Source organism: Pyrgilauda ruficollis, unplaced genomic scaffold (genome assembly GCF_017590135.1).
Source record: "Pyrgilauda ruficollis isolate IOZ18807 unplaced genomic scaffold, ASM1759013v1 scaffold33, whole genome shotgun sequence".
Lineage (NCBI taxonomy): Eukaryota > Metazoa > Chordata > Aves > Passeriformes > Passeridae > Pyrgilauda > Pyrgilauda ruficollis.
The window spans coordinates 6,289,313-6,361,401 of NW_024524711.1; the positions used below are offsets into that span (position 1 = coordinate 6,289,313).

At 38.3% G+C, this 72,089-nt stretch overlaps 1 protein-coding gene across 4 annotated transcripts; it reads left to right on the forward strand.

Moving 5' to 3' along the window:
* The first annotated feature begins 8,666 nt into the window (after positions 1–8,666).
* Positions 8,667–41,690, forward strand: LOC121357368 (guanine nucleotide-binding protein G(i) subunit alpha-1). Of its 4 annotated transcripts, none has more exons than XM_041474580.1 (9): positions 8,667–9,113; positions 27,878–27,920; positions 27,999–28,140; positions 32,416–32,573; positions 34,074–34,202; positions 37,235–37,364; positions 38,549–38,702; positions 39,579–39,793; positions 39,895–41,690. In XM_041474580.1, exons 1-8 carry the CDS (start codon positions 8,996–8,998, stop codon positions 39,767–39,769), a joined length of 1,065 nt encoding a protein of 354 aa, XP_041330514.1. In that variant the 5' UTR covers positions 8,667–8,995; the 3' UTR covers positions 39,770–39,793; positions 39,895–41,690. The 4 variants fall into 4 exon arrangements, with proteins under 4 accessions (XP_041330514.1, XP_041330515.1, XP_041330513.1 ...); XM_041474581.1 differs by having other exon boundaries at positions 39,579–39,782; XM_041474579.1 differs by having other exon boundaries at positions 39,579–41,690.
* Positions 41,691–72,089: the final 30,399 nt, after the last annotated feature.

The following is a 72,089-nucleotide window of genomic DNA, read 5'->3' on the forward strand; positions in this document are numbered from 1 at the left end:
AAAACAATGCTTTTGCAACACAGTCAGCATAATTTTTTTTAACTACAAAATAATTTTGAGAGATGCTGAGGAGTCTGGCTGTAGATCAGGAATGCACTTAAACACATGTGTAACTTGAAGCACTTGAGCAGCTCCAAAAGAGAAAATCTGGCTGTATTTACATACAGTAATCTACATAAAGTAATAGTAATAGTCACATTTCCATTGACTCCAGTGTACCCAGAACCACAAACTTCATTACTTCTAATAAAGTGCCTAAAACTAAGGCTTGTTGGTTTATTTAGATTAACTGGTGTAGCTAAGGAAAAAAGAAAAGATTTGGGACACACAAGCCTTTCTTCAAAAGCTGCAGAATTCAGAGCTAATTACAAGCTAAGAGTAAAAGAATATATAGGTGTAAGTATAACTCTGGATTGAATCTGGGACCTGGTATGACTGAGAATGAAGAGGAACATTTTGAAGATTCAGCAAACATGCAAACACAAAACCACAGCAAAGGCCTTCCTTCAGACCTGCTTTATGCCTCTGCTTCACAACAATCACAGAAGAAGGCAGGCAGTTTTAGCACTTTGTTTCTTCTTCATCTTTTGTAATCAGGAGAATCTTTTAGAGTTGTAAAACAAAAATCCCGAGGTCTAGTGTTAGGGTCTCTGTCATTGTGCCTAGGGAGAAGGACAAACCCACTTTGATAAATATTTCAAAGTTACTTTACTTGGTATTTATAGATCAGCACTCACCGTTGTTCAGCATTCTAAAATGGAAAGACTTCTGCCATAGCCCACACATAAAGAGTTGCAAAAATAAAAAGGACTATGTATTAAAAAAGTACTTCTCATTTCCACATAAATATTGTTCAACTTTCATATGAAACAAAACAAATAATATTTATTGGATAACATGGTCAAAATCTATTCCTTTCAATCAATTCACTTTACCTACAAATTATTTAAAAATTGCTATTATTGAAAAACTCTTTGAATTTCTGTTAGTAATCAATCCTGTTCTTTGGTTTATTGATATGCTTTGACAGTAAAATCATTGCTGGATTTATACTATATTTATAACTTGACTTAAATGCTTGTATTAATACATTATAGAATTAATTTATCATAATAAGTAATATTTTCATATGCAGTAAAAGTTAACCAACTATTCAAGGTATCTACTGATATGAGCTACCTTTCAGAGCATGTGTGAAGAGACTTAGATAGTCTGACAGTCAAAAAGTTGCTGTATTGTCTTATGTTGTGCTTATATGAGATAAAAATTGACCATTCCTGCAGCAATTTTCCTGAATATCTTATTTAGTGTAACATGTTATGCAGTTGTTTCATTTACTGTACTTTTATGAATTTGAATAAATATACATTATTGTAAAGTCATTTAAAAAGACACCAATTTGTGAAGACCTAGCATTGTAACAGGAAATATTATACTGGTTGATAGCTTTGGTTACATATGCTGATGTTTACTTCCTACAATTCAAAATTGATACAGGCACTATAAAAAAGATTTTACAGGAATTAAATTATTTCCACTTTATAATTTTAATTTTTGCTGGTGTGACAATTGCACATGAATGTACCTATTTATATATCTAATTTTTATTGACATGCAATAAAATTTACAAATACAACATTTGGTGTTTCAGTGCTGTTTCACAATAACTGGGAAATAATTTCAATTTACTAACAATACAAAGGAACAAAACATAACATAACCACCTGGATCACATCCCAAAATGCCATGAATTTCATAATATTACAGGTTTATCTGATTTTCTGTGGTTTAACTTATATATAATCCATTTCTGCTATGGATATACTAAAGACATTATATCTTGAAATTCTAATTCTGGATGTTGTGCTGGCCTCTTAGCACTATGGAAACAAATGTCTATCAGTGTGTGTGTGTGTCTCTTTCTCTCATAGATTCATACAATCTTTGTTAATAAAGTGCTCAATTTTTCAATGAGTTTTTTCTTTGTTTATTTATACTGTGAAGTCTGTACCATGATTAGTTCATTTGTAGGTCAGAGGTAGAACAGACAGTAGGTTATGTAGTTTCTTCTGCTATAACTATTCAGAATTAAATCTAACATGGTAATGTTTCAAAACCATGCCGACTGCACAAAAAAAAATCTCCTTTGCTGAACATTTACTCCTGGTTCTATCATATTTTAGGAGAGGACCTATCTGCAGTGTTTTGAACATTGAAATCATCAACTTAAGATACTTGCACAACTTGGAAACCTGTTCTCTTGGTAAGATTAACATAAAATGAATGAAATGTCAAATTCCCCTCTTTTCCTTCTCTTCGCAAAATACACACAGTCCACCTCCAAGGACCTCTGGATTAAACAGTGTGCATACACAAAGCTGATTTTCTTCCCACATCACTGTAATTACATTGCCTTCATTAAAATTAACAGAATTCTCACTGTTTATTTCACTAGGATGTGCACATCACTCACTGGCATCCACAGCACATGTCTCCTCTCCCTGCCAACAGCACCTCCCGCACACCTTGGAATCTCCCAAGGTGCTGACAATAATTATTTGCATCCATATTAACAAGCACTATAGGTGTTAGCATGCTACCAAGCTACAGCTTAATCAATTCAGTATTGCTCATCTACAGCATTGGGAAATTTTAAAGCCAAACTTGTTTTGTGGTTCCAAGAAAAATGTCATTTTGAATTAAGCTTATAAAATCTCTTAGTCAGAAAGGCCCTTCACAGAGGTGTTGCATGAGCTCTGCCCTGTCATTAGTGACATTGCTGAACAGGGACATTATCCTAGCTAATTAATATCTAAAGTATCCACTATCCATTAATTAATCACAGTAACGTGAGAGAAGAATCAGCATTGTGTATGCATACAGTGTAAGCCAGAGGTTCTTGAAGGTGGACTGCAAGCATTTTGCCAGAACACTTAGCAATGGGGCAGAGGGGCTTTTGACATCTAATTCACATGGAGGGTTTGTATTTGCTCTGTTTCATTATTTTTTCATCTGTTTAAGTTTCAAATGATGTAATAGAGCTGCTGTTTCAGATTCAGAAAGCCAGCCATGTCCTGGCAGCATCTGGAGCACCGTGGGCAGCAGGTCAGGAGGGGATTCTGTCCCACTGTGAGCACTGCATCCAGGTCTGGAGTCCCCAGCACAGGAAGACCAATGGACCTGTTGGATCAATTTCAGAGGAGAGATACCAAGTTGATTGGATAAATGGAACACTGCTCCTACAAGGAAAGGTTGAGAACTGGGTTTGTTCAGCCTGGAAAAGAGAAGGGGCACTGCATCCAGGTCTGGGGTCCCCAGCACAGGAAGACCAATGGACCTGTTGGATCAATTTCAGAGGAGAGATACCAAGTTGATTGGATAAATGGAACACTGCTCCTACAAGGAAAGGTTGAGAACTGGGTTTGTTCAGCCTGGAAAAGAGAAGGCTTTGGGGTGAGCTCATTGTGGTCTTTCAGTACCTGAAGGAAGCCTACAAGGGGCAAGAGCATCCAGTGAGAGGACAAGGGTGAATGGATTCCAACTGACAGAGAGCAAATTTAGATTAGATATTAGGAAGAAATTCTTTACTGTGAGGGTGGTGAAGCACTGGAACAACATGCCCAGGGAAGCTGTGGATGTCTCATCCCTGGAAGTGTTCAAGGTCAGGCTGGATGGGACTTTGAGCAGCCTGGTCTAGTGGAAGGTGTCCCTGCCCATGGCAGAAGGGTTGGAATGAGCAGTATGGAAGAAGACACCTTGCATCATACTTTGGGAACATTTTCTTTTCTTAGCACAAAAGGAAGTTAAATAACTTGAGTAAAAAATATTGTAGTTCAGGTATTGAGATATAATTATGCATATAGTTACATGCTTTATTCAGGAAGTATTTTACCTTGCTCTATTTACTTTTTTAAAGGCAGAAATTCAAATTCTTGCCCAATTTATTTCTTTTGTAATAACTGTATTCAATTTCTCATATATGTTTTTTTGTTCTGTGTCTGATTAAAGACAAGAGCAAGTACAATGACTAAATCAGATAATTTAAATTAAAATCTGAAAAGCAGCAAAATAGAAGGCTGAAGGCTGATTATTATCCCCATAAAACACTGAGCATTCCATACCAAACACAAGAAATTTATCTATTAAGCCCATGCAGCAAGCAGCTAAACATAATCTTACAGAAAAATGAACCCAAGAGCTGGTGATGCAGACTCAAAAGGAGGTCATATCAAACAACAGCTATTTGTTGTTAAACCAAGCAAAACAACAAAATCTCTGAAATAATCGCCTCTCAGGAATGAGGCCATGAAACACACAGCTCCTGAGCAATCTCCCAACTTGTCAAATGAAGGCAAAAGCTGCACAGTTCTAACTGCAGGGATGAAATACATTGTCTCACAAAACCATACTGCTGTGAGGCAATGCTTATCAATGCGTTAGAGCTTATACATTCCCTATGTTTTGGAATAAAACATAGGGATCATTGGTGTACTGTCCAAATACAGACTACATTTATCTACTTAACTATAGTTTCTTTCACTAGTAGATTATTTTATCTTAGAAGAAAATACTTTCAGACATCAGGTACAGATCTGTGGTAGCTCCAGGTAGTGATTCAGGGCTACACTGTTCCACAGCACCACGTAAGACATTATTTGTTATAAAGCACTGCACTGATAAACTTTGTTCTGAATATTGAGAGTTTCCTGGCCACAACAGAGTTAGCACAATCACTCCTCAGCCCTCTTGGGCAGTGTAAAAAGTTTCTGCTATTCCATGATCCTGAGAGCTGCCACGTGTGTGAAGTAACTAGAATACAATAATTTATCCCCTGCCCCATTACTGCATAAGTAGAACTAAACAACTGACATTGCTGAACACTGTTGAAAAGATCTCTTATCATTTCAAAGAAGAATGCATAAGGAAATAATATTGGTAAACAGTGCCATGTAGTACTTCCACTTCTGAAAAATTAAAAATCAATACCAATTGGCTTCAAATTTTAAAGGAATTGACGCTAGAATGCTCAGGAGTTGCCCTGTTTTTTCATAATATTGTCCATTATAACAATGGACAATTGTTATCCACAATTTATCCACAGGGTTGTAATAGGAAAAGATACTAATTATAAAATAAAGTGGGCTTGGGTTAAATAGAACTAAGAAGTCAATCTTTATTTTTAAGACTAAGCTATATGTGCAAAAGAGGCGATACTATCCAGTTCTGTTTTCCAGATACAGGGTGATATAAAGAAAAGGAACTTGGGTCTTTTTCATGCTTTTTGCCTATGAATGTAGTGACATTGTTAAAGGGGAAAAAGGACAGAGAGAACACCTTAACAAATACTCCTGGTCAAAAGCATAGAAATGTGTGCTCTATGCACATGATTAAATGAAACAAAATCCATGCAAAGTTGAGGTGTCCTACTTGTAGTATCTCCATTTCTGTAACATCTACCACTCTTATGATCACATTATTTCCACCTACCATAATCTGTTTACTACTTTCTTATCCCTTAATCTGTACTTTCACTTACAAATACCCTAACCACGTGCTGTTTATCTCAGAAATCATTCTTTATCCTTTATTTCCAAATGAGGAAATTATCCCTAAGCTTATTAATTTTCATCTCCACTAACTCTGTTCTCTACTGAGCAGCACTTGATATTGCTCCCTCTACCACAGGAAAGGCCAGGAACCCTAAAACAAGACTAGACTTCCATTTGTAAGATGAACTACTTCGTAAAAGCTTTTATCCCACACAGTACCAGGGTGGAAGTCTGCCCAAGCAAACACAAAATGGAGTAAGCACCTCAACAACTCAGGAGGGCAGAGAAGCAATGAACACCTTTCAGGTGCCCTGGCATTCTCCATAGAAGTAGGACAATGAAGATGGCCAAATAAAATGTCTCAGAAGTCTTATAAAGTCTTGAAAACTGATGTACTTTGGGGTTTCTTTAAGAAAGAATTCTATACCATCCTTTGCTAGGACTGAGAGCATGCCTATCCATCAGAGGATGTGAAAAATATTTAAGTTGTAGTTTGAGTGTTATCTGCTTCATTTTTTACACCATTACTTATGGCTTATTCATTTTCAGCATCCAAAGACCCCTGCAAAGAAGAAAAAACAACACATCCAATAAAAATAGAACATTTTATACACTTTTCCAGAGTATTACAGGAAAAAAGCTTTTTAATTTGCTAAGTATAGTAATAACTGAGTCTGACTTAAAGTCTTTTCACTGTAATGCTAAAACACCTTCTGTTCTGTAAAATGCTGCTCTTTTTGAGCTCATTCTGGGGGTAGAAGTTATGAGATTCTATAGAAACAAAAAATCCTAAGGACTCACTGGAAAGATGAATCTTAATTTAACAGATTTGCCTTGTAGGCTTTTGTGCCTTATGTTTTGACTGAAGTTTTTCCTGAGATTCACGAAGTTTTATCGGTTGTGCACAGTTCTAGCTATGAATTTCAGTGAAACCACTGCTTCACCCTATCAGTGCTCACCACACGGGGTTGTGGGTCCCAGTCACACCGCAGCTCAGCTGGATTATCCCGAGGTCCCTTCAACCCCATTTGTTCTGTGATCCTATTATCAGGTAATGGGATCTTTTGCAATCCAAACAGCGCAACATGTGCGTGGTGGGGAAAGACTTGTAAATATTGCATCGTTTCCAATAAAGAGCAAAACAAGTCACAAAACAACTTCTGACAGGCCACAGATGTGCAGACAGACCCATGCCTGAGCTCTGAGATAGGGCAGAGAATCAGAGTGGGTCAGATTGGAGGGGACCACAGCAGGGGATCTGTTCCAACCTCCCAGCTCCAGCAGGGTCATCCCAGAGCACACGGCCCATGGGATTGCATCCAAACGGCTCTGGAGCATCTCCAGTGGGGAAGGCTCCACAGCCTCTCTGGGCAACCTGTTCCAGTGCTCGGTCACTGCTCAGTGAAGATCTCTCTCATGTTCAGGCAGAACTATTGGCCAAATAAAATGTCTCAGAAGTCTTATAAAGTCTTGAAAACTGATGTACTTTGGGGTTTCTTTAAGAAAGAATTCTATACCATCCTTTGCTAGGACTGAGAGCATGCCTATCCATCAGAGGATGTGAAAAATATTTAAGTTGTAGTTTGAGTGTTATCTGCTTCATTTTTTACACCATTACTTATGGCTTATTCATTTTCAGCATCCAAAGACCCCTGCAAAGAAGAAAAAACAACACATCCAATAAAAATAGAACATTTTATACACTTTTCCAGAGTATTACAGGAAAAAAGCTTTTTAATTTGCTAAGTATAGTAATAACTGAGTCTGACTTAAAGTCTTTGCACTGTAATGCTAAAACACCTTCTGTTCTGTAAAATGCTGCTCTTTTTGAGCTCATTCTGGGGGTAGAAGTTATGAGATTCTATAGAAACAAAAAATCCTAAGGACTCACTGGAAAGATGAATCTTAATTTAACAGATTTGCCTTGTAGGCTTTTGTGCCTTATGTTTTGACTGAAGTTTTTCCTGAGATTCACGAAGTTTTATCGGTTGTGCACAGTTCTAGCTATGAATTTCAGTGAAACCACTGCTTCACCCTATCAGTGCTCACCACACGGGGTTGTGGGTCCCAGTCACACCGCAGCTCAGCTGGATTATCCCGAGGTCCCTTCAACCCCATTTGTTCTGTGATCCTATTATCAGGTAATGGGATCTTTTGCAATCCAAACAGCGCAACATGTGCGTGGTGGGGAAAGACTTGTAAATATTGCATCGTTTCCAATAAAGAGCAAAACAAGTCACAAAACAACTTCTGACAGGCCACAGATGTGCAGACAGACCCATGCCTGAGCTCTGAGATAGGGCAGAGAATCAGAGTGGGTCAGATTGGAGGGGACCACAGCAGGGGATCTGTTCCAACCTCCCAGCTCCAGCAGGGTCATCCCAGAGCACACGGCCCATGGGATTGCATCCAAACGGCTCTGGAGCATCTCCAGTGGGGAAGGCTCCACAGCCTCTCTGGGCAACCTGTTCCAGTGCTCGGTCACTGCTCAGTGAAGATCTCTCTCATGTTCAGGCAGAACTATGTGTTTCTAATTTCCCCGTTACCTCTCGTCCAGCTGCTTGGTACCACGGGGAACAGCCCTGCTCCATCCTCCCCCATTCAAATACCTATATACATGGATGAAAGAAGGTCCATCAGAAAAGAGAGCGGGATGAGCAGCTTTGAGCCGTGAGGTGGGACGGTTCCTTTGGCTTTGGGTTCGTGAGGTAAAGTACTGCTGACCGATCAGCCCAGGCAAGAGCCAGCCCGGCGACTGCCCCTCCCGCGGGCCGACCGCCAGCACCCAGCGCCAAAGGGGCTGCACCCCGAGGTGATTCCCTGAATCCCGGCAGCGGGAACAGCGGGACAGGGCGGGAGGGGACGATGAGCTCGGCTCCCATGGCCCCCCAAGGTGTCCCATTGGCACAGCCCAGCCCGGCGCTCCCCCGCCCCGCCAAGCAATGGAACCTCCCGCGCGCGAGCGGTTTAAATTCGAGCCCCTCCCCGGCAAGTGCCCGGGGGCGTCACGGGCCTCGTCCCTTCCAGCCCCGTTCGCGTTCCGCTCCCGCTGTGCCTCCACCTCCAGCCCCGTTCGCGTTCCGCTCCAGCTGTGCCTCCACCTCCAGCCCCGTTCGGCGCGCGCAGCAGCCTCAGGGCCGGCGGCGGGAGCGGCGGCCCCGGTGCGAGGCCTCGGTCCGCCCGTCTGCAGCCCCGCTGTTCTCGCTCCGCGCTCCCCTGGCCGAGCCTCCACACGCCCCTCCTGCTCTCTGCCTCCCCTCTTGGCCGTGAGCCGAGCCCGGGGCGCGGTACCCGCGACGCCGCTGCGCCCCAGGTGAGGGAGCGGGGGAAGGAGAGAGCGAGCGGGCAGCACTCGCTCCCCCTCCCTCCTCAGCGTCTCCCCGCCGCCGAACCCCGCCGCTCCCTGCTTCAGTTCTCCCGGCGGAGCCAAACAGCCCCTTCCCAAGATGGGCTGCACGCTGAGCGCCGAGGACAAGGCGGCGGTGGAGAGGAGCAAGATGATCGACAGGAACCTGCGGGAGGACGGCGAGAAGGCGGCCAGGGAGGTCAAGCTGCTCCTTTTAGGTAAGGGATGCCATGAGGGGAGGCTCTGCTCCCTTTCCGCTCCTCCCATCCCGCCCCCCGCCCCAAAACGCCTGGCCGCCGCCGTGCGCACGCGCGGCCGCGCCCGCCGCCCTTCCAGGGAGGTCAAGCTGCTCCTTTTAGGTAAGGGATGCCATGAGGGGAGGCTCCTCTTGAAGCAGCCGCTCTCCGAAGCTCCCTCGCTTACCGAGGGGTATAGTTTTCTAGGAACCCTCCGGGCTGTGCGGGGGGCGGTGCTGCCCTCGGACCCCGGGGTACGTGCTCGGGGCCCCTCAGAAGTTGTGGGGTCGCGGGAGGCACTGCAGCCTCTTGGAGCAGGTGGGCGCCTCGGCTGCTTGGAGGATTAGAGGCAGCGCCCCGGGGAGGCGGCGCGGCGTGGGCTGTCCGGGCCCTGACTTCCAGAGGAAAGGGATAACGCCTGAAACTTTTGACCTGGATTCTCTGTTCTTCTGTTGAAAGGAAGGAAAGATTACATTGGGGGGATATTTGCTCTTCATGTTTCTTGTATATTCGAACAACTCCTAAACTGTTGCTACGAGAGTAAAGTATAGAAAAGTGTTAAAAGGCGAAGCACCATTTAACTTTTGGGCGGTTTTGTTTTTTTGTTGTTTTTCTTTAAATTTGTGGAACTTGCTTGTGTTTCTGGGATCTTACAACGGGAAATATCACCTTGATGGAGCTATACATGTGTAATATGATGACTTACAGCGTGTCTTTGTGTGTTTTTCAGTTTTGCTAAAAGTATTTGAAGCTTGCCTTTTTGCGTGTTTTAAGATATCCTTGTGTGTAAAGATAAGGTTATTTTAAAAATTACAAGAAGAAAGGAAGTGAGAATTTTAATTGGAGTACACTTGTTCAGGGCTAAAGCTGCTGTAGCTTGGGGACAGCTGAGGGCTGCAAGATTTGCATTGAATTATGTTGTAGGAAGTTTCGCTGTATATTCTGTATATCTAAGCCAGACTGGATCTAATAGCGAGTTAAAATAGCTGTTGAGTTGCATCTTCCCTCTCAGAGGTGACGTTTCAGGCAAACTTTTTAAATGACGCACAATATCTCACTCCCCTCGACGTTGATTTTGTTCTCCTGTAGGGCTCTATTCACTACAAACGTAGCAGACCACTTAATTAACTTTCCGTTGCTAAATTCTAAGATGGCTCCAGAAAGGGACAAAAGACTGAGCAAATTTTATTGTAGATGAAGAAATGAAACAAACCTAGAATGGGAAAAGCAAAGATCCTAAAATTATTTTCTAGATTTAAAATTTAATTTGTGAGATAAGCCAGAAACAAAAGCTGGAATTGTTCTCCAGGAAATGGAAGTGGTAGCTTATTGGTGGAAACCTAAATCTGTTAGGTTTTGGGCTGGTGCTGTGCCTAGTCCTGAACACCTTTGGAATCCTCATATTGTTGTTTGGAAAGGTTTTCCTGTATGTGATAATAGCAGTACTGCAGATGTTACTGCCTTTTTAAAAAGTGGCAAGGTAACACTTTGTGGCATTTGGCAAGGCATTTGAAATTAATTTTCAATTTTTTGCTGTTCTGTATGGAACTTGTAGTGCTTGTAGTTTGGTACTTGTTTTCCTATTTTTCATCGTAATTCTTGGATACAGATGACATCTGTTTAAAGACGCTTTAAACTTAAGAATGGATTTTGTCACTATTTTAATGCTCTTACGTACCAAGTCCTGTGTTATGAGCTTAAATTTTATAAATTCTGTTTCTAAGGCTGGGAAGCCTTTCTGCTGGGCACTGATGAGATCTAAGGACATGGAACAAATGGTCAAATACGCGTGGGTTCTCAGGGTGTTCTGAGCAGCAGCTCTCTTGGGTTAGCATTTCCCTCTCCCCTGCTAAAAAGAGGTGTGAAGGCTGGCAGCCTGGCTTCTCCTGGGACCAGTGCTGGGATGGTTGTTCAAACAATGATTGCCTAAATGTTTGGTGAACTCTGGATGAGGTTTTGTGCATACACCCATGGATGCATATATGTATTTCACGTGTTTTGGAATGAAAGCTTTATCCCTTCCTCTTCCTTGCAAGTCTGTCAGGTGTCTTGAATGTGATGTGAATGCTTTATCTGGCGGCAAAAGTATTTAAAGTTATTTCCACTAGAATCACTTTCTTCTCACCACTCACTTTCCCAATTGCTTGTGCAGCCCACGTCATAGTTTATCATCTACTCGGTTGTACTCCTCCATCTATTTAAGGGTTTGTTCTGCTAAAAAGATACTGAAATAAAAGGAAAAGTAAAAATTGTGGTCTGCTGCCAGGAAAATGCAATGGTGAGTGGCATCTGAAACACCTTGTTTATATAGAAAAAGGTCACGTAGGTGTGCACCTATTATTATTATTATTGTTATTGACCCATTAAATTTGATTTATTCCAGCATATATAAAAATTTTATTTTTGCATGGTGATTAGAGAATCCTACTGAAGCTTGAGGTAGAATGCTCAATTGAGAGAAGATGTGTTCATAAAATCATTTGATTTCTGGACTGGAAATTAATTTATTCCATCATATGCTTTTCTATTTTTTTTTCTAAAACAGGAAATTGCAGGGATTTAATTGAGAGAGATGTGACATTGCTGTACCTGAACCATCACTGGGAACAATATCACTGATCCATGTTAGATATATGTTTTGTTTTCCTGTCCAGAAATAAATAGACATATTTAATCTGCCCAAAATACTGTTGAACTGGATTGTCTAAGTTGTCATATCTGTAAATTGGTTCATCACTTCATAAAATTTTGAATGCAGGTATTAGGAACAAAAATACTGGATTCTAAGCATTATTCATGTATAGCTGTTTTAATCTTGTAGCTCTATGCACTTCGATGTGCTATCCCAACAGCAGGCAAGCCTTCCCTGGAAAATTTCTGAGAACCATCGTTCTTAGAAGTAAGCTGAATTTGATCTTGTAGTTGGTAAGCCAGATGGAAAATGCTTGTTTATACATGGGGTTTGATGATTTTATCTTCTAAAACCATTACATAAACAAGCTTATTTACTTTAATACTATTTCAATCAATGTGTAACAAATGTGTAACTTAAGTTTCATGAGTGCAGTATAGTATATTGGCCAACACTAAAAGTTCAACATAGAAAAGTATATACTTTTTTGTTAAGCAGTTTATTTGTGACAAATTGACAGTTACTAAACTTCTGTATCCTAATTGAAGTAATATAATCTTTTCTTGTATTTTCTATTTTTTTAACAGATATATACTTAGTGTAAGATTTTTGAAAAGCAGTTTTTATTTTGGCTGGCTTCCAGGCAGAGAAAGTAGTAGATCCAAGTTGTTTTTGTCTTCCATGGTTCCTCGTCTTAACTTTTAATATTCAACAGATAAAAATTCTAGTGAAGCTTGCAAAATGAATGTAATTCTGCTTATGTTGGGAGGTGGTGATTCTGAGTGACCAGTCTGTGGGCTGCATTAATAGACATGTGATCCTGGTCAGGTGTGCATCCTCAAGCACATTTCTGTTGAATTAGCTAGAGCACATAAGACTGAATTTATGCCAACTGCAGGAGAGCAGGCAGTACCTCATTTAGTAGAATGCCTTCTGGTATGAGGTTAAACTCATCAGGTTTTATGAATACATTCAAATTGGCACCATGACTTTATAGGATTAGCACTTTGTCTTTTGAATTATCGCATCCTTCACCTAGCATAGCAAATTTGGTGTTAATGTTCTTCGTATCTTGGATGAAAAGGCAATAGATATGTCCTAAACATTCTTTAGGAGCGGCTCCTGGGATCCAGGAAGTCACAGGCCGTGCGTTTGACAGCTGTCATTGTGTGTCTCCTTTTTGGATAATCACAGTTGTGGATGTAAGTTCAGTGGATACCTTCGTCCTCATGACTAACAGAGCCACTTTTCTGTTCCTGAATAGATCCCTGTGATTCATACTGGAATGTGTGCATGTCATGTTCTTAAAGATAAGTGACATTTAGCAGGCAGTGCTGCATTTGATCTTTTCCATTGCAGCTTCCTGTTCCTTAAGATGGTAACTAGAACAATTCTATTTAATTGTTTTTCTAGGTCTTCACATCTCAGGCATCTTTTTCTGTCTGCTTTTCTTTTGTTCCAGACCTGCATCTTTCTGTCTGCTCAGCCAAACTGATTCCTGCTGCATACTCATCTTTTCAGCAGCATCATCCTTACAGTGCTTGGCAGTACCTGGCTTCTTCCAGACCGCGTTGCACATTGGACTGAAAAAAATACGTTTATGCTGCTTACCATTACTTCTCTTGCCTTTCCTCCAGAATATTCTGTTTCTCCACACTTGCAGATAAGAAATACTTTAGAAGCCTGGACTTAAGAGAGGTCTCAAAAAAGCCTTTTTCTCACAAACAAGTGTGGCACATTTCAGAGTTGTTGACCTTATCTTCATAAATTATGCCAGCCTAGTCTGAAACATTTCTACCAAACTATTTCCTGTCATGCCTTCAGAGACAACTATCTACAGATGCTTACGAAGTTCACCTCTTATTTAAAAGCTGATTTCTGATACCTAAAAAAGTGTTTAATATTAGAGTTTGGTTTTTTGCTTGTTGGTCTTGTCTGTGTTAGTGTGAATGCCCCCCATTCCTGCCTGTCTCCTTAGACTTAGCAGGAGTTCTGAACTAGGAGCTCTCTTGCATTTTAATATGGTACAGTTGGACTCTGCCAATGAGAATGTTACTTATGTGGAGTGACTAGATTCTCATAGTGTAATAATCCTCTTGCTTGTGTGAGAGGAGACTCAGGGATGTGCAGAAAGCATACCCATTTAGTTATGGTTGTGTTTGTACTACTGCAGTGAGAGTTCTTTTATGGTTGCCTCCACCTATTTGAATGTTGGTGTAAAAGTTCACAACATCATAATATCGGTCTTTAATGTGTGTGTAGGCTTCAATACAAATTGTCTTTTGTGATTTCAGGTCTTCTACTGCATTATAATAATTCTTCTTTCTGGAAGTTAATTTATAAAATCACTATATATGATCATATAATGATTTTAGTTCTTTAGCATTCTTAAGACAAAATTTACTTCAGTACCAATTGTTTTAGAAAGGGTTAAAGAGAAACTATGCATTGTGTGCTATCTTGTGATACCAGTAGCAGTGACTTTAATAAAATCACTTGCTTTTATAAAATCTTGATTAAAAAGTCTAGTTATGTATATATAAAAATTAGTTGCATTATACCAGGTATTAAGGATTTTTTTTTTTTTTTATATTTTAACAGTTAGAAAACATTTTAAGCTTGAGAAATGTTTTTTTTTTCAACTTTCCCTTCAAAAACAGTGTAAAGCTGCTGCTGTGTTCTTTCTGAATTGGAGGCCCTAGTAAGGTACTTTCTGATAAGCTGTCCACTCCCAGCAGCAGTGGTACCCCAACACCACTCATACATTTTGTAATAAGCTATGATGTAATTAGTGTTTTACTTTCTTCTACAGCACAGTTTATTGTATCATCATTGTTATATATGACAGTTTATTTTCTTCTTTGTGTTATATTACCAAAGTTGTTGTGGATTTCAGCTAGCCCCCTTTTGTGAAGTTGTTTTTAACTCACATCTGAACTAGACTTTACAGTGCAGCTCCCTGCATGGTTGTGTTGGCACAACTTGAACTTGGGGCTTTGTGTTGTAGTTAGTCTGTAGTGATTTATATACTCATATTGCCAAAGTGGGTTGTTCTTTTGCTGCCACATTTTACCCTTTAGTTGTTTTGGTCCTCTGAGAAGGCATAATTGAGTAGCCAGCATATCCTAAAGTCTGGCTAAATAATTTGGAACCAAGCCATGAGTCTGGCTCAGAGGGCATAAGACTCTGAATTCAGTTTTGCTGTCTAGCTGATGGATGTCTGCAGTGTTTCCTGTAACATGCTATCTGGCAAATGTTGTGGTACAGCAAAACTGGATGTAGAAAATAGTTACTTAAGATGTTCTCTTAAGTGTGAGGGTGGGGGTTTTTTTTGCCGTCGAAACACTGAAATAAAGATCTTAACTGACTTGATAAGTAGCTATTAAAAATTCACGTGTTTTTTTCCCAAGATGTGTATAGGAGAACCTGTATTAATATAAACTCCTGATTCTGAATCTTAGTCATTGTCCAGCTTTTACCTAGGTTTGCTGTTCTATTTCTTCCTCTGGTTTGCTCAATGCCCTACTATTACCTCAGGCATTCCATTCCATTCTGTAAATGGAACTCGGTTGGCTTTACCTGAGAGATTATGTATCCACAAAGTATTGAAGTTGCTAAGGTATATAAAATAGTTGGAAAAACCAGAACTTTGGATTTTTCTCACTCAAAACTTTTCACTCTTAGAAGTACAATTTTTTTTAAGTGGCTTAACTTAGTGACATTTCTGAGTGGAAGGATAACTGAGATTTTGAAATTAGACTATTAGGACAAAAATAAACTGGTTTTGCTGGGACACTTGTATACCAGGACTGTATGCTTCTGCAATAAGAGATCTGAACTCTTCTTAATGCTAAATATTTTGTTCTCCTTGAGCATTAAGTAGGAGCAGACAAGACCAAATAAGATTTCTTGGCAAGGATGGAAAGTAAAGGAGTGATTTTGTAGCCTAATTGCCCATATTTGTGACTGCTTATAGTCCTTTTACAGTGCAGGTGTAAGAAGTATTAGAGTTGGGGATTTGGAAGATGCTTCCCATCGTCGCAGCTTTGCCCTTAGAGCTGTGGAGCCAGTTTCAAGGTCTCTGGAGTTATCTATAGCTTAAAGTATCACCTCGAGTCACAGATACCCATCTGCACCAGTCCTTGATTTGAAAGTGACCTGTAGAGGTTAGATTTTTGACTTGATTTCATTTTGGTTCAATTGCTGACTGCCCCTTCCTTTGAAATACATTTCTGTATTATTTTTTAAAATTACTTTTATTATAATTCTTAATGATCCTAATCATAGGATCTCAGCTATGGGGCTAATTGACATGAAGCAGTTAAGAACCAATTATTTAATAACAGACTTGTTAAATATGTGATAAGCAAGTAAATTGATTTTCTGGCTTTGGTAATTGAAGGGTCATTGATACTTTCAATAAGACCACCTCTGGTATGTTTTGGTAACAACCTGATAATCAAGTTGCTGTGTTGACTTACAGGTGTATGCTTACATGGGTACTCAGTGTTTATATTTACCAATACATGTAAATTTCAATAGTGTATGTCCCTGTAAAATTGATACTGAAATTAGAAAATTGTTTTTGTGAAGCATCTTATTTAAAGGAGTCAACACCATTCATATATACTGTGCTTCAACTTCTGAAATGGACCGGACCTCGTTACTTTTTCAAATATTCTAATTAGAAATGTAGTGTTGCCTTTGTAGTGAGTAATATACTCAGCAAAGGTACCTGATAAAATCGTTAGTGAAATATAATATCTGGGCAACCAGAATGGACAGGAAGTCTTTACAATCATTGCTCTAAGCAGATTGTTTTTATAGAAGTAATCGATGTACTGTAATGAAAATTCCTGTTGAAACTGTGAAGTGGGTTTATAATTAATAGTCTAGAATTTAATATGACCTGTTTCTTGAATTGAAAGTACTGGTGCAATCACATGGCTACCTGTAATCCCATCTTCCTTTTGCAAAGTTAATAAAATAATTTTTTGCATGTGACTTTGGGTTTTTTACATGGACAAAGCTGTTGTAGTTGTTTGAATCATGTTACAAGTTTTTTATTGGTCACTGTTGTAAGGACATTCTGAATCTCCGGGGTTTTTATAGTTTCCGATAAAACTAAAGAGGTTCTTGCCTACTTTCTAAATCTGTACTGGAATGCTGGAAATAAGCAGTGGATGTTGTCTTACAAGCAGTAGAGCTGCTAGAGAAGCTTTGTCTTGCTTAAGATGAGAGTGCTCTTGCAGCATCTGGCTGAATAGCTTTGCCCTCTCCCTGTCACTTTTAAATGTTTAATTCAGTTTGGTTTTGTTTTGTTTTGTTTTTTGCTAGTTGAGTAGTCAAACTGGCTGTCCTGATTAGACTTAGTTTGCTGCTAGAATGGTCAATTCAACTGGTAGTTCATAATGGTCTGATGAGGACCTGACTAAAAGCATAATGAGGAGCAGAGGTATGTGCTGGGTCTAGGCAGAGGCTGGAAATGCAGAGTAGCAGTGGAGGGGAAAATGGATGCAGAATAGGATGCTTTCAATTTCTGTGTCACAGTTCACTGTAGAATTGGATTAGGAATAATGTGAAATTTGCAGGACCTGCAAGGTCCACTTGGTAGACATGTTAAACTCTATTCAAAACCCACTTTTTTAAGACTTCTTTGCTACAATAGGAGATAGAGACAGCCCATGTTAAGGAATGTGCTGATTGCCAGTTAGAGGTAGGAGTTTCTTTTCGTTCCAAATCCGGGGAGCATCAGATCTGTGTTTCTTTATGCTCTTCTGTTTTGTAGGTTGTAGGCTTGACTAGGAAGAATCCTCTTCCACCTAGCACTTCTTGGTGAAGAATGCGAGATGGTAGTGGGCAAGAAGTACAGCTGCCAGCCCAGTGTCCAAACAGCAGAGAAGGGAATGGAGGCAACAGTAAAGTTGTATTAATATTAAAATAGAATACAGAGAATACAGTGTGACTGCAGTATTGGAATTTGCAGTTTTGAAACTTGCTCTTACTGGAGATAAGGGTCTTGCAATAAACAAATTGGGAGTAAACCAGACAATTGTTTTGAGTATTTATAGATTTTATTTAAAGAAGTGTTATTTTGAATCTTGTTGATTTCATGTTTTATACGTTGCTGGACTGAAAATAAGTTGTGAAGTCTCATTGAACTGCTGACTGTATTCTTGATGCATTAAATATCTCTTGAAGCATTTTGAAAGTGGATTTCTCAGCTGTATGCAGATCCTTAAATCTGGTAAACTCTTGGCCAAACCATTATATTCTTTCTAAAGCATATAAATGCTTAAGCATAAAGCTCTTAAATCATTGACATGGATCCCTTCTAATATGCTTTAGGGCTGCAGTGTTAGCTAGCAAAAGCTGTCATCCAATTCCTAGATGAGGGTCTATTTATATTATTTTCTGTATCTGCTGTTCTGGTACATAGCAGCATTTGGGTTTAGGTTAGATCAGCCTTTGATTACATACCTGTTTGAAGCCTAACACCTATTTCTGGAGGTGTCTGTCTTACTCCTTGCTTCTGGGATTATTGGGTGTCTTGGAGGGGGTTGAAATTTTTATGTACTTCAAAGCTGTCTCAGTTTAATATGGGACCAGTTAAATACAAATTCTGTTTAAGCAACAACAAAACTCAAAAAAAGCTGTGTTTTTTTAAGTACTGTTTACCCTACTTCAGGGCAGTTTTGTCTGCAAAATGCATGTGACAAAAAATAAGGTGGACTGTGGTCATGAATTTTCATTCTTGCTTCAGATACAAATAGGAATTATGAAAATGCTTGTATTTAAAAGAAATTGTTCACTGATATCTAGGATCTTTTTACATTTTAATCTGTCACTTAAAGTCCATCCAAGTTGTGGTGGATGGAGTTGATGACATTGAAGTGAATTTAGGTCAACTTATCAATATGCTTATTCTCCTTAGTTTTGTAGATCTTAGTCCTTGAGCTCTAGAGGATGAAAAACTCTTAAGTTAGGTGTGGATGAATATTGAAAATTTACATGAACTGAAGTTTATTGCTTTGTTTCTACAATAATAGGACAGCTTTTAGTGTAATTGAATTTTCCCTGGTATGAACTTTGACGGTACCCATTTATCACATTTGCAGCAAATGCTTTGGTGTTGTGTAACAAGTAGAGCTTTGAATAAAATCAGTTGATATTTATGTGAGAGATCTTTTTCTTGGTTTGCTAGAAATGCACACACAATTTTCTGACTGCCCCAACTCTGCACAGTTACATAGTTATATGGGGTAGCTGGGACAGTAGGTTCTGTCAAAATTGTAGATAAAACAACCGTAGTGTTGTTCTGAATTGGAAGTGGGGCCTGCAATGAAAATACGTTGTTTTTCCAAGTTGTTTTGTTGTATCTCTCTGCCAGAACAGCCTCCATAAAGTATGCCTTTGTTGCAGAGGAGAATTTTTTATAAAAAATTTTTGGTTATGATTAATGTAAGTTTGCTTTGGTATCTCTGAACCTGCCATCTTTGCACACTGTATTTATAGCATGGTGCACTGTAAAAAGCCGTGAAGGCTAACCACACTATGAAGAGCAATGTCAAGGCACTGTGGGTTTTTGGAAGGTTTATTAGATATATATTTGAAAGTCTGGGTGAGGCATGCTCTACTCTGTTGACAGAAATTGATGGTAACTCTCTTGATAGACATTGTAAGAGTCAAGTTCTTTCTGTTGGAGCAGTCAGCATTTATCTCCTAGATTGAGCTCACATACCACAACCACTGAAACTCATGTTCAAGAAGGTCTTTAATCATGTTCTTTCATACCATGATTTTAAAAATTATGTAGTAATTGTTTCTGAGCATACTGCTTTGTATGGAAGAAGAAAGCCACTTGATTTTTTTAAGTAGCAAATTTAATTCTTCAGTTTTGTAGAGCAGATAGTTATTTGCTATATTGAAGTCCCATTCAAAATACTGACAAGTTTTGAAGAGGTTTCCAAGTATTTTAGATGAGAGTAGTGTGGATGCTGGCCTTTGGTACATTTAAGTAGCCAACTGCAAATCTTACCAAGCTGGTGTCAGTATTGACATTTTAGATAAACCTGAAGCCACAAATGTTTATCTGTTGGTGATGTTCCACGTACCTGTCGGTCAGCAAGCATCATTACCAAGTGGTTTTCATCTCCAAAGGTGCATTAGCACCTGTGTTTAATTTCTGGTATAAGTGAGAGGTTTATTTCCAAGCCCTTGATTCTCAGCTTGTCGTGGTCCTGCTGGGTTTGGTACTTCACACAAAGGAAGCTATGCCTCTGTCTTAATTGAAGGAAAAACTACAATGGTACTGTCCCTGTCTGAGGCAATGATACTGGTGTTTAAGAGATCTCCTGTACATTCTGAACAGATACATGTTTTTAAAGTAGTTTCAATTCCAAGGTGCCACATTTCCTTATGAATGTTTTACAAAATTTCTGAAATATGACACTTGGCATTGTACTGGTGCTCTCCTTTAGATTGAGATGACTCCCCAGTACACTTATGATGTTAAATGATGCACATAATGATAAAAGAGTTCCTACTAGGTAGCAGTATCAGGAGCTAGTAATTTAAAACAGCTGAGGAATATAGAAATGTGTTTGAAGAGCTAGGTAGAATTTGTATGCAAAAGCTGCATGCATTTAATTTTGTATGGTACATAAAATTGCACATAATTTCTGCTAGATGTCTCCTTATCACATGATGGAATTCTAAGCAAAAAGAACACTTCATAACACTTTGTCATAAAAAGATATGAAGCACTAATTGAAGATTACAAGTAGCTCAAAACTCAATTCATACTTCTAAAGATGTGAATAGAAATTACCTTAAGGTTTGCAAAATGGAGTCTGTGCCCTTCTTGTTTCACCATAAGATTTATTTTTAGAATTCATTGGGTTCCAGAGGTTATGTTGAACGTAAACCCATATTTTCTCCTTGTTGTTTCAATACTAAACTAATTAACACTGTCTTTATCACTTGCTGTGTTTGCTCTAGTAACGGTCTAAATACCATTTAAGAAACTCAGAGCAGTCTATTAGATATCTAGACCTGAATAAACATACAGGATGCTACCATGAGTTTATACTTGATTGCTTCTTAAGTTGAACTTTATCTTAGCAGTTTTCTTAAATTATGTTTTATGTATAATAGATTGACTATTTTATGGTACACGGTTGATTTCAAACATATAATAAGAGCAATACGAAGACCTAGGAAAGAAATAATTAGTTGTAATTAATTTTTGATTTCTTAGGAAATTAATGAAAGTGACAGTGGTGTATGGGTATAAATGGTATTGCTTCTTTAGGACTAAGCATGCAGCTACTGAAACCTTGAGAATTATCTCAGTTCTTTTATTTGAGTTGATGCCATAATTTTGGAATCTGTCACTTCTCTGGTTTAAATCAGTGACGTAATCTGGAATTCACACTATTACTGCATGGCAAATTTACTGAAATATTTTCTGCCAGATACTAATCATACAGATTCTTAATTCACTGAAAGATTCAAATTCCAGTAGCTGTGGAAATTCCAAGACTAATGCCACCTTAGAAGTAATATCTACCTTTGGTTGACTGTATGAAAACAGTTGGGTAGGGGAAGAGGGACATAAACTGCAAGGGCTGGTAGCTGCCCCAGAATAAATGGTGGTAGAGAATTGTTACTGTTGGGTGACTTCAAAATGGGGGAGGGGACAAAATAAGAAAACCCATTCTGCTCTGCCTGAGTTTCAGAGAATGTTTCATTTGGTTTTCAACCTGTCCAGTGTGTTGTAGCAAAGTTTCCACCGTGGGTTTCTTGTACTAGCATTGATGTATTTTGAGTATAGTAATGCTGATTAGCAGCTTGCATTCTAATTTTAATCTCATGTCTGATGATGTGTCATGGAGTGATAAGTTTTAAGAGATTATACTTCCAAGCTACAAAGCCATGTGATTTTGTAAGAGATTACTGACCCCATAGCAGAAAGAGTAGAAATCACAGGGTATTTAGCTTGTGCTGTGACCAGTGGCAGCTGAGAAACAGGCACAATTCAGCTTGTGCTTTCTGCTGTGAGGTTCAAGTGTCTGACAGAATTGGACAGGAAAGTTGTGGAGTGAGAACTTTACAGTACCTGAATCCAAAAATTTACAAGTCGGTGTATTTTAGTTTAAATTTCATATGTGTCTTTATGCTTAGGTCAGTCTGGTCTAAGTGTCTATTCTACAGGCTGAAAAGCTGGCAAATATCTGTTGAAAGTTTTAAAATAATTGCTCTTGTCCATACTTGAACTCTCTTCTGGTAACATACAAGGCTGTTCTACTTTTTTGTGGGTTCTGTTCTTAGTCTGACTTATTTGGTGTTATTTCAAAGCCAGCCAAATTTTTCTCTTTAGTTTTTTTGTCTAATGCTTAAGTTATTTCAATTTAGTCTGCATTTTTTTCTATGTTAGTATCACGAGATGACCTCTAAGAAGTTTCTTCCAACTTAAGTATTTCATTTCTGTAGAACAGAGCATTTCTATACTTAAATACTATAAAGTGATCCTTTTAGGATATTCCTCTTATTAAACCAAATACTTCAGGACAGGCTCAGCCCAATTTAAGACTGGCTGTCAATGGTTGGTCCATCTTCTCCCCAGCACTACTACTGATGTGGTTACACCTTTCTTCCTCCAACACCACAGAACGAGTGCTGGCACTGACAGGACACAGTGAGCTCAGAGGAACAGAGCTAAGGAATAGAGCAGGCCTGTCAGCATCAATCTAGATTGCTTAATGCCATTTTTAGTGCATGTCAAAGCAAAAGACTTAGTTTTTTATAAACTTGCAAGTTTCTTTATAGAGTAGCAATAGTTCTAAGAATCTGAGTGGCCATGGAAGTACATTAATATAAACAGAAATCAGACACCAGTACGAAAGTCAGTTGTTATTTAGACACCTGAAGCATTTATAAACCAAATAATCTCAAAATAGCTAATTATGCACTTAAACACAAATAGGTGACAAAAGTTTTAAGATTAGCTTTATTAATGAAATTACTACAATATGCTTTGGATTAATATTTTTATTCAAATAATTTGAAGATGTTATAATCCCTGTATTCAACAGCAATTTTGGAGATATTAAGAAATATACTACAGCATTTAATTTACATAACCTCATAAAATGTTCTATTAAAAATTTATCACATTTGACTAACCAAGAATGTCAGTGTCAGGGCTAGTTTCAGTTTAAAAATTTAATTATTTTTGTCATATACTCTGTACTCCATTTTTTGAGTCAGATATGCATGTTTCTCTATGATGCTAGAATTCACACGTGCCAGATACCTACAATTATCATAAAAACATTCTCAGAAACAACCACAAACACCCGTAATACACATAAAGAATAATTAAGTCATTTATTACAGAGTACCTAACATGAGCACTGAGCTCCTGGAAGGTGCATTCCCCTATGTTATTTAATGGAAAACAGAAATGGTTGTGTTTGGTTTGGGTTTTTCCTTTAACTGCACACTGAAATGACTGCAGCATTCCTAATAATCTTTGCAAAGCAGACAGGAAAATTTCACCTTACTCATTGAACCATACTGAAAGGAAATTCATTATTTTTGCACACCTGAATGCAGAACTCTGCCAGCCTTTCTGACAGATATACTTAGTAAAATTACCTCCTTTATCTCAGCATAAATAAGTTGTCCATGCAGCAAAATGAGAACTAACTCTGGTTTAGAAAGTTTTAGACAGAAGCAAGCAGTATTAAATATTACATGTGACAGCTGTGTATAAAATGTCAGAGCTAGCTATACTGTCACAACCAAACACTAGCTAAGTTTAGACAGACTTGATTGAATAATCCTCAAACATCTAGTAAATGATGCTATTTATTGCTTGCTATTTAAGTGTGATACTTGATTTTAAATCACTACTGTCAATAATTTGAACAGTCTTACTGGCTCTGTTACTATTTATTTATAACAAAAATATTATTTAAAATACATGACAGTTCTGCTTAGACTAGAAGAACAGCAGCATGTTATTACTGAATTTAAGAGAGTAATGGGCATATTTTGTGTGTTTACTTTCGAATGGAAATTTAAGTTAATGTTAGGTCATTACATTAATGGAAGTTTTAACAACTGATTAGTCCTTTCTTCCTCTTGCACACTTTGTGTCTTTCATGGGCTCCTCAAAAAGAGGGCAACACAATCTACAAAAATCTAATTTAAAGAATTTTAAAACTTTTGTTCACATAGTTGACTCATGTCACATGTAAGACTCAACTATGAGTTGAGTTATTCAAGTAATAACTTGAATTAAATCTAATACTCTTCTTGCACCTGCTTGCCAGAAAGCAGGTAGATCCTTATGCTTCATTATGCAGACTGCCAAAGTATGGCAGCAAAGCACATCCAACCTAAATTTCACATTATCCCCATAGATTCTACTATAATCTGAAGGATCTTCTACATCAAAGTTTAATACTCAGGCTCTACTTTCCCATGTAATTGTTTCCCAGCTAATATTGTGCTATCAAGAGCAGTATTGACCTGGATCCAGCATGAATTCCCACAGCACTCCATGAATTCAGAGCCAGCACATAAACCCAGGCCTGTGACCAACCCTACTGCACCACCCGCAGCACGGCGACGCTGACGCTCAGCTAAGGAAGAGGGACTAAGCTCGTATTATGATTTTTCTTTCAAGGCCAGCTCTCTACTTTGGAAACAGAAAAAAATCAAAGCATCTTCAGGTTCAAAAAACCCCCCAAATAATAAAAAAAATTCACTTAATAGATCAGTCTCATTTAATCTTCCCCTTGAAGGAACCAAGACAAGCAAAGCTCAAATAAATTTAAGAAACAGCTAAAGTAATATTTGATTCTCCAAGCTGTGAATTGGTCAATTCCAAAAAATAAATTTAAAAACAATGAAAAAGACTGGGTTGCACTCAATCTCAAGGTTCTTTTCCAACCTAAATTATTTTATCACCCTATGACTTATTCCTATGAAATTGTAGCAAACACCATCTTAAATTGAATATTCTTTCAAATGGAGTAAATCTGTGTTTAAAATGAATTGAAGCATTTAATAATTTGATTAAAATTAACAGGTAAGCAAAAATGTTACTTTAAACTACTTAGAATGTCTCATGACTTATTATCCCACACACTGCCTACATAGGAAGCATTCCAGAACTACTAATTCCTGGAACAAATGTTTTATGCACCCGTGTACCACAAGGAAGGGCTGAGATCTTAACAGTAACATTTCTAACTTGTGACACATTTGCTAACTGGTTACTGCAGAAACCAATCAAATACCAAAGTAAAAAGCAAGGCAAACTTCAAGTTCACAGTATCCCTCTTTGGAGAAAATCAACTCTCAAGTACAACTATTTCTAATAGAATAAATGGTCTATCTCATTTACTGGGTTCTGAGGGGGAGAACTGTATACATGCTGACTGCTGGGGATGTTGCCACTGCAGCAGTGGTCAGGGTCAACCCAAAACACCCACACAGCTGTGTGATCACTCTCCTTTCCCTTGGGATAAGGAAAAAAATAGAAGGAAGACAAGAAGATACATGGATCAAGATAATGATGTTTTAATAGGGAAAGCCACGGCTTGCACACACTAGCAGAGCAAAGGGCAGAATTAATTCCTTCCTCCTCACTGGGAGGCAAGTGTTTGGCCACTTCCTGGAAAGCAGGGCCTTGGCATGTGTAATGGTTGTGTGGAAAGAATCACAGAATCGTTTAGTTTGGAAAAAGCTTATAATGTCATTGTGTCCAGCCATTAACTCAGCACTGCCAAGCCCACCACCAAACCATGTCCCCACATTCCAGAGCTAGAGTTTTTAAATACCTCCAGGTATGGTGACTCCACCACTTCCCTGGGCAGCCTGTTTCAGTGCTTAACAATTCCTTTGATAAAGACATTTTTTTTCTAATAGCCAGTCTTAACCTCTCCTGGTGCAACCTGAGGCCATTTACTATTGTCCTATCACTTATTACCTGTGAGAAGAGACTGACCCCACCTGGCTAAATCCTCCTTTAAGGTACTTGTAGAGAGTGTTGAGGTCTCCCCTGAGCCTCCTGTTCTCCAGGCTAAAAAACTCCAGTTCCCTCAGCTTCTCCTTATATGAATTATGTCTCAGACCCTTCACTATAACCAAACACTTCCAAATGTTATAAAAAATAAATGTTCAGACAAACACTGTAATAGCAAATGACTACCCCTCTTCCTCCCTTCCCTGAGTTTTTACTGCTGAGCATGGTATCATGTTGTGTTGAATATCCTTTTGGTTGACTTAGGTCAGCTGTCCTGGCTGTCTCCCCTCTCAAGGTCTTGTCCACACCCAGCCTACTCACTGGGCTGGGAACATTGTGGAAAAGAGGAAATGCCTTGATGCATTTTTCAGCTATAAGAGAACCATCACTTCTCGTACTAACGAGTGTTACCAGCACTGGTTTAGCTACAGACCTGAAGTGCAGCACCATAAGGACTGCTGTGAAGAGAGTTAATTTTTCCCAGACAGACCCAGTGCAGCATCCCGTAATGTGATTAACCTTCATCACCACAAGACCCTACTGTGACTCTTCAGTTTCTTGAGCCCCACAGCTTTCCTAACTCATTAGTCTCAAATCTGATGTGTTGGATGTGTTACTCTGTGCCACATGCAGGACTTCACAATTGCCCTGTGTTCTGAGATTCCTCAGCTCAGTCCTCTAGCATGTTGAGGACCCTCTGAATAGCACCTCTGTTATCTAACACTGGCAACCACTTCCTGGCCTCCAGGGCTCACGTCAGCTGCAGCCTTGATGTCCGTGCATTCTACCTTTGCTTTCAGGTCATTGGTGAAGATGGTAAACTGTGCTAGCCCAGTGTTGTCTCCTGGCCTTCCAGTTAGGTTTTTGAACCATTGACGCAAGCCTCAAGTGTGGCTGTCTAGACAGATTTTCAGACACCCTGAATTTGGTACTTACCCAGCTTGGTACAGGGGCTGCCATGGACAGTGGAATTGGAAGCCTTATTAGAGTCGAAGTAAATTATGTTTGTTAGTAACCTTCACCCCCAAACCCACCTGTTTCCTCATGAAAACTTAGTAAGTGCATTTTGTACTTTGTAAACCTGTGTTGGCACTTCTCAATAACCTTTATTTTGACCAAAATGAGGTCAACTGTCATGCATCAGGTTCTTGCCCTTATTTTGGAGACAAATAAGTACAGCCTTTATCAGTGCCTTTCTGTGGTCAGAGTTTTCTTTTGTTTATATTGGACAATGGGTGATCTCTTTGCATTAGAAATACCTGTAGACTGTATGAAGACTGCATTCACTTCTGCAAAGCTATATTGAGAAAGAGGAGCTGTGAGAGGGAGAATTCAGCACAAGTCACAGAAAAACTGGGAGTGTGCTATATAGAGGGATAGGGATAGAGGGATTAGACTGCAGCTGTAAGAGTTCCACATATTTTTTAGAGTAAGAAGCAGACTAAAGATAGATTGTTGAGACAGCAAAAAGTGTGTCTTTTTCCCTGCCTGTTCACAGAGATACTGTTTTTCTAAGCTTTGTATTTTCATGTAGCGTTTTGTTGTTGTTGTTAAGCACTTAAAATGATATCAGGTTGACTGGCAAACCTCATGCCATCTGTTCTAACAAAAAGTAGGCCTACTGTTGGTTTATTCATGCAAGGGTCAAAAGACAGTTAGAAGCCTTGAAGAATTTTAAGGTGTTCGTTTGCAATTTCGGAAGACCAGTGTGAAGAATGGATTTTGGTTAGGTTTTGATTAAAAAGACAGAGGAATTAAGCTTTAGATCCCTTTGAAGTTGAGCAATTTATGACCTGTTCGCATTAGAAGCACCAACAGACTGTGTAAAGATTATGCTCACTTCTGTGAAAGAAAAGACTTTTTAGAACTGAAATTTGTTCCTAAAATGGCTTGATTTTGAAATTTCCAGATGAAGGTGCATTTTTATATTAAAAATCAGTTTGTAGCATGTTCAGCATGTTGTAACCTGTTGAAGGTTTTTATATTGGTTAGATATATAAAGTGAAGAATCAAAATGTATTTTCAAAGATTAGTAAAAGCCTAATGGTGAATTTTCACATGTTTATTTTTCAGGAGCTGGTGAATCGGGGAAAAGCACAATTGTCAAGCAAATGAAGTAAGTGTGGTGAAATACTGTGATAGAGAAACATTTTTTAATTTGAATGGAGAATTTATTTATTTTTTTCTTCCATAGGATTATCCATGAAGCTGGTTATTCAGAAGAAGAATGTAAACAGTACAAAGCTGTTGTCTACAGTAACACCATACAGTCCATTATTGCTATCATTAGAGCAATGGGGAGGTTGAAGATAGACTTTGGTGATCCAGTCAGGGCTGTGAGTATTGAAGTACACGCACAGAGACACATCTGAAATATCCTTACTATTTCCTTCAGAAATCTTTGTGAGATACAGTGTTTGATAACTAAATGCCTTTGGTCATTACACACAAGGTGACCTGTGGAGCAGTCACCACTGGGTTGATTCACAACAACTGTTTGGTTTAGATACTATTTTCTGAATTGTGACTAAATTTGGAGAGCTAAACATCTGAATCTTAAGGAGTCCACAGTCGTTTCTCTATTTGTATGGACTTGGGGGCTATTAAGTAGGTAATTTAAGTTAGGCACCTTGAAAAATACAGCTTAAATAGGGAGGCATCTACCTACTTCTGCACTGTACTGTGTGCACTTCTCTATTAGGTCATAGACACAGCAGTGCCTGAAACATTGCCAGACTCTGAGCTGGATCCTGTTTCATACTGATTTCCAGTGCTGAGGTCTTTATTTTGCTCAAAGACATGGGCATGGACCTGCTGCTGGGATCCCATTTTTTCATTATACTAATCCTGGGATTTTTCCCAAGAAATGAGACCTTTTCCTAAGCTTTTCTGTACATTTTCCATCTTACCTCGTCTGATGTCCCGCATGCAAATCTCTGATGAGTTTATTTGCCATCCCACCTATTAGTATCTCCAGTCTCCTAATCCTGTGCTCCTACCTGTGGTGATCCTGATTACATCCACATCGGGTCAGGCAGGGAGATGTTTGGAATATCTCTGTAAAATGCTCAGTTTACGTTTTTTTGCTTGTCCTCTCATTGCAAGACTGTACAGTCTGTGTTGCAGTGCTGAAACTGATCCTCAGAGTTGTTGGTCTGAACAGCAGTTTAACTTGGTTCAGGATATATGCTTTTATCTCCTCCCCGCAGAAATCAGAAATCACAGTGTAGAATGCTCGCCAGTACTGGTTTGGAAGCCACAACTTGCCACATTGTGGCTGTCTCACAGGAAAGATGGAGGAAGGATTTTGTTGTTCATGAACATGTTCATAAGTATATGTAAGGTAGTCAGGAATATTTTGTCATAAGTTCTTTTCATCACTTTAAGGTGGAATTACAGTTTGGGAGGAGAGAAGGGTTTTTAAAAGTAAGAAATTCATTCTTGACAGTCATCAAGATTTTATTGATTGTTTGAAAAACAGTTTATAAATGGTAGACAGGATTCATTCACTAACCTTGTGAAATGCAATATGTGTGGTTATCATAAGGAAGATGTTTGCAAAATTATGTATAATGAGTCATAAAGTTGTATCTGAAGTGTAAATCTGATTGATATCTAATTATAGCCATTATTTTATGTATGTCTGTTCTACCTGGTGTTTCTTCAGTTGTAAGCATAACTAGTAAAAGCTTCAATTTCACTGGTTATTCCTCTCTACATTTGCTCTCAGTTTGCTGTAGTCTACCCTTGAGACCAAAGTTTTCCAGAGCACTGACAGTATTTCACTACTTGTTAGTTCAGTGTTTGTGCAGTCCTCTCTGGAGTCTGGCAGTTGATGCTGGAAAGAGGCAGATGGTAGACTTATGTTACTGAATGCGTAGTAAGAGAAAACGGAGGAGGAGTAAATTTAGGTGTTGGCAGATAAAATGACTAACAAGAAGATTTTTGAGGACCATGTTATATATGATGTCAGTTTTAAGTCATCTGAGTTTCTCGACTTCAGAGAGCTGCATAAATGATGAGGCAAACTTGTGTTAGGAACAATCTTAAAATAGCTGTCCATCCCATTGTACTTAGTCCGGTCTTGGTGGTCCAAATTATTTTTTTTTTCCCAGAGGAACATTGCTATGGAACATTAGCATTAGATGTTAGTAGTAGTGTGTTCATACCTTAATTATTTTCAATTTTGTTTTAATTTTGTTGTCTTTAGTGGAAAAAATAGCTCAAAATTGTAACTCCTGGTGTAAACTGTTAAATTCAGATTATTTCTCTTAAAATTATGAGGTGAATTTCTGATGATTTCGCTCTAAATGGGGAAAGGTGTATTTGAAAATCACGTATTCTTATTTCTGTCATAAGACTAATGGTAGAGCAGTGAGTTGAATGTTCTCTTTTTTCAAGTTACTGAATCAAGAGAGCACAGGTAACACCAGCAGGTCAGTTGTAAATCTGGTGTATCTTCCTTTGTGCTACAGGATAGTTTAAGTAGAAGCTGTGTTTTGAGAAGCATTTAGTGAATGTGCTTCAAAGGACTGTGGACCACTTTCTGAATGTGAGATTTGCACCAGTTGGAGAGGTTGTTAAATTGGTTATTTTACATTACATTATGTATGGAATCTGGTTAAAAAAATGACACCTGTAGAGGAAGTTTCCCTATTTCAGTATAACTAAAGGAAAGTATCTAGCATTGATGAATAATTAAAATAGGACTTGATCATTGCATACTGCCTCACTTGTGGTGTCTGTGGTAGTTGCCATTTCAGCAAAAGGAAGATGGGGTAACAGAGACCATTTTTCATTTTAATGTTTGGCCTTTTAAAAAGCTGAAATTGGTTATCTTGTTCTACCTTCCCTTTCCCCCCCTGCCCTGTCTGAGAGCGTGTAGAGATACATGTAAGTCAGACCTTCTTAGGTATAAAATGTCATTGTCTTTTGTGACAAAAATGTCAGTTTCTAAGCTGTTTCCATCATGTGTCTTAATATATTGTTCCTTCTTAAAGATCTGCTGCTTTTGTGAGTTGTGGGTTTTATATGTAATTTTTAGTGCAATCTGTTAAATTTTTGTAATTTGTTCACAGTTTCTTCTGTGTATGTATAGTAACCAGTATTTTTGTTTGATGAATGTTGTTTTAGATTCCTACCTACTCTAGCTTTCAAAAGACACTTTCAACTATACATCAACAACCCATTCTTCATACGTATACCTACAAATGTGTATATATATGTTTGAATCTCTTCAAGTTTGGCTTGAGTTCACTGAACTGCAAGCCTTTCATTTTCAATCTGAAATTCAGTATTACCCAATCATCTGTAAACAATTTCCCTGTTAGCTCACATAGTCTTTGATTATTTAAGTCTAAAGTGGACAGTATCTTTAGAGCAATCACTACTTTCTGTGCTTTTCCTGCAAATGGGGTTTTTTTTTTTCCCCACAGCTTTATTTTGGAACAGTAAAGTGACAGATTTTTCTACAGATTTGCATATCGGTCTTCACTTAGGTTTTGTAGGCCTAACCTTATATGTTGCCTTTTAAATCCTCCTCTTTCTTGAAACACTTTCAGTTCCCAGCTGACACGTCTGAGTCTCTCTTTTCTTCTTCCTCCTTTCCAGATTCATTGTTCTCTTTCTTTTAATTACTGGACAAACAGTACATGCTGTGGGTAGTTGTTACAAGCTGATTTTTCTGGCTGACGTACCTTGGCATTGGATCATGTTCTCCCAATAACCAAGGTCAAGCAGCTACCCACAGGAGAGTACTAATGTGGATTTTCCCTATACCCATCTGCTGTCTTTCCTTTAGTGCCTTACAGGTCTAAGTAAAATAGAAATACTTTAGAAAATAAAATACTAAGTTTTGTTGCTCAGTCAGAATTGGATGTCGCTGGTGGACTGGTCAAATGCTGATAAAAGGGGAATGGTGGATTTACATCTTGTACTTCATTAGCCTCACTCTCAAAGCCAGTTATTATATAGTTTAAAAATCCAGCATTTGCTCTTAAAAATCTTGATCTTTGCTTCATATTGGATTACCAAGAGAACCTGGTCTCTGTAGAATAATTATGACAATGGATATTTGTAGCTGATTTATCTGGAAAGGTTTTTAGAAGTGTTTTTCTAATTCCTGATGCATGGTTTGGGAAGAAGTGATTATTTGTCACTTTCAGAGTTGTGTGATTAATTAAAATTAAGCATTTAATGTGTTTTCTTCAGTTGTTCAATATACAGCTACCCTTCTGAAGGGTCTAGTTTGTATTGTAACCATTTTATCCAGTATGTGGTATTTTATGAGCAAATATGGTTAGATTTAGGTTTGAGCACAAAACATGTTACTACTCCTGTTTATAAAAACTTCAGTCAAGTCATAAACAGACCAGAAGCTTTGTCAGCTAACGATAAATTAGATTACTAATCTTTTTCTGTTGTTGAAAAATGTGGGAATTAATATCCAATGCAGAACACTAAAACAATTTGTTTTCTTTCACATTTTTTGTTTGGTTACATTCACATTTTCCAGGTTAAGTAATGTATTTGCTGAATCTAGTTCTTAGGTGGTAATACTTCTGTTGTATTTCTCAATATTTCACTCTTCACCCTGTGTTTACATCCTAAAGGATGATGCTCGTCAGCTCTTTGTGTTGGCTGGAGCAGCAGAAGAAGGATTTATGACTTCAGAGCTTGCAGGAGTTATCAAGAGACTGTGGAAAGACACTGGGGTTCAAGCCTGTTTCAACAGATCTCGAGAATACCAGCTCAATGACTCTGCTGCCTAGTAAGTGCAGTGTGACAGACAAGATTCTCTTTGCCTTCTAACTAGTAGCTAAAGCAGTACGAGGTGTCATGTTTTGACAAATTCTGCTCCCATATAGATGGAAACCACAGAAATATCTGGACAAAGGTAGTGTCTGCTTGGGTCAAAATGCTGCAGCAAAGCTTTGAGGTTGGAAAGGAGAAAGGCATAGTGTAATTATGAACTTGTCATGTTCTGACCACGTGTTTCACTCCCTTCAAGAAGACAAAGATTGATTTAAGGTGCTTTAATAGGTTTTCTGTTACAAAAACATGACTAAAGTACTAAAGTACCTTTTTATTATCTGAATGTGTCAAAAAATCTGATTACATAATCTGTATCTGTATTACCAAGGATACTAGTTTCTTTCATAATAGTTTTCTCCTATTTCAACATTGCTATGTTTTTATTGTTAATTAATGGTGTCTGTTGGAAATGTTGAGCCAAGAAACAATTAGAATGTATCTTTTATGTTAGGGCACTTAAGTAAGAAAATAAAACATTAAGGAACTAGGAAGGCAAAAATAAGATGGTGTGGCAGTAAGTAATGGTAAGTCAGTCAAGGAACAGTCCACTGAAGGAAATGCAATAGCAGGAGTGGCAATAGCAGTGGTATTGCCTTGTAGTACCCTTTTTTTATGATTCTGAAGTATTTTGTAGTACTTGAAGTTGTTTCTCAGTTGTATAAACTTTTTTCCATATGGAACATTTCGTTTGGAGATTCACATACTCTCCTGTGCTAACCTGTGGTCTATTTTGTTTTAGACAACTGTGACTCAAGTTTCATAAGAAAACTGTTCTCCTGGCCATATAAATGTATCTGTAAAATTGTTAACCTCTTGTTACATAGAAAACAGAACACAATGCCTTCCCTATTTACTATGGGAAAAGTATAAGTAAGAGCTGTATAGTTTTTTGGAAACACTGGACTTAGCCTACATTGCAAGGAGTTTGGCCGTGAAAGCATACTCATTCTAAAAAATACATGCAATTAGGAATTCTCAATAAAAAGTTAATTGTTATGTATTAGGCACTTTCTTAGACACATTAAAACTGGCCAAAACACTGAGTTATTCTTTTCATATCTGTTATCAAGTGGAGTAATTCTGGGCTTCGTTTATGGTTGAAAGTAACCTGCAGTTGAGTCAATTGCAAAGATGAACATGTTACAATTAGTGCCAATAACATGGATGTTTATGGAACCATGTTTGCATTTTGGAATTTCTAAAGAAGTCTTCTTTGTAATGGAATAAATTGCTTAAGTTTCCTTTCATCTAGGATGAAATATCATTGTGTCTCAAAAGCTTATTTAGAAAGAACTTGGAAATTTTTGTAGAATACTGTGTCTTGTCTCTCAGAGAAAACTATTTTATAAAATTCAAGCACCGTGTAATGAACAGACTTAAAGCTTCTGTAGTTCTTCGTAATTATTTTGTTGCTGTTTTATGAATAACTGAAAGCAATGTTTATTTTTACCTTCAGTTACTTGAATGACTTGGACAGGATAGCACAAACCAGCTACATTCCAACTCAACAAGACGTTCTCAGGACTAGAGTGAAAACTACAGGAATAGTGGAAACTCACTTTACTTTCAAGGATCTTCATTTTAAGTATGTAAATCATGCTGCATTGTTATCTGCCTATCCAAGTTCCTGTAAAATTATGGAATATGGCATTGAGTGGTGTAATTTAACAAATTTGTCTAACCACATATTTGATTATTTCCCCCCACTTTTTATGAAAAAAAAATAAAATTCTTGTGCTTGACTCAGTTTTCTGAAGGCATGTGAGAGTTGTTGGAGCTCCAATAAATGTTTTTGTTATATTGAAAATGTTTTATAAGGATACTTTTGATATAAATTAAATCTCAAAACAAAATACTGCATTTTCTGCCATGTTAAATAGCTGTTCTATTGGATTCTTGTTTTAAATTCTGTTGGAAAACTGAAAGCTTGTAAGAGTTTGCTGGTGTTCTATGAAAGAGTAAATCCATTTTCCCAAAGAGGTGAATTCAAATACATCCTATACTTTAAGGTAGTATTTTAGAGATGGAAGAATGTAATTTATGTTTTCTGTGGTGCGAGATTTAGAAAATAATGATAATAAATTTTATGTCTACAGATACAGAATCAGAGAGTGGTTTGGGTTGGAAGGGACCTTAAAGCTTGTCTGGTTCTAACCCTGCTGCAGTGGGCAGGGACGCTAGACCAGGTCCACTAGACCAGGTTGCTCAAAGCTCCATCCAGCCTGGCCTTGGACACTTTAAAGGATGGGGCATCCATAACTTCCCTGGACAAATTGTTCCAGTGCCTCACCACCCTCACAATAAAGGACTTCTTCCTAATACCTAATGTAAACCTACTCTCTTTCACTTCAAACTCATTCCCTCTTGTCCTCTCACAATATGCTTTTGTAAAAAGTTTGCCCTGATGCACATGCAGCAGTCAAGGTGAAAACACAAGATAGTGTTAACCATCAGCGTACTCTGCCTCCTACTGATGAAGGGAGAATGAGAAGAAAACTCAGTAAAAACACTTTAAATATGGATTTAGATTCTGCAGAAATTGTTCAGCATGTCTGTATTACATATTTCCTTAGTATCTTCGTAGAAAATACTTTTTTCGTGGAAATGCTTGGCAAATACTGAAATAAGGATACTTCAGGACAATCAATACTATAGAAATCTGGTTTGTTTCCTTGTTTTAGGGTTTAAAAATACAAAATTTGTATTAATCCACAAAAGAATAGCTGATAAATGGTAATGAATCTCTTGCAAACCTAAGAAGAGTGGTCCTTAGCCAAGCCTGAAGAGAGAACTTCAGTATTCTCAGGAGCTCTCCATCTTCTCACTTACTTTCCAATGTTTCTTGTTCCCTACTGTAGATGGGTCCAGTGTCTATGGATTATTGGGACTGTTACAAGGACCATATGGTTACACTTCTGTAAAATGTGTCTTTGAGCCAGGCCTGTGGAATTGTTTATCTGTAATGTTGTACATTCAAACATCCGTACCCGTGCCTTAGGCAATAGGCTTAATGAGTTATAGGGAGGGCTTGAAGTACGCTCTTACATAACCTTGAAATGAACTTTGAAGATCATCCAAACACATGAAAGGCTTGATTATACTAAGACAAGTGTACATAAGTATGACTAGCTGCACAGAATAAATTTCTTTCATTTTCTTCCCTTACCTGTTCTGCAGTATGTGTTTAGATTCCTTCTGGTTGGGCCTCAATTCAGCCTTCTCTATAAAGCAATTAACATAGCTTTGATTATTGATTCAATCTGAATTGCAAATAGCAAGTCATCTTCATCCTGTTTCTATAGCCTAGTCCAAAGTTTAGTCTGATTATTTACTAGTTTTTTGTTCAAAGAACACTTTTTTTGTAGAAGTGTTAATTCTTATGGAAAATCAGGTCTCAGTATAAAGTTACAAAGCATAGCATTAGAATTGACAGAAGTAATTACTAAAATTTAAGGGGTTAATTATTAAGATAGAGTACAAAGTACATTATTAAGTACAAAATATATTCTATGGGTACAGCCATTGCTAATTATTTGAGAACTGAAAATAGGTGGCTGGTTTACATTTGTATAAAGTGGTATCCAAAGACCTCCCTTCAAAGATTTTTCTGAAGGTAAGGAGCACCTCTAAGGAACCCTTCTTTCCAGCAGGAATTATCTTTCAATTGTTTTTGACACGGCATTATCTCAATGTAGAACATTAAAAGGTCAGTGAGCATTGTCACTTCTGCAGTAGTTTGCCCAAGTGTAAGACCTTGTTAGAGGTTACAGTGTTTCTGACAGTTCTCCATGAGAAAGCAAAGAGTCTTTTTTTTTTTCCTTCTCTACTTAGTTTTTCTGTGGGTTTTTTTTTCAAATTAAAACCTAGCAACTTGGAACACTTGAAGATATCTAAAAATAACAACTGTAATTGAATCCCTTCAAGTGCAATTTACAGTGTTTCTGTAGTGCACTAACATTAAATCGGTAGGGTTTTTTACCTGGCTCTGTACTTGCAACCTTACAACTCATGGAAAACAGGAAAGGTGGCTAATAAAAGACACAAATCAGCTTCAATAAATGTCATATGTGAGACTTAATTGCATTTCAAAAAATGCATTTATTGGAGGGAAAATGAGGGGTTTTTACTATATAATGCTTATTTTGTCTTCTAAGATAATCTCTTAAAAATAACCCATTTAAACATGGCCAGTTGAAGAACAGACCTAAGTTGTAATTTGACTTAGAAGAGAGAGGAGCTAAAACTCACCAGGACTGGCAGTCCAGATTGTTGATCAGTATCTTTTTTTTTTTTACTATGGTAGATGTTTTAGTAAAGCTAACTGTATATTTTTATTTTGCAGATTACAATTAACTTTGTTAATGAAGTATAATATTGTAAATAGTTGATTTTGTTTATCTTTCATCTCATACTTTCTCATGTTCTCTAAAATAGGAAGATCTTCGAAGCTTTATTAAAATCGAGGTGTATACTGAGAAAATACAAAATACAGAGTTTTTGCCTTCTTTTAAGATGTTCTCAGACTGACACAGCTGATAATTCCAGATTTTGTTGGTTAATATTCAGAAAGCTAAAAATTCCAAAGTTGGTTCACTGCTTTTTATTTCTGTTTTGCAGAATGTTTGATGTTGGAGGCCAAAGATCAGAGCGGAAGAAGTGGATTCATTGTTTTGAGGGTGTTACAGCAATTATTTTTTGTGTGGCACTGAGTGATTATGACTTGGTCTTGGCTGAAGATGAGGAAATGGCAAGTACCATTATGTTGAAGAAGAGAATAGTTAGAATAGCACAGAAACTAAGATTTGAAGGAAAGCTATAAATGGGTGTTTTGTAATATTACTGCTTTATAAGATGAATGGGGTTTGTACAAAAGTCTCAGTGAATGGTGATACTCTCCTAAGGAATACTAAGAGATAAGTGTTCTTTTACCTATACTTTTCATGTTTTAAAGGAAGCATAAATTAATGAGGCTACATTGTCAGTAATACACATTTTAGTCTCTTTATGGATACTAGAAGTACATAGTAAGAAATTATTTCATTTACCTGTATCTTCTTTACCACATTTTGTTTTCCTTTCCATCCTCAGTCTTCAGTTTTTGTTTCTTTCTAACTGTGTTTCTCCAATCTCTTGTCTTAGTTGCAGAAATGTTTCTCTTCTTTTTCCTTTCCAACGCCCTCGGCTCCTTTCTCCTCTTTCAAGAGTTTGCTCCTTCCGTGTCACTGTGCACAGGGTGCATTTTACTGTCTTGAGTGGTCTGAAGTGATGTTTACCTCTGTATGTGAATCATTAACAGACTCTTGTGCTCTTCCTTGTGTTCTGCAACTTTCTGTAAAATATAATTTGGGGAGGAAAGAGAAATAAGAAAACCTTTCAAGTCAAATATAGTGTCAAAGAAGGTCATAGCTAGCATCCTGCTACTTAAATGACTGGAACTTGGCCAAAGTACTTACATGTTGGATAATTTTTCTACAGAGTTAAATATTATGGTAAGAGTTAAAATACCTGCTTACTTGATTCTCTAGTTTTGTAGAACTTTCTTCCTTATTCTGGAATATCAGATAGGTGCAGAATTTATTTTCGATTTCCAGAAGATCTAATCAGTGTTAAGACAAATTCAGGTAACTCAACAATTCTTGTAGAATATCTGTACTGCAAAATGTGAAAACATTTCACACCAAAAAAAAAAATCTGAAATACTGAAAATTTAAACCTGGAAATGAGAAAAAAGTAGTTGCTTAAAACGTGCTTGTGGAAGTGATCTTTGTGGTAGTCTTGGCCTCTGTATTTCCCTGCAGTAAAATGTGATTTTGTTTGCTAAAAACTTAGTTTTGTAACTGGTTCATTAGTAAGTAATCAAAAATATGTATCCTTATTTTACTACTGAAGTCTGATAAAATAGAAAGTGATGGCTTTTTTTTTCAATTACAGAATCGGATGCATGAGAGCATGAAATTGTTTGACAGTATCTGCAACAATAAATGGTTCACAGACACTTCTATTATTCTGTTCCTGAACAAGAAAGACCTTTTTGAAGAAAAAATCAAAAGAAGTCCTCTCACTATTTGCTACCCTGAATATGCAGGTATTGGAGTGGTGCAGATGGTCAAGGGTTTGGTTTTTTGTTTTTTTTTTTTGTTAAAATAACTAATTTTTGATGCCCAGATCATGAGGAGTTGTATTACTTCAGGCATCTAAAACAGATGGGGGTTGTTTTGATGGGTCACAAATGAAATACTGCTGAAGTCTTTTTAACCAGATGAAGTATACTGCTCGTCTGATAGCATTTACATGTTACTGCTGCAACTGTTCAGGCTCATTTATTTAGTCTGTTCTTATTTCTAAGAAAAAAAACCCTACTTTTGTACTTTGATATAAGTAGGAATTCCTGAGGTACATGAGAGGTTTCTGAACAGGCAGTGTACATACATTTTTACATTGTGGCTTATTCAGGAAATACACAGCAAAAGAACATGATGTAATTTAACAAGTCTTAGCATCTTTATGTATCATTTTCATTGTAACTTCAGACAGAAAATAGCATGTTGGAAGTAAAAAGCTTGAGAGAAACATGTATGCCAAGTGTCTTTAACAGAGTGTGGGAAAACCCCAAAGCTTTTAAAAACATAAAAATTTAAAGCAAGTAACTTAAATCAAGGAAACAAAATATCCTAAACTAGGAAAGTGATTGGTCATTAATGACTTGTTCCTCTGGCACTGCAGTAAATAACTATTCCTGCACCTGGAACTGAATTGGGTGCTAAGCTTTTATTATTACAAATACATCCAAAAGGTATCCTTCCAAGGTTTCTTTTAATGGTATCTCAAAGCAATGGCTGTGGAATTTCTCCTCTTCAGGTTTAGGTTAACTGTTTCCAAAGAACCCCCTCCTTCAGAGATAGTGTGCGTCTTGTTCTTCCTCTGTTGGAAATCTGCTTACTGAGCAATTTTCTTCTTCTAGGGTCAAACACTTATGAAGAAGCAGCTGCTTACATTCAGTGTCAGTTTGAAGATCTGAACAAGAGGAAAGACACAAAGGAAATCTACACTCACTTCACGTGTGCCACAGACACAAAAAATGTGCAGTTTGTTTTTGATGCTGTAACTGATGTCATTATTAAAAATAACCTTAAGGACTGTGGCCTCTTCTGAGAACAGACAAAAGGTTGTTAAATGGTAAATTACACACCTGAAAACAGGACTTAAACATTTGGAATATGCCCACCCTGTGTAAAACCTGCATAGAAATACTTAATTCTCTTTTATTTTATTTTTAGGTTTGGAGATAGACTTCGCACAATTCTAACCTGATTCTTTTCAAGGTGAAAAAAGTACAAAATGCATTGTGCTCAATGATAGATCAGTACTGTACTTGCCTGTTTTAACAGCTTTATTTATGTTTGTCTTGTAAATTTAAGTAATTAGTTAACACTGAGATGTCAGTTGATTGTATGTAAACTTACAGTTGTAGTAATGTATTTGTATAAACGTTGAACGGAATATTTTAGTAATTTGATGTCCTCTAAAACATTCCTCTAAAATTTCCATGTTTTATGAAGATACTCTTGGAGGAGACAGACACTTTTTGCCTTTGGATTATTTAAACATCTTGTAAAATTAAATTTTCTTTTCATCTTAAGGGTGCATGCTGCCTTATTCTTTACTTTTGTTGGTAATACTGTATATGGCGTTAGCTTTTTTGATATTTAAACAGCCTCATACACCTTCTCAGACTTAAAGAAACATAACCAATAAACTTATTTTTTGCCTTAAGTTTTGAAAAAAAAACTTTTTATAAATTTAGGATAAACGCAAAGATTATTTTAAAATTTAAATGTAATCCACACTTTATGAAATCCAGGCTTGCAGTGGAAATGTGGCAACGCTGGGAAATTGTTGTTTAAGGGTCAGCTACAACTGAAGCGGATAGAAATGCTAAAAAGGAAGTTGTTAAAACTATTTATATTAATAAAAAAAATGATGCTGTGGTCTTTACTCAGTGGATTGAATGGAAAAATTACCTTTGGGGTGTTTTAAATAGACAGCAAAGGCTGGACTTCAGAGTAATGTTTTTTCTGCTTACTTAAAACATAAATTCATGTTCTCCTTAAACTTTTTGCTATTTTCTGGTAATAAAACTAGTTAGATAATTTAATAACCATAGAAAGATTGTGTTCTCCCACGAGACAAGGGGGCTTCACAGATTTAAGGAAATTCCTGTTGCATATAGCAAGAATCTTCAGTGTTTTGGGTAGGGCGTTCTAGTGACTTAGAAGTGCTGTTTTTAAATTTCCTCTTTAATTATAGCCTCACAATTTCTTGTAAGTTAAAGATGATTTTCTTCTGGTTATGCTTTCGTTATGTGATTTGCTGTCTTAGGTACCTATCATCCATTGCCTTAGGGATAGTGCCAAAACTGATTTTTTTTTAATACAGTTTTTAAAAGGAATAAGCTCCTAACTGTAAATAAGTTGATGGTTGTCTTAAATGTATGTTGTCATCTAGAAAACACAAATGTACCAAACCTGGAGATACAGTTTTCTATAATTGTTAAAATATTTCAGGCAGCTACAGTACACCATAAGTTCTTTGAGAAGTAAATAAGTCTTGGAGCCTGTGGCTATTTTTCTATATTATCTTAGCATTTATGTTCTTAGAAATGTTCAAAATATTGAAGTCATTGTTCTGTTGTTTAAATTTTGATTGTGTATGTGTTTAAGTTCGGCCTCTGCTTGAGTAAAACTTACCTGCCCTTCTCATTCTTTAATGCTTTCTTTGTTAGGTACAGAATTGCTAAATGCATTTTAAATGAAAGATTAGAAAGGAGATAAGTTATTGCTGGAGGTTGTTAAATATGTTGATACATTATGAGCTCTTTCAGCAGTTATGGTAAGCAATCTGTATATCCTGGGCTGCTTTAAGTGTGCTTTACGGTTCTGGATATGATTTTAAATCTCACTGAACTACTTTGTGGAATTGTATTTACACCTACGTTCCAGCTGGTTTTTGTACTTAATGTAAAACAAAAATTGGGATTAATCAAATTAAATAAATCTAAATTTTGTGCCTTGCTTGAAAGAAATGTTTTTCATTAAATGTGCTGATGGAAATCTTTTTGCATCCATTCTGTGGAGGTAACTAAGTAGTAAAAATGAGAAGATAGAAAGTCAAGAGTAAATGTAGAAACTTTGTGCTAGAAGCATTAGGGGTTTTTTATTAATTAGTGAATACTTTTCTTAGCACCTTCAGTTAGAGAATTTTTGGAAATTTGTAACTTGTGGTTTATGAAACACAGAACAAAATTGTGAGCTGATTTGCCTTGCTAGTCCACAGATAATTTTGTTTTTTCTGACCTGGTGCATAGCCAGCAGGGATGTTTCCTTGTAGAGGAGCTGCACTGGTAGATCAGTCTTTGTCCAGAGATAAAGTTGTCAGCCTAGACCACTTCTCTAGGAAAAGCTCCAAGAAGATTTGCTTGCAGTTGTGGTGGGAGCCACACACTTAGTTTTCACTACAGCTGTAGTAAGGCTCCACATCTCTGTTCCATCAGGAGCCTGCTTCTCTGTCAGAGCACTGCAGAAAATGGAGGAAATGCTGCAGGTACACCAATGTCTAAGGGGGACCATCTTGGCCCTCAGCAGCCTGAGCTCTGTTCTCTTCCAGTTCCCCATTCCTCTGATTTTGTCATGCAGAGTGTGCAGGCAAACTGCTTTCTCTAGCATGGCACAAAGAAGCTCTCTCTATTACCTATGAAATTCCTTCAGGATATTGTAAATGCAGTATATGTAAAAAAAACCAGACCCTTGTGGAGACTTCTCCAGCCCTGTGGTCTTGAGCATGTCTGTGGTTGTCTCTCAGTAAAATGCAGCTGTCATTAAACACGTAGTTATTTTTAAGAGGCTTAACACTGTGAAGGGTGGTTTGGAAAATTTGCTATTTGGCTTCATTATGCCACCTATGGAATCTGGAGGTTAATTTGATGTTAAGTGTAGTAATCTCTCATTAACTAAAACAAGGTCCAGGATCACAGCATGGGAGCAATATAGATTTGCTGGATTGCTGTTTCTGGTTCCATGTAGGCAATTAGCAGCTTCATGATTTAAAGTGTACTTTAAACCTTAGGGACCAAAAGAGATCCATCTGCAGCATGCTGAACAGCATGGTGGCTGGTGTGCATTCAGAATTTGGGAAAATTAAAGGATAATTGTCTGTTTCAAATCAAGCAAAAAGGAAACCCTGCCAAGATGCTGGCTATCCTACTGTGTGAATGTGTCTTGAAGCTGTTATAGTTCATATTAGTAACTAAGATCCTGTGGGTCAAAGATTAATGCCAGCGTTGTAAGCTTCAAAGCCTTGACTATATTTCATTTTTTAAAAAGTGTAGAAGGTGCAACAAGAATCTTTAAGCACCTCATCCTTGAATAATGCATAGCCTGTGGAAGTGCACTCATGGTCCATGAATGTGGAACATGAGACTAGTAAAAGAGGAACTTAATCAGTCATGGACTATAAGCAGTGCTTGTAGTTTTTGCAAAATTGTTCAGTTTTTGGGCTCTGATGAACAGTAATATTGAAATTTCGGTTGCATAGGTGCAAGAAAACGATTTTGTGGTTTTGCCTCTGGAGTTCTTGCAAAGAAATTGGCTTGACATAGAGGGAACTAGGACCAGAGTTTTACTTACTTATATTTCCAAGTTATGAAAATATGCTGTACTTAAAAATGGCTGTTAAAATGCACTTATCAAGCTTTTTGTCCTTAGTGTATTTAGAAGCACTGCTTTTCAAAGTTGGTCATGATTCCAGACAAGGTGCTTCTGGCTGGTTTGCTCTGCTTGTGTCTTCTTTTTTGTGGTAATGAGAAGACTTTGATTGTTACCTGACACAACAGAGATCAGTATTATTGAGCAGTTTATTATAGGAGTAATTTATTTGATCTAAGGCTTATTTAGGCTTATTTTTAAAAGACAATAGGGTGAGATTATATAGGGAAGTATAATGCTATACCATTTTTAGTCATACTCCCTTCTGGGTATTAGGACAGGAAAAAATTGAGCCCACAGTGCAGAAATACATGTCTGTAGAACTGTACTTCTCTAGTGCTTTGTGTCAATTCTGAAAGGAATGTCAGAGCATCTGTTACAAAAGAAAGATTTATGCATGCAAGGATGTACTGATAAGAATGTGCCATCTGAAAATTGACTCTTTTTAATTGCAGTGGAACAAAAGGCATTTAAATCCAAATACATTGTTACTGGAAGTCACTGCAGCTTCACAGAACTAGCTGTTCCCAGATACCTTAGTCTTCCTCCTTTTCTATCCTCCCACTAAGAGAAGTTTGGGGAGAGGTGGTGTCACTGTGCTTTCCCTCACAGGTTGTGCTATTTGTGTCGACATCTGAGGAATGGGTACCTTGAATCCTGCAGAATATGCTGATCTGTACTTTCTTGTGCAGATAACAAATATGCAGATGCCTGGTGTAAGGTTATTATTAATATGGTAATGTAAGAATATGCAGATTGATTAGAAAATAAGTGTACTTAAAACTGCATGTGTTACTATAGAAATGCATGAAGAAAAGTCTAGGAAACCAGGAACGTGAGCAGGTGAAGCAGGTGAAGTTCTGTAGTTTACAGTTCCACAGTGATCCACAGTCTGATCAGAAGTCCTTGCAACATCACACCAAGCACATCTCAAATACCTCTAACAAGTGTCCTCCTGTCTATAGAATCAGAATGCACTGTGAGACAGTACAGTACAAGTGAGTGAGAGGGAAACACATTGCAAATAGAAACATATTTCTAGGTTTTCTCCATTTGTCAAAAAAACCCAACAGTTTTCTACACTAAATCAAATTAATAAACCATTTATTTTGTACATAGTTTCATAATAATTTGTCTCAGGAACTATAAAATCTTCTTGTGAAAAAAATATGGGAAGGTACGGTCACAAATTTTCACTCTTCCTCTGTTCCAGTGTCGTGATTCTCTTGAATTATGATTTAAAAAAACCCCAACCCACAAAATCTATTCTAAAAACGCTATGAAACTGTCATCCTGAGAATGTTAAATGGTTTTGATTTGAAAATGTTAATACTTGTCCTATAAGTCAGGATTTTTTTTTTTGATAGGTTAAAACAAAGATGAAGCTATTCCTGTTTTGATTCTATAAATCACAAACTTAAAATACCTTGTCTAACTTTCAAGAGCTTTATTAAAACACAGGGTTTTTTTATGAGAATACTATTAACTTTGACTTGATGTGAATTGCCAAAACTTGTATTTCTATTCCTATTAATGAGAATTAAAGGTGAGTTTATTTAAAAAAAAAGAACTGTAGCTATCAACTGCATAATTTAGAATGTAAAACTGAACACAACAACCAGAAAAAAAAATTACATTGTGGTTTTATTGTTGTAAACATTAGAACATATGGTGAAGTGAATTTGGCCTGGAGGTCTGTAAGTCAACAAGGATATTTTGTTATATATGTAATGATGGCCTTTCTACTATTTTTTTGGCATTTAACAAAAATGGGATTTTAATCCTTCATAATTCTGGGCAGAGTATTGAAAAATTTTGAATTTGTTGGAGACTGCACATCGACGTGAGTATGTTTGATCAAATTCTGCAGTTGTTGCATGTAGATTCTGCCCATATCTTTCATAGCCAAATGATGTTGGTTTGGCTTAAATGTCATTATTTTGCCTTGTTTTTCTACCTATTAACTTAATTCTTTTTAAAGTTCTCAGTCTTTGGCCCTCTGATTCAATTTAAGGAATGGAAGAAAGTAATAAATTTTATCCTGTACTGAGACATAAAAAAAAAATATTTCAAAATGTTTGTAGTTGAGCATGTGTGAGATTAATGTTCTGGGAAAGCATTAAAGAAAATATTCAGTGATGATCTTCACAGCTCTGTCCAACATTTGAAGAAAGCAGCTTTGAGGGACTGTTGTAGCATAAAGTTGTTTTCTGGTATATTCTTGTCTGCTTTTGTTGTCTGGAGCTCTAGTGAGGCAGTAACAGTGGGGTATGTGCAGTTGCTCAGCTACTTACTCCTCTCTCAGGCAAGGCTGTTGATGTCTGTGTTAAAGACCCATGGAGCCAGTCTTCCATATATTGAGGGAAAGGGTCTGAGCTACTCAGCAAAAAGGAATGGGCAGGCAGCACCCTGAGAGAGGAGAGAAGGAGCACTCTTCAGCAGTGAAGAGAGGTGGAGGAGGGACACAGGTGCACTTCTGATGTCTATTAAGTTTGTATTTGGATGCTATCAGGGCTTAGTATAATTTTACAATAAGAGATGATGTATTTGAGTGCTGCTAGGAGACAGTTGTTGGTATGTTGTACACTTAAACTTGGAGCATCTTGTCCTATCCACATTTTCAGTCCTTCAAGATCTTTCTTCCTTTACTTAAAAGCTGTGCCAGAAAAAAATGCAGGTAGAGCTGCAGAGTAATAGTTTGCTAGTCTTCAGTAAGTATTGTCTTCACCACCAGAAATTTTAGTGTTGCAGCATTTCAAAGATGATCTGAAAGATAAGTGGTGAGGTTAAGTGAGTTTTATAGTGTTTTAAATACTAAAGTGCAGAGACAGGAACAAGCTATTTTATATCACTTCATTTTTCCCCCAGTAACTGTGAAATGAAGATGAATAGAGAACTCCAAGTGCTCTGTGTGAGTCCTCTCAAGACCAGTGTTGAAATATGATGCTTCCTTAGGCTGTAATGAAGCATTGTGTCTCCTGTGGAATTACCACAAAGAACTGATAGCACTTCCTGATAGCACTGGTGTTTTTAATCCAGTACACTGATAGTTGACATGCTTGGCCAAGAGGAGAGAAATACTGGAATTGTATCAATGATGTAGGACCCTGAGTTACAGGAGTACAAGTGTTCAGGTCATTTGAGGCCAAACTGATGGCTGCTGCAGATGGGTTGTTTACACAAAGTGACTTTCAGAAAAGGCTTTGGAAGGAGCTACCTGTTCCATCACCTTAAAAGGACTGCAGAAAGCAATAAGCAGTCCTGATAGAAATGCATAATTTGCTCTGCTTTTATGTTCATCTTTTCAAGTGAGTTGAAAGAGTTTCTCAAGCGACTGCCTGTCAGCTGGCATGGGGTGGTATGTTTTCTGAGCCTTTACCAAATGCACTGTAGCTCACATTGTTTAAAACAACAAAACTTGTACTTCTGAGAAGTAAGGAAGGCATGATCACTAAGGAAAAAAAATTGCAAAATTAAAATTGCATATTAGGCAACTAAGACTTGCAGTCTGCCAATAACACACACATTATCATGTTATGCCAACATTTCAGAAACTCAATTTTTGAAATAGATCTATGCCAGGTAGCATTTCTCATTGCTCATACTTTTTACAAAAGGGATGGGTTGATGACACCAATAGTATTTTCTGTAGTCCAGTTGCAAGGATGTTCAGCTGGCAGTTGGGATGCTAAGACTCAAAATCAGTCTGATTTTTGAATTACATTTGGCCTGCTGAAATCTGAGAAAATCTTTGTGACATAGTGGGTAAGTAAATATTCTGAAATTGTGTGGGTTTGGTTTTTTTTTGTGTGTGTGTGTGGTTTTTTTTTTTTTTTTTTTTTGTTTTACCTTGTCCTGTTGATTTGGTTTCATTTATATGATACTGACCTCCTGCAAGGACTAGAATCTGGGTTACCAATATTAGTCATTCATTCCTTTACAACAAATATCTGAATCTTTTACTAAGTAAACTAAGTTCAATAGAAGGTTTCAGAGAGAGACCTTACTCAGCTCCTTGCTCTGAGCAGGGGGACCTGAGCCAGTGTTGTTCTGGTGTGTGAGAATATTGCTGTCCCTCCTCTTCAGCTTTGGATGACAACAAAATCATCCTTACTGACTTTTCCCCCCCACACAGATAGCATCTTATTTATAATAGTTCACAATGTCTAATTCAATTTGCAATTAATAATTTTTTGAGCTACCAGCTGACTTGGTCATCCTTCAGCTGTTTCTCTTTTGAGCTGGATGGATTTGGCCTGAGGAGACTTTCTGTACAATGCATTTTTTAGTCCATTCATTCTCTCAGTTCTTTCTTGAATCAGTTTCCATTTCTCCTTGTGTATCTTGAATTGTGAAGTTATTTATAAATGAAAGGGATTTAAAAGCGGAAAGCTGGGGTTTTTTTAAAAATTTCCTTTTGGTAGGGTGGATGGGGATGGAATATGAAATGAGTGTCTTACTAAAAAATACCAGTTTGAATCATCTCAACAAGCTTCAAAATTTTCCATTCTAAAGATCAGGAATTACTTGAGATGCTTACAGATTACTAAACAAATTAATACACTTTAAAAACTCTGATTGAAAATAAAACTGATAAATTACTAAATCCCCTTTTTGCCTCTGTCCTATTTCTGGTGAGACAAGGATAGTTAATTGATGGCTTCATTAACTCATTATGCCATTAGACCAGGGAAAGATAGACAAAATCAGAGTACTGTGTTCATTCCAGAAGAATTCAGGTAGCACACTGAGGAAAGGCTGAATAATGAAATAGGACTGCAGGAGTTTAACTGGATAATGGAACACTTTTAAATTGCTGAATGAAGGCATGCAGCTTCCTTGCAAGGAACCCCTATTCTGCTTTAGAGCCATTAATCTTTGCTGTGTTCAAAAAGAGACTCTTAGGAAGTCAATTTTCCAATGGCCCAGGAGGTATAAGATGGACTTCTAAGGCAGATCTTTCTTGTGAGCTTTGTTCTGGAAGGCAAAATTGTTGAGTTAATGTGTCTACACAGGTTTCTGTGCTTTAAGCACAGCAAAGTGATGTTTATAGCATTTCATTATACCAAATAAAATACTCTGTTAGCCGTTCTATCAGCACACCTCTTCACTTGTATTCTTTGTTAGGTGCCCAGTGGGGCTGAATTCTTTCAGAGAGAAATGCCATGACAAGTATGGTGAGAAGGTACAATCATTTATCCTCCTATATTGATTAATCTTTAATATCTGGTTTGGTTTTTTATTGCTGTCAAACAGCCTGGAGGTTATGCCACAGATAATCATGAATATTAATTATCACAGATATTCGTGGTAATGATAATTAGGAAACAGCATCATCAGAATGTGTTTTGTCACCAGGATGAGTTTGCTTCTGATGACAAAGACTGTAGATAATGGAAGAGCTAGAGCTAAGTGACAGAACTCAGTAGTTCTGTGAGATATTTGAATGGCTTTGTTCAATGGATCTTTGCTTTAGATCTGAGCTGCCTGCTGCTCCCTGGAGGTTCTTCAGCTCAAGAGGCAGGTGGGTAGTTTTGTGGCCTTGGTAGTTTGTAATGCTTTAAAAAATTCTCTTTGTTGGAAAGTTTTCCCTCATCACTATCTCTCTTCTAGAGCTACAATCTTACACAATATATGGAAAATGCCTCAAATAACTATACTAAGCTTTCTTATTATTTTGCTCGGGGTTTCAATATTTCATGGGTCTAATTTAGAAGTCCTTTTTCCTTCCGTGGCTTCCCTTTTTATTTTTTTTTTCTGTTGTTGCAGTCTTTTCTATGTTCTATAGTACTGCAGCTGAGCTAAAGATACTGTTAAAAAAAACCCACAAGTACTTATAGTCTTGCTGATACATCAGTTATTATGGACCACAATAATTGTTTCCTCTGCAGTTTAGAAATGTCATACGTGTTTTCTTTTTCTGTTTTAGTACTGCACTTGAAGCCTTGTGTGCTTTTGAAAATTACTTTTTAGTTCAGGCTGCCTGAAATCTCTCTGTAGTTTAATTTGGGCCATTAGCTCACAAAACACCACTTTGAGATAAGCTGAGCAGTGCCATGAAGCTGTGAAGCTGTGAAGCAGTGTACCAACATATTTACAGGGCTTTTTTGCCCCCTCTCTTGTTATTTATCTACAACTTCTATAAATGTACCTGTCAAGTGATGAATTGATTTAGGGGGATTTTTATTAGGAGAGGGAGGTAACAGGAAATGCAGTGAGTGGATCTTAGGGAAGAGGAAACAGCTGAGGCTGCTGGTGGCTGTGGGATGTGTTACAGCTGAAAAATTAGATTTTAACATCTGTCTTGTGAATGCCATATTTAGTGTTTTGGAGAGGAAGCAGAGAGAAAGAGGCTGTCAGATCTGCACACTATAGAAAGATAAAGTCCTTTTAAAGCAGTATAGAATCCTTACATGTTTCCTCTTCTGTAACAGCTTCCATATGATGATTACTGGTCATATACACAGCCTCTGGCTGTCCTCCATGCCACTCCTGAGCTACATGACTTGTGCATCATGAAAGAAGGTTTTGGTACCTGTTTCTCAGCACTTGCTGTATTGTGTTCTTAAATGCTTTATGCCCCACTATAAACTGTAATTGTTTGGCTTTATTTGGGTTGGTACTTTTAAAAGTGTTGTTTTCAGTCTCTCTTACACTGCTGATGGAACAAAAACTTCTGGCTCGCTGCTGTTTTATCGTGGGAGACACAGCTGGTGTGTCTGACCCAAGGCAGTGGAGTGCCAAGTGTGAAACCATGCTAAAGCAGGGATGAAGCAGTGATGGTCTAAGACGAGTTAGAGGACTACCAAAACCAGACTTTCTAGATCTTTCCCATTTGAAGTGCACAAACTCATCCTGAATTGGAAATTGCCGATTGGAAGTTGCCTCATTTCCTACACAAATACCTGCTCTGACCACAAATGCAAACATCTTTTTGCTTTATTCCTATAAATGATCATTTGAGGTGGATTGTCTGAAAGACCATTTCCTGGCATACCTCACTCATTATAATACATATCTTACTTGAAGTTGCATGTCAAGTCTGTGGCAGAGCAAGTATGAGATAATCATATTCAGCCTTACTCTTTAGATATCTCTAAAACTGCACTATTATCCCTGAGCCATTTCTGAGATCTGATTCTCTGAGCTGCAAGTAGTTCAGATCATTTATTTAGTATTTAGTTACCCTCATGTCCTGGAAAGGTACTCAGCCTTTCTTTAAAGGCATAGGTTAGAAAAGCAGTCTAAACTTTGCAAAGAGACAGGGTGAAATATTACTTTACTTTAGAAACTAGATCTATAACCTTTTTCTTGGAAAATGTGTGCCTATCTCCTTTTAGAAAACATGTTTATATGAACCTTATCTTAAATTAGTTGGTTTTGTCATATTTTCCCTCTGATTAAAAATAGCTGACTTCAGGGTGGTATTATTCTCCATAGAAAATAGATTTCATAGCTTCTCTTCAGATATAGTGTTCTCAGACGCAAGGTAGTAAATGTTATGTACTAACACTTTACCATATGAACTGTCAGCAATCCTGTTAAAGCAAAATTGAACATCTTTTCAAGGATTCATAAAAGCTGGTACTAAAACCAGCTGGTAGCTGAGACTGAAATTGCCAGACCTGTTCCAGCATGACATGATTTTATATCCATTAGAGGAAAACAGAACACTTGTATCACGCCTTGCAAATAGAAAGAACTTGTGGAGAATTGTTTCTCTGCTAACTTTTGTAGGACTCATCAGGGAGGGCATTTAAGTCCTTCTTCCAAGTACATGCAGACGGGATGTTACCATGTGCAGACTGGCTTGTTACCATGCTGTTCTTGCTTGTGCTCTACAGTGGCTTGGCTGGGCTGTGCAGAGGTTCACTGTGGTGGCTTTTTTTGGAGTGTGTCTCCTGTCCACCTGTGCTCGTGGATCACTTGTCTCACACTCACCTTGTCTGTACCTGATAGCAAGCAGCACTGGCTGCAAGAAGCAGATTTATTCAAGTAAAATGCCTGTTGCTAAGGGTGCAATGCCCAGGGTCTCTGTTTCACAAGGTGTTACTCTTTTGGACCAAGTGCCCCTCAGGAGCTCTAGGTGCACTAGTACAGAACCAGATTTGCAGAACTTATTCACTCTGGGAAGAAATGAGGATGCATTTCCTTTGGAAACACATTCCTGGTGAAAACTAAATTTAGTGTAGACACACACATCTTGTTACTCACTTGAGAGAGACTGTGCACAGATGCTCAGCCTTCGTGTATCACTGGTAGAGAAACAAGCAGCAACTTGTCTACAGCCACCATGCCCAGTGCTCTTATTTCTGCTGAAGGTGCAGTCTCCTGGGAGATGATACCTCTGGAAGAGAGCCTTGCCACTGCTCTCTGGATCTTGGGAGTCCTTCACTTGCACTGGTCGATGAGGAATCAATTCAAAGTAGGATGACCATCTGTTGGTGGCTTAAGCTTGTGATGCCATATCTTACTTTTAGTATAGTTTGGTCTCTAACAGCTGTATACCCAAGGTTAATCAGTACTGGTGTGTTATTAGCGATCTCGCAACTGGAAAGGAGTACACATGCCTGTATGCAGTATTCATAATAAAATTATCATTGTATTAAGTAGTAATTATAATTTTTTTTTCATTTTACAGGCCTTGTGAGCTGTTGTGGAAGGTGATTTGTGTCTCTGCATCTCTGCAACACCACCAGAGACAACTGCTTGCATCACAAATTGCCTTTTACCTGTTAACCTTTTTCCACTAAGATCCATTTCTTCTCCTCAAGGAAAAACTTGTTCTCCATGGTCTTCATTACCATTCAGTTCTACCAACAGACCTAGAGGCTCATGCACTTGCTTTGAGTGTCCTAACTCTTGACTGTTGACATGCAGGGTGTTTTCTGTCATTTCACTCTGGAGAAGGATGATGTGGGACAGCCTCTCTACGGGCAGTGTAAGGTGCTTGAAACCACTGTGCAGAGAGCTGTGAGCGGTGCCATACCATCCCAGACATTGTTCAGCAGGCCCAGCCTTGTCCAAGGCTGCCATTCTCCAAACTCCCTGTCCCCTTTCTTGCCCAACCAGACATTGTGCTCATCTGTATTGCTTGTTTCCCTACCTAGAGCACTGATCTTTTCTCCACAGTGAAAGCTTGCAGCATGCACAAAATGGTCCCATAACCATGAGGGCATGTGTATAATACAAAGTATGACCAGATTGTTGCTGTTATTGACAGTAAAAGTCATCCTTGTTCTACAGGGCTGTGAAGGTTTTGTGAAACCTCTTAGGCTGCTGGAAGGCTGCTCTTTCACTCTACAAGTTCTGAGTGTTTCTCTTTACTGCTTGCAGCCTTATCTGTGGAGATAAAGCATTCCTCCTTTATAAATTTCCTGTTTAGCAGCCTGGATTTCTGTAGCAGCCTGGATTTCTGTATTTGGGCTGCCTTCTTTTTGTAAAGCTTAATAGTTGTGAGAGATGTAGGAGTAGAAAAGGCTCCCATCAAAACACTGAAACAAACTTTTTTAAAGTTTGTTGGTTTTGGGGGCCTGTGGGGGGAGGAGGACCAAGGAACTGCACTTTTCTTGGTGTCCATGACCTTCCTTCAAATGCAGCCCATCAGACAAATCTGTTTTTCTATTGCTCCCTCATGTCTTTTTTGCAACATTTTGACAATCAGCCTGCTGCTGGATGACCCACACTGAATTGTATGTGCAAGCCTGGGGATAGGTGAGGCTAAAGGCTCAGATCTTTTTGTGGTGAGGAGCTGTTTTCATCTGGAGACATGCATTGTTGCCAGTATCTATGCTTGGTTTACTGGGATCTCAAAAGTTTTAGTAAGAATATTCAGTTTGATGACAATACAAAAAAAAAAAAAAAACATTCTTGGAGAAGGGTCTTTACTGAAATGATTTACTAACTACTGCTAAATATCCTTCTGTGTGGAGAGGGAGAGGATGGCAGTGCCCTGTGTGTAGTCTGAATGAGCTGCCTGTTTTCATAATAGCCTGGAGATGGGAACCTGGAATGTGTTTTTCTGTGGGAAAAGCGATTGGTTTTTTTTGTTTTGTTTTGTTTTTTGTTTTTTTTTTTTTTTATAAAAAGGTAATAAAAAGAACATAAGATGATTATATATTTCTTTCCAATTGTTGATGACTGATTGTGCTCTATAAATCCACCACTGTATTCTATTTAACTTTGTTCTTAGTAGCAAAAAAAACCCCAGAGCAATCAGATTTAGTAATTGTCCTGTTTGCTTCTATATCTGCACACTGGTCGAAACATTCAAGGATGTTGCTAAAAATAAGCATCCTCTTCCTGCAAGGCAGTGAACTTGTACTGTAAAGTGCATCTTTCAGGGAGGTACACAAAGTAACAGGAAATCAGCTCAGTCTTATTTCAGTTTACTGGTGCTTGGCAATGATGTCACCCTTCTAGAGCAAGGGTTAGGCCCTGAGAGCAGGAGTAGTAATTCTGTTCCACAATTCTGTGTTTCAGAGAAATGACCTCTGATTAGCAATGAGGCTGAGCCAATATGCAGTTAAAATGGAGAGGCAGGGTCATTTCAGCTTTCTTCAGGATATCTGTTGTAAGCTGGAAAGTAAAAAAAAAAAGTAGTATATTTATCCATGTAGGCGTTTTTCTTAAGGGATAAAGCTGGTGGTAAAACCCAGGTATTTAATGTTCTGTTCTTTATGTCAACAAAGCTAATAATATTTTTTCAGGTCCTTATTCCCTTCTTTTCTCAGTTAATAAAATCACCTGATAATGTGAGTGACAAATTTTGGGCTTTCAGAACTATTATTTGTTTCTAAAAAATGACACAACCAAGCAAACAACAAAAAGAAGAAAAAGAAAAACTACTCTATTGTCCCAATAAAGGGAGTTCAGTGTCATTTTAATTAATCTCCTATTTTCTAGAAAATAATGATAATTTGAATTTTAACAAATGAAAAATTTTCTTTTGAACTGCCTTGACTCCAAGGTAAAGGTATTAATTTCTAATGAAATTTTTAACCCATGAACCTGTTTAAGATTACTTTAACAACAATGATATTTTTGTGTTAGCACAAAGATTATAAATTATGTTGCAAATTCCAGTGAGTTTTCTTACTTTTTCTGGTTCAAACAACAAAAAGAAGAAAAAGAAAAACTACTCTATTGTCCCAATAAAGGGAGTTCAGTGTCATTTTAATTAATCTCCTATTTTCTAGAAAATAATGATAATTTGAATTTTAACAAATGAAAAATTTTCTTTTGAACTGCCTTGACTCCAAGGTAAAGGTATTAATTTCTAATTAAATTTTTAACCCATGAACCTGTTTAAGATTAACAGCAATGATATTTTTGTTTTAGCACAAAGATTATAAATTATGTTGCAAATTCCAGTGAGTTTTCTTACTTTTTCTGGTTCATTGGGGTTTTTGGTTTGTTTTTTTTTTTCCCTTCCTCTGAGCAGGTTAGTCAGGTCCGCTTAAGAGTGTAGTGGTTGCACCCAAGACTCCAAACAGAAGCCTAATCTCAAAAATTATTAATTTCAGCCCTGACACATTCTATTTGTTTTCTTATTTCCTTTTTTCCAAGCAATACACATTTTTATACTGTTTGAAGTGTTTGATATTCATGTGTATTTGGCTTTAAGAGGAAGGGTTGTCCTCATTGCATTGATAATTTTCAGCTGCCTTTTGCACTGTGCATTTTAACACTATTGTGTAGTGTTTTACCTTAATGCAGACATTTAATCAAAATTCATATGAATCTTATAATCCTTAAGTTCTTCATAAATCAATATGCTGTAATACTTATGTAACAGAAATTATTGGTAGTGCAGTGTTTCAGAGTTTATTTATGCTACAGAATTTATTCATATAAGAATATTAATATTCATTTAAAGGACTTTCTTAAAAGAAAAATAGTTATTCCCTTCCTATGAGTGAAAAACTGAAGGAGAATTAAAACAGTCACTGGGGCAATGCATCAGCCTCCTGTAAAAATCAGAAAGATTGTCTTGTTTTCAGAATTCAGTGTCAATGTAGCCCATACCATCCACATAGGAGGCATATGTACCACTCAGGGGGGATCCAGCATTCAGAAATCAAGGGTTATCACTGTCCTACTCAAAAGACAAAAATCCTGTAGATTATGGAAAGTTTGCTGAGCAAAGAGCCAAAACCTATATGTGTATGACTCCCTCTTCAGGAGGCCTTATATCTGTATTTCATATTTTGCATAATTGTTCTGTTCAGATGGGATATCTCTGTCCTGTCACCTTGAATATGGTCGGGTGGAGCTCTGACTTGGTTCTTCCTAACACCAGGACTCTCAGAGTTTCTGCATGTCTGATGGCAACTCTATTCATCTTGTTTAATAAGCTACACTGGCTCTGAGTTTCAAAAGCAAATGAAGATCTGCTGCTTTCGAAACTGCAAGAATGAAAGGGAGAAGTTCCCAGGGTTTCAGCATCCGAGTGTTCGAGTGCAATAGTGACTATCCACTGAAAGCCCCTTTCTGCTGGTAGATCTGGGTTGCACATGCTGTTAACTCAGGGTGCTTTCAGGGTGATTGAGACTGATTCAGTATTGGCAATTTGGGATCCAATAACTCCAAAGTAAAGATTGCAACTGTTCTGTTGGAAACTCTCTTCAGTCTTTGCAGTCTAATACTTTCAACTGCATTCAAAGGTGATGTAAATCATGTGCACTGCACTCCTGGCATCATTACTACTTCAAGGTAGGTTGGCTTATCATTATGTCCTCAAAATATTATATTGCTGCTTTCAGATAAGTCCTAGAGGGAATATTGCATGACTAAATCATGTAAATAAATAGTCAGCACAGCTGAAGTCTAGCAGGAAGGGTTTCCAACAGTGTATTTCTGTTGCTTGAACACTACAAGCTGGTGGTTTGCTGGCTGTGTCTTTCCTAAAGAAAACACTATCTTGCTATCTTGAAATTGGTCTGAAGACCAGACTTATCTGTAGGGAGAGAGGAAAAAAGTTGAGGTTTTTTTTATCTGTAGGGTAATTAATAAACCTCCCAAACTTTTTAAAAGATTTGAAGGAGGGATTCTAGTTAAACAGCCTCTACATTTCATTGCTGATTATCACTGATATCTGCAAGATGTTACATTTTTTAAAGGTGAGTGTATTAAATCACAGAGTTTTGAGAATTTTTCATCTTCTGCTTCCTGTGAAAATGTAGATGGTCCAGTAGTGAGAGGAAGACAAGTAAACACCTCTTGATCTGGCTGAGCCAGTACCCAGACAGCTCCATTAACAGCTCAGGGAAGGTGCTGCAAACTATAAAGAAAACAGCTGAATAACACACATACCTTGTGTGTACTGCCCCAGCTTGCTGCATAGAGCCCTGACAGTGTCCTTGGGCTGCAATGTGTGACAGTAATGGAGGTGGGGAGAAAATGATGAAGTGGCCATCCAAGATGTCTTTGACTTGTATCTCAAATTGAAAGTACAACAAATAATGTTTAAATCATCAACTTATTCACAACAACTTCAGCAGCTTTCAGTCTAAAAATTCAGGCATACAGGGACATCTTTGTTCTCCCATAAATGACTTTAAGGCCTGATGTTAAGTCTGCTAATGTTATTCAGAACACTTCAATTGACTTTTGTATGCTTTGGATGTAACACTTTATAAACAGAGTAATTCAGATGAGATGAATCCCTTTTCTCTTAGGAAAATAAATACAGAAGTCTCTTATTAACTTTTCACATATGTGACCAGGGATTTAAATATTCCTCATGGTTTGATTTCTCTCAGGCAGTCAAGAGAAATAGACACTGAACAGACAAAACCATTACAGGAATCATTCCTCTGGAGTTTAAGCTCAATCATCAACAGATTTGGAAATGTGGTAAAAGTGACCTTTAAAAAACATGAACTACAATCTTATTACATATTTTTTAAGATGTATCTCGATGTTATATCAAAGATGGAAATTATGTCAGAAGTAGAGACGCACATCTGCCATTTAAAACTTGACATTTTAGGACGGCAAATTATCTATTACGAGTAGAAATAGATTTTTATGTCCACCCTGACTGATATATTCTTGCTGGTATATTTTTTCATTCTGTCCATACAAAGCCAGTGCAATCAGGTGTTCTTCAGAAGATTTTATGGCCGCTTTTCTTCTTTGGGGTAGAATAAAGCAAGTACAGTATGTGAATGAATTTGGACCCATACTTTAACAAAATAAAAGTAAATACTCTGAGCAAATATGCTATGTGCCTGATAATCAAAATACAAGGTATAAAGCAGATTCTAAAATTAATATTTTTCTTTTTGCAAGTAAACTCGTGTTTTTCCAGACCTAGATTTACAGCTGTCTGTGACTGAGAGGGAAAAGAAAAAAGGCAAAGATCAAATGCTCTTTGGAGTATGCTAGACTAGACATTTCCTAAAATTGACATGCTTAAACAATTTTGATATTTCAGGGTTTTGTGGGTTCCTTGTTTCTGCCCTCCTCCAATCAATGTCTTATTTCACAGCAGCAAGAAGCATATTGCTGAAGCAAAACAGCACAATTGCACCAGTGACGGAATAGAACTTTTCTTCTTTCCTTCCTTTTTCTTTTCCTTTTCCTGTCCATTTCCCTGTCCCTTATCCTTCTCTTTCCTTCTCTTTTATTTTATCTTTTATTTTCTTTCTTTTTTTTCTGATCTGCTTTAATTCTTCACAGCAGCCTTCCTTTCTGCTTTGACTATACACCTGTAGAACAAAATCTGTTTTAAAAATTCTTCAAACCAATGAGGTGGTCACTTCCTTGGTAAATGCCACTGGAGATGAGTGGGAGAATTGCAAGCTCCAAAGGTTGTCCTGTAGGTCTACAATTCCTGTAGCTGTAAACTCCTGATTCCTCTCAATGCTCTTGGGACAACACAGGCTCTTGTGATAAGCCAAGCTTTCTCCATAAAGTGGGTGATAAGAAGAAATATTTTCTGCCCTCACCCTCTGTCTTGTAGAATAGGAGATGGAAGTCAACTCTTTCTGTCTTTCTGGTCATTTTATTACATAGAGTCTCCAAGGAGCAGAGCTGCTGCAGACAGACACAGGCTGCCTTTGGCCCTGCCTTTGGACACGCCAGAGCTTTGGAAAGCTGAGGGAGGATGTTGCATGGAGCATGGTAGGGTGCCCTGAAAGCACCTTAGGGCCATGAGTCTGTGCTTCCTCCTCCCTCTGGGCTCTTTCAAGCTGGATTTAACATAATGGAGAGTCTTTGCTCCTTCCCCTCTGTCAGCAGTTCTCACAGATGATCATCCACAGACAATAACATTATTGTTATGATTTGCTATGAACTACAGAAGCCTAGTGTGGCTGCTCTAGCTGAAGAACAGCATGGACAGCAGTAGCACATTTAATTGGCATTGTAACAGCTGTTACAGGGTACATGTAGAAAGTTTGGAATGGAAAGCTTGGGATTTCCCACCTAGAAAGGCTGAAATGAAAAACTCATTCCACAATGCTAATGCAGAAGTGGCAGACAGTGAAGACTAGTGAGTTGCTATATCTTTCTTTGGTTTAAAACAATTTGATCTCAGAAATAATTTTTAAATGTGGTAATTATGCTGATAGCTTGCTTCCTGGGGGGGCATGCACAACTGTGCACAATTATTAGTGTATATTGTAGCAAGGGATTAAAATTTACAAATTGAAGTTTCATGTTAATTATTGTGGCTCTTTTAAACACATGGAGGGCTAAGTTGTTCAGCCATGTAATTAGGCCTGCTTACATTAAATGATTGCATGTTTATTTGGTACAGTAAGATGAGAATTTTCTGAAAATCTGTTATTGCATTGGGTCTTGCAGTAAATGTTATTTTCTGTTTTGTCATTTAAAGTAACACACAGTGGAAGAAAGGCAGTGGAGAGGGTATTGTCACAAATAAATAGTCAAAAATAATACAATCTGTAGTGAGCTTAATGGTTCTCAGTTCTTGCCTACCTTTTACCCTTCTTGGCACATGATTTTCTTGCTTTTGCAGTATCTCTCAGAGCCAGCTCTGGAGCACTTCAAATGTAGCACAATGAAGTGTGGTTTACCAAGACCATTTATAATATTGCCTTACTGCTCTGTGTCAGGAGGAGCAACATTAAACTTCTTCTTGGCCTTCTGAAATGATGCTGTAAAGTATAGACTGCAGACAGCTAAAATTCTCTTCTGGATCTCAATCTTCCTTCATGTGAAAAATGCAGCCGGCTCTGAAGGCACGGAGGAATTGACATGGTAAAGCATATAGAGAGAGAGCAATTAAGTGAATTAGTCAGAAACAGAAGTAAAATAATGCAAAATAATAATGAGTCAAGGAGTTGCCTGAGACAAAATAGGAACTGGCTTTTCACACATGCAGCCAGTGGAGCAGCGCAGCTGACATGAATTTGTGCTGTCAGCAGAGCTGGGATTAACCGTGTGTGTGCTCACAGTCAAGGGTAAATGCAAAGTCAACTTCCAGGGTGTTTTCTGTTCATAAGCTTTACTTTGCAATGGCATCAGAGCAGCACAAAGCCATCATGCCTGGCTCTGCAGACAGGTGGTGAGACACTAAAATCCCTTTGTTGCAGTGTTTGTTCAGGTAGCACATGTTACAAGTTAAAAATCCCACCTAAATGTCTCATTTTTATCTGAAAATTTAGATCTAAAAGTTTTGAACTAGAGGTGTGAGCATCCATCCAGGGACCTCTTTGTATTAGGAGAGCATATTTGAAAATGTCTTCAATGTTTTTCTTTATTTTTCTTCTTTCTAAATGTTAGTGTACAAAAAGTTTCAGTTAGTTTTAAAGACCCCTCTCTCTCCTACGGTTTTTATGATTCAGAGTGCAATTTTCTCATGAGTGTCCTTGAAAATTTTGAAAGCTTCCTTGTGAATTATTTCTGGCCTTCTGGTATTTTGTGAAGCATCATATTTTGCAACTGAAATATTTTTAGCATGATTTTTGTCACATCTGATTTTCCAAAATCATAGGGAGCCTCTCTTGACACAGATGGAAAAGTAATAAACACCTGAAGGGGAGACTGGAACTAAAAGGGACAAGTTATGAGTGATATTCTGTGTTTGTTCCCCATCTATTGACTTAATTTCTTTTGATCTCAGATTCAGTCTGTGCAGAAAACTTGCAGCCTTTTTTTATGCTTTCCCTTTTTTTTTTTTTTTTTACTCTGAAGGCACGGAGGAATTGACATGATAAAGCATATAGGGAGAGAGCAATTAAGGGAATTAGTCAGAAACAGAAGTACTGGGTCTTTTTGCAAAATAATAATGAGTAAAGGAGTTGCCTGAGTCAAAATAGGACCTGGCTTTTTTTTCTTTTCCTTTTTTTTTTTTTTTTTTTGGGGAGGGAGTGTGGACTGAAGAGGGGAGGGAACATCCTTTGGGACTTACCAGGCATTCATCTTCAGCAGCTGAAGGCAGAAATAAAAATCTCTTCTGGCTTGGTTATTTCATAATTTAGCATTATTATAAGTTTCTTCCAACCTCCTCTAAAATATTAAATACTCTTGCTGTAGTCCTGGCAGCGTGATTCTGTGTATGACTATCTTTGGGTTTTCCCCTACTTACAGCTGCTTTCAAATGTGTTTAATGACAGTAATTTGCTGAAACTGACTCACTAAATTTGTCCAGGAGGAAAAAAATACCAGTCCACATTCCCTTTTACCCCAAAACACAAATTGGGGGTGAATCTGAGTCCTCTCTCCCCAGCTAACCATAACTCTAACTTGTACATCAGGTGGCCATTGTGAGTTTTTTGCCTCCCTGACAGGATTTCTGCCTGTTGTGTTTACTTCCTCAACACCTGGAAATAGCTGTGCTGCCTGGGCTGTGGGAGTGGGGCTTTGCATGGCCTGGCAGAGTCCTGGAGCATCCCCTGGGCTGGGTACCAGCTGCTGCCCATCCAGTGGGCAACACTGGAAAGATCAGGGGAATTTGTGCTTCAGTCTTCCCAAAAGATGCATCAGGATTAGAGGTCCAGCCCTGTAATTTCTTTTGCATGGTGTTTTTATTCCCACTGATGTAAATGAAAACAGGATCTGTCCAGACAACAATAATTATTTCCCAATGATGGTAATGGGCACAGTGGGAAAGTGCTCTTGGAATAAAGATTGTAATGCATGAAGAAGCCAGTGGTTTTGGTTTCTGAGGGACTGCTTTAGTCCTTAGACCCCCTCAGGGCTGGGGCTCTCTGTCGTGCTCTGTCGCTGCAGACAGCTGGTGCACAGCAGGCAAGGGTGGTGCTGTAGGCTTTTGTGTTGCTTTAAGATTTTTATAATTAAATATGAAGCAGCAGTTAAGTACAATACAAACTCGACAGGATGTTTTCTCAGTAAATCAGCACAGCTCCATTGGCTTAGTTTACAATAGTCAGCCCTGATATCCTGGGATCCTGGCTAGTCATGCTGATCAACATGGTTTCACTGCTTTCTCTGCACCAGTGTGTGTGTAATCTCTTGATTCTTGCTTTGTGCTGAGGCTACAGAACTTAATCAAGGTTATGGGGCATCTTGTTGTGTGTTTTCAAAGCAGTGTTCTTCATGGTGTTTCATGGTGTTATGATAACCCAAATAATAATAATAAAAGTTCCAGGGTAAATGATAAATTTGAGAGGCATGATGTAGTGATTGAAATCTGATGTTTGTCAGGCTTCCATAGGTGGGGCTTGGGCTCAGCTGGGGAGCTGAGTTCGAGGGTCTCCTGCTGCAATCTCAGTCCTTTGGAAGGGGCTGGAGCCTGATTTGCTCCATACAGAAGTAAAGATTTAGCAATGTTTGCTTTATCTGATCCTACCAGTTTAAGCAGGTTTGCCTGAAGCTTGCCCTTAAAATACCTTCTGCTTTTTCTTATTGTCTTCAGAACATGCATAAATATATATCCAAAACCCATGTATTAAAAAAGTGTTCTAATATTTGGTATAGTGGGCAGCTCAATGGTTCCTGCCAACATAACCAGAGAAATTAGTGTCATGAATAAAATTGTGTCACTGGAACTGAGCTTTGCATAAGTCTGATGTTTGACTGTAGTATTTTCCAAAGAAAGCTCTTATACAACCCTTCCAGGTTCTTCTGGCATATACACATGTACCATATTTTAACAAAATGTAGGACAAAATGTGTCCTAAGAATTTTCAGATTTAGTTTACTCGGCTGGCTTTTTATATAGCTTTTTGCAGGGAGGGTTGTAGGAAAAGCATTTGGTGTGTTCTACATTTTTGGCTAGTTTTGCTGATTATGTAACTTTTCTCTGAAAGTGTAAGACTGTTGCCTATCTTTATCCCAAGCCCATGTTTGATCTCCCATGCTAGGGTGCTATTCTTACTGTGGCAAAGCACACAGAGGTTTAAGCTATACAGCAAATATCTCTCTCCAGGGCTCACACTCCTCCTTAGCAACTCTTTCCCCACATTGCATTAGTCAGCCACTGCCAGAAGTAGACACTGTTATATTCACTAAGTTATGCTCAAGAATGTGTGTCACTGGGACAATTTCATGTCTGCTGTTGTTGCCTAAAAAAGCCCCCAAAAAACAAAACTTGCAACAGTGCTAAAATAGTAAGATAAAAAGCAGGTCTTTAATAGAAGCTTCTGGGTGCCTCCATAGTTGTGGTCACACCTGGCATCAGATTTCTACAATTTTTATAAGTTTAACAAATTTTCATTAGTCTAACAAATATTGTCCAATTAGAAGAGCAGTTGGCTGGGCAATTTTCCCCCACGTTCTGCTCCACCGGAGTTTTTCCAGAGGCTTTCTTTTTATGTCTTCTAAGTTCTAGTGGAAAAAAAAATCTTTGTCAGTCTTCTTCTTCTTAAGAATAACACTAAACAGAATTCCAAGTATGCATTAGAAGGATTAGCTTATTTTTCTAAAATCCAAGAGAAAGTGCAGGAACAATACAAGGAGCTATATAAACACCCATTGACACTCTACAAAGCTACAAAAGATGAAAAATGTATAAAAATCTAAAATCTTTAGGTATCACTATAAACATGGTGACAGTAGGAAATGATTAAAAGGCAGGTTTTGGTCAATTCCCTTGAGTGGGGTCACATAATTGCACGGAGCCTGTCTCCTGTGGTTTTAACTTTGTGCCTAAGACAAGCACGTGGTGGAGCCAGTGTTGGTGTCCATTGCTGAGGTCAGTGTCCAGGCTTTCTGCTGGATGAAGGCTGTGGTCAGGACCTGGCCCCACAGCTCCTGTCCCCTGCTGTGCCTGAAAATGGCTCTGGAGGCAGAGCATCCCCTGCCACCAGAGCTGTGCTCCCACCATCTGCTCGGAGTGTGAGAGACAAACCTAGGGCAGGGTTATTCTGGCAATGTGTTGGAGTGACTGTCTGGCACTGAAATGTGTTGATGTCTGTCATAAATGCTGAGTGTGCTGTGTTTGTTCTGGAGTACCTGGTGAGACTAAACCAGTGGGAAGAACCGCGAGTGTGTCCAATCAGGAAACAGTGAAGCTGGATATGTTTTGGACTTCTGAACTTGATTTTAATGGATCAAGGACTCTTTATCTTATTTTTTTTTCTCTGCAGCTTTTTATGAAAATAAGCAGGAATATCACTCTTATATGCTTTTAGGGTATTGCTTTTGGATAAGGACTTTCAGCCACTGCACAAAGTGAGTCTGATATCCCTTTGACACTATCCAGTGCATCCATCCTCAGTAACAGGGCAACAAAAGTTAAGTAGCTGCTGCCTTGAACATCTACCCCAAATTTTACTGGGGACAGGACACTTACCACTTTGTTTTCACTATTTCTTGTTTCAAAACTCCTCATTTTCTCTCTAATAAACCTGAAGTACTTTGATGCTTTCACTTCCTTTGAAATGAGTGGAAGAATGTACATTTGAATCCCAGCCTGGTTTTAATTTGGAAGAAAATGTAGAAGCAAAGACTATAAAAAGCAGAGCACTGCAGCGTAGCAATCCACATGGGGCATTTTTCTAGAAGTGAGGCATCATTACTAAAGCCTGCTTATGTCATTTTGATTTTTCTGAATACATTATAAGAAGGATAACATTGGCATGACACAGTGTCTGGTGGCCTTTATATTACTTTTCTGAGCAATTGCTTTATGGCTGCTATTCAGGCCCCTACATTATGTAGTCTCCCATATTATTCTCAGTTTGATCCAGACCATTTGTTCACTGAAAACACTGTGCTAACACTATAGAAATGTAAAAGATGCATCCTACCTCAGCTCCTGATTAAGCAAGGTGTCTGCTGGATGTAGCCGTGATTGGTTTTGACATGTTGAATATTTCAATTTTTATAAGACTTTGATCAGCTACTTTGTGAAGACATTTTTCTTTTATTTTTTTTTCTCCTTGTACCACTTTCTGCCTTTAAACAATAATCATGCCAATTTAGAGCATACATTTATATGGAAAAATAACCAGACAGCCGTGGCTATGCTTTGGTCAGATGCACATTAGAATCAAACTTACAGTAGCCTTTAGGAAAAAGAGATGTTGAAGAAATGTTTGAATCCTTATAAAAAAGGATAGATTTTAGATTAAAACAGCGTTCCTGCAAGCTGTAGATGTGTTTCTTTTCCTTCAGAAGATGTTCCATAGTTGTAAAGGTGTATAATTTCAGAGGATGTCATGGTTGTCATGGTGATTGCATTAATATTGCATGGGCATAAAGTGTGCAATAACATCGTGTCAGTTCCTCCTGCCCTCAGGCTGCCACAAGTTACTCATTTCTTTTCCTTCAAAATTGTGCTAATTTTCCCCTATGAACATTCCTTTTACAAATATCAGCTCTTTAATTGTTCACTTTTAATTTGCATAGCTAAATTGCCACTCTGTGCACAGTCTGTGACAGTGAGAGCAGCCCTGAGGAGAAAGACTTGGGGTTTTGGTTGATTAGAAGATTGACAAGACCCAGCAATGTGCACTTGCAGCCTAGAAAGCCAAACATGTCCTGGGCAGAGGGGGCAGCAGGATGAGGGAGGTGATTCTGCCCCTCTGCTGCGCTCTGGTGAAACCACCTGGAGTTCTGCATTCAGCTCTGGGACCTCAGCTTAAGAGGGATGTGAACCTGTTGAATCGAGTTCACTAAGATGATCAGAGGACTGGAGTCCCTCTCCTGTGAAGACAGGCTGGAAGAACTGGCATAGTTCAGCCTTGGGGAGACTCTGGGGACACTTAAGATCACTTTCCAGTACCTAAAGAGGCTACAGGAAAAAAGGAGAGGGACTTTTTACAAGGACATGTGATAAGAAGGCAAAGAGAAACAGCTTCAAACTAAAATAGGGTAGATTTAGATTAGATATTATGAAGAAATTCTTCCCTGTGAGGGTGGTGAGGCACTGCAACAATGCTGCCCAGGGAAGCTGTGGCTGACAAACCCTGGAAGTGTTGAAGGCCAGGCTGGATGGGGCCCTGAGAAACCTGGTCTAGTGAAAGGCGTCCCTGCCTATGGCAGAGGGGTTTGAATTAAATGTTGCTTATGGTCCCTTCCAACACATCCATTCTATGATTCTACAGTTTGCCATAAGGAGGGGACTTCTATAAATGCAAATTCATTATTTTGTTGCATTGTGCTGCAAAGACTGGGAGGAAGAAAGAATTGTGGATGTGGTAACTTAAAGTTAGGACATGATTATTCTCTCTTTTATCTGCTACATTTATGTCCTTTCCCCTCATATTTTGGTCATTTTTCTATCTCAGGTTTGACCTTGCCCCTTTTTGAGTAAATGAAATCTTGGCCAATGGCAATCAGGTGAACCTCCACATTATCTTTTAGGATAAAACAATAATAAGAACCAGAAAGACACAGAAATTCCCATTGATTCGAGCTGTGTCGCAATTGTGAATGTTTTGCTAGCTCTGCTCTTCAATGCAAGTTGAAGTTTGTGGGATAGGGGAGGTCATGGAGGTACCTGGCTCCTCCCTTCTCCTCAGTTACCTTCAGTGGGTTTTGCTAAAGCTCCTAAGGATGCAAGAGGTGTCCTTACTTCTGCTTCCTGCATACGTTGGGTCTCATCAAAAGTGGAAAATGCTGTTTTAACAGCTGATCCCAAAAGCATCTCCCCTCTTGTGTACACCTGCACTGCCTGTGTGTGTTTTGTTGTGTTTTGATGAAACCCATTTTGAAAGGGCAGCTGCTGCAGCACTGAGCTCCCTGCTTGTCAAGCACTGTTGTCTGAGTCAATAACCCTCTGCTCCTCCATCTGCACTAGCTGTCTTTGACTTGGATGTTTAGTTAGGACTTCAAAGCCCTAAGTAAAGCCTGTCTGCCCAAGCATATGTTCGTTAAGTGGCTCAGGAACATTAATTTCTTTCCTGTTTCTGTGTGGTGACTACTCTGGCACCTTCAGTGCCTGTAGCAGAGTTCACAGAGCAAGTGGGAGAGGAAATCTACTGCAATGCATTTACACTTTACATATGAGCAGTGCATTGTCTGCTTTCCTTCACATAAAAGATGTGTTGATCAGATTTCCTGCCAGTGCTATGGCCAAGCTGATACACACAGTGTCTCAGAGGGGTTTGTTAGTTGTGCCTTTTCAATATTCATAAACATAAGGCTGTGTTTCTGCATGGAGTGTGCTGTGTCCATATTGCATAAACTTGTTTTCACCTTTTCCTTACACTCTGGCTCTTTCTGCACAGCTTCAGCCCTGCTGCTAGGGAAGTGAGTGTGCCTGGCCAGAGCCTTTCCAGCCAGCACCCTTGTGCTTGTCTCCTCCTTCCCCTGCACGTGCTGGGCTTTGCTGTCCTGCTGGCTCTGTTTGCCCTCAGCTCAGGGAGAAGTTAGCAGCTGTCTGTGCCTGGTAGTTTTATAGTCCATTACATTCCTACTTTTTGGTATGAGTAACCTTGCCTGGAGTTTGGCACAGACAACTCTCTGTTGGATAGAGTCATAAATACTTCAGTTAGAGCTGCAGGTGTAATGCCTTAGATGATGAATAATGGGAGATTGCAATCAATTCACTTCTAAGAGCCTTATAACTAACACTCATAGTGGAAGGCATTTTTCTTCCAACTGTTTGGAGCATTAAATCCAAAGCTCAGCATTAGAGACCTAGGAGGGCCCATCAGCAAAGTGTCACATGCATTAAGCCCAGAGCAGAAAGCCTTTGCACAGCAAGCACCACAGTATTTAGGAAGATGCAGTAACTGTGCTCCAGATCACTTACTCAGTATTAAAATTCAGCTCCTCGGCCTTCTTTTTCAGCACCTGAAATATTTCAGCTGCCTTTATTTTCTGTTCTCTTTCTATTTAAAGTAAATCAGGTTTATTTTTTAAGCACTAGCTTATGAGTCACTGTTAATGGGAAGGTGGAGCAGGGCCAATAACGCATTTGATTGAGAAGATCTGTTCTGCTGGTGGTTTTTGTGAGGAAATGAAAACCACAAACTGCAATAAATTTACTTATTAAATAAGCATTAAAGTTTTTGCTGTAAAATAGGATTCTTCATGATTTTTTCCCCGACTCAGCGAAGTCTTGTATTTCTAGAAATAAGAAAGTGACTCATTGCATTTAGCAAAGGGTTTTTAACTGGTAACACTACAAAACAAAAGGAACACATGCTCTACCAACAGAGGTCAATTTCACTTATTTAAGAGGCTTCACCACAGATATGCACAGAACTTCCTTTATCCTTTGTAAGGGTTGTGGGATTTTCAATAGCTCTGAAAAATGAAAAACGCTTACGTGTTTTAGTGAGTTTCTGGCAGTACTAGAAATGGAAAACATCAGAAATCAGGGAAAATGTAGGTGGCCAAGAAAAGACACCATTCTGCTATGCCTAATTATGCCTTGCTGACATCTTTCATAGGAAGTGACTTCATCAAAATGAAATAAGAAGAGGTATTGCTGTCACTCTGGCATGGACCAGTAGAGCTTTTTGTAAGCACATGCACAATATATGGAGAGCTTCATTGCAAATGGTGCTCCCAAGCACATTTCTTGGAGGGTATAAGGGTAACCAGAGCCCTCTTCTTTATTGCTAATTCCTCTAGCTATTTCTTGCTGCTGAATGGTGGGCACAAACTGCAGCGTGGCATGTAGCCTGAAGGCTGTGAAAATCCAGCCTTGACATCCTGTAACATCCTTTTGTGCACTGTACAGGTCACATAAATCTCTTTTAAAAGTGTGATAGTGCTGCTGGTTATAAAACATGCTTATTTCCATTCAATGTAGTTTTGGTACTGCTGTGTTCATGTTCAATATAAAATAATCCACACTTTTTAAGACACTGTCAGCTCACTCTTAGAGGTCAATAACCTTCCAGGTTAACTGAGCTTAGCTGTGATCTGGGTGGGTTTTATTCCTGGTATCACGCCTGTGTGCCCTGCTGGTATGGATTTACAATAACCATTTTATCAACATCAAACAAATTAAGCACAGACAACTCCATAGTTTGAGAAAGGAGGCACTTTTCATACTGATGTGGGAAGTCTCTTTATGTATAATGGGCACCTCTCCCGGGTTTTATTCCTGATATCACGCCTGTGTGCCCTGCTGGTATGGATTTACAATAACCATTTTATCAACATCAAACAAATTAAGCACAGACAACTCCATAGTTTGAAAAAGGAGGCACTTTTCGTACTGATGTGGGAAGTCTATGTATAATGGGCACCTCTCCTTTGTCACTCTCACCACTGGTGTATCCAAGACCCATTTTGATTTTCCTGTAGTCAATAGTAAATGCCCTACTTGCTGTGAACAGATTTAAAATATTGGCTGTAATTACTTTATCCTGCCTGTAGATAAAGTCAATGTGTCCTAATCTAAGCACTTCCATCTCTCTCTGTGTATTCCCTACTTGACACTTTATCCACCTACATAACTTTGCCTCAAAATGCCTCTCTTTGATTGTCTGATCAGCAAAAGGGCTGGCACTGCTTTCATTCATCTCCACAAGTGTTTTCATTGCACGGGCTGGTGCTGACACAGCCTGTGCTGTGTCAGTCTGGGGCAGCCTGAAGTAGCAGGGTCCTGGTAACAACACTCTGGATGAAGTTTAAAATGTACATAAATCTAGAAACATATTAAAATATCTTTGCTTTCCGTGCTATGGAGTTGTAAGTACAGCTGGAAAAGGATATTTTCCTCTTTGTCTCAGTATAAATGTAAGCTAATGACAAATTTGTAACAGATTCTTAACGTGTGACAAAAAACCTGTGGTGCATTGATGAATAAATTGATTTAATTTCCCCAAAGGGAACCATAGGCCCAACATTATCAGCTGGGGCAGCACTGCAGCAGAAGGTGATATTGTATAGTAGGATATTTGAAATGAAATATTTTAGCATACTGTTTTATTGCTTACTATCTGAATAATGGTTCCCACATCATGAGCCTGGATCAAGGTAATCTGCAGAAATCGTGAGAGGTCTGCCAGAGCTCCCCAGCCTGCTCTGCCCTGGGGCACAGCAGACCTGAGGAGCCTCTGCCTGGTGCCCTGTGCTGCAGTGGGAGACAGAGTCTCTCACCCTTTGTGTTCCTCCTGCCCTGCAGTGGCATTTGCATCAGACCTTGCTGCTGCAGCGGTGGCCCAGTGGGAGGAGGGAGGCTGGAAAGCCGCTGACAGCGACAGTCCGGCTGCACCGACCCACGGACCAGATCCAGGGGGTGCTCTGTTGAGTCCCTTCATTTGTCTGTTCTGTGAATTGCTATCATTCTTCCCATGGAGAAAAGACACCTCATCAAACTTGGCAGAGGGTGAAAACCTTACTCATACATGCTTGCTTTGGCTCTGATGTCCAGCACGTGGAAAGGGTCAAAGTCCTGGAGTAATGGCCCAGTGAGCTGAGCTGATAGAAGGCAAAGATGCACATCCTGCTTTTTCCTGAACAGGGAGCCTGCAATATAATTTGCAAGTAAAACTGTGCAAAGTCCCTCCCACAAAGCATTTTCCAAGATAGCAACTGGGATGTCTGGAGCTTGAAGGGGTGCCTGTGATGCAGGTTTCTGGAAGTGGGGGGATAGCTGAGTTTTGAGGAGAGATACTGTGCTAGAAATGAACAGAAGAAGCAATGTTCTGCTTTGCACTCCAGCCAGCAATAATCTTTTTTCCTGCTGAATGCTGCATTTTTCCATTATAAAAACATTAATCTGTAGGGTATTGGGACATGGTCAGATCCTGCCAAGAACAAATTGTTAAGTAGTTGCTGTGCTCATTCCCTCTTAAAGCTGTAACTGTTGATTTTCATTTTGCAAAATAAGTATCATGGGGCAAAAATGTATTGGCTGTGACATTATAACTATTTCCCAGAAAGATTAATTCTAAACTGAGAGACTTGGAAACAAATCATTCTTAGAAGGTTCTGTTTGTTTAGCAGCTGTTGTTTGTATATGAAACAAAGGCTATTTGGTTACAATTGTAAGATATACCGTTGCATTTCAAAACAAAGCTGACTTTAAAGTCTCTATTTTCAGTTGACTTTAGGTGATGGTACAATACATGAGTGTCAGGCTGACAAGGAACTGGTCATTCCTTCACAGGCTGTGACCCTTTGAAGGGTCAGATGCAAACTACACCACCCAGAGGAACCACAGCAGCAATTCCTCTTTTAAATTGTGCCCTCTACTTTCTTTGGAGACTCCCAAGTACATTCAGCACTTCAAATTCCCACTTCTGTGCCCCTGTGACTATCCAACTCCCCCTAAAGTATATGAGAGAAAAAAAAGTTTCAAATAGGGATGTGCACAAGCTGACCTTCTCATTTAAAGGCATTTTCTGGAATTGCCAAAGAAAGTCCAAGGGTGTCTGTGAAGAGTATGTCTACAAGTTGCCTGTTTGTTCCATGGGGCAGACATAAAACCCATCACATGTACAAGCCCATTCACTCAAATCAATTGTCTATTGGATCTATTACAGCATAATAGCTTTCAAAAAAGAAAAAAAAAATAGCAATAATGAATATGCTGAGATAATGAAATATGCAATAAAGGGAAGAATCTATAAATATGCAGTTTGCCCCAGGACATGCTGGCACAACTCCTGCCAAGATCAGTAAGAGTTATAGTCCTCTTAAGATCACTTTGTCCTTGGATTTTATTGACAAGTTTGTTGCAACCTAAAAGTGGAAATACTGTCAAATACTACATCAGCTCGTCAGACAGCTTGTTTTTCTCCTACAAAGTCAGGTATTGAAGCTGTTGCCAGTCACTGTTATGGAAGCTGTGTCATACTGCTCCTATTCCCAAGTTATATTTGGGAACGTTTATCTGTCTTCCTGTAATGACAAATATTGCTATTGTGCTGATGATAAATTCTGCAGTCATTTCAATAGTATTTTTGCTGTAATTTATAAGCATTTGTAAGGCTGAGACAGCACAAGGGATCATAGAAAACCTAATTTTTAGAGCCTGTGCCTGCAAAAAGAGGAGGGTTTCAGCCTCTACAAGACAGAAGTCCTTTGAGCCCTTTCGTATTTGGTTGGATGAACTTTCTAGTAGTTCTGAAATAGTGTATAGAGAAAATTCTGGATTTAGTGACAAATGACTTAATAAATCCTTTCTTTAGCCTTTTAGTTGATTTCCACCAGAGAGAGATATTTAATTTAATATGTCATTGACTACTCTCAGGTATGAGGCTACCTCCACAAATCTTTTTATACTGTCACCTCTTGGTTGGTTATTAAATTAGTGCTGTCTACAAATTTATTTGGTCATAAATTATTTGGTAATTATTAAGAAGTTCCTTTCACCCTGTGTGTCAGATGGTTGTTGGGAAGTAAAATGGAAATGAATGATTTTT

Coding starts and splice junctions, on each gene's coding strand:
- LOC121357368 (XM_041474579.1), top strand. CDS start 8,996: ATGGGCTGCACGCTGAGCGCCGAGGACAAGGCGGCGGTGGAGAGGAGC. Junction 32,574..34,073: donor CTCAATGACTCTGCTGCCTA/GTAAGTGCAGTG, acceptor TTTTACCTTCAG/TTACTTGAATGACTTGGACA. Junction 34,203..37,234: donor TTCAAGGATCTTCATTTTAA/GTATGTAAATCA, acceptor TCTGTTTTGCAG/AATGTTTGATGTTGGAGGCC.